This window comes from Cupressus sempervirens, chromosome 8, assembly GCF_028749045.1.
Source record: "Cupressus sempervirens isolate cs-2001-9-10 chromosome 8, ASM2874904v1, whole genome shotgun sequence".
NCBI classification, from domain to species: Eukaryota; Viridiplantae; Streptophyta; class Pinopsida; order Cupressales; family Cupressaceae; genus Cupressus; species Cupressus sempervirens.
In genome coordinates, this window is record NC_143125.1 from 149506539 (window position 1) to 149567486 (window position 60948).

General features: G+C 35.6%; 1 protein-coding gene across 1 annotated transcript; it reads left to right on the forward strand.

The window, feature by feature from the left end:
* The first annotated feature begins 16207 nt into the window (after positions 1-16207).
* On the forward strand, positions 16208-60239 carry LOC149541989 (pentatricopeptide repeat-containing protein At5g27460-like). The gene is made up of 3 exons (XM_089797040.1): positions 16208-16412; positions 16509-16878; positions 58700-60239. The coding sequence occupies exons 1-3, from the start codon at positions 16378-16380 to the stop codon at positions 59960-59962; spliced, it is 1668 nt and encodes a 555-aa protein (XP_089653166.1). The 5' UTR covers positions 16208-16377; the 3' UTR covers positions 59963-60239.
* Positions 60240-60948: the final 709 nt, after the last annotated feature.

Below are 60948 nucleotides of genomic sequence, written 5' to 3' on the forward strand. Positions count from 1 at the left end.
TAGGAGGAATATGTAAGGCCTTGTCATTGTCATGGGAAGAACAAAAATAGTTATCATGGTGGTATCATCAAGAGTCCAAGGGAATGAGGATTCAGGATCAAAGCAATCCATGATTCTATGACTTCTTCTAAAAGAATGTTATAGGTGGGACTCAAAGTGAAAAAGCTCATGCACAATGCAAAACAACACACTACATACACAATGAAAATGCAAAGTAATGCTAAAGATAATTATTAATTAAATGCATGGAAGATCTAATAAATCAAGACGGTAATGCAAGATCTATCTACCAAATTAATAAGGTTTTATGCTAAAGATGTGTAACAAAGTAGGTTCACTAAAATGCAAGTAAGCCAATGTATACAATGATGTAAATGTCATGCAAAAGAAAACTAACTAGATGTAATTCAACACCAAAAAATAGAATGTAGGGTAAGATATAAGGTTCACCAAAATGTAATTTAAAAATTTAGTGTGGTTGTGTTTTTTTGCCTCCAAGCACAATCCTTCAAAGGATTTCAACCTAGATCGAAACAACTTAAGGGAGGGTGCCAATACCAAATATAAGTACCTAATTGAAATGTATACTTTGAATAAAAGTTTCTTACAAGGTTATTCCCGAAGTAATTTTAATGATGTAAATTGATTTGAATTGAAGGATTGTGAAGTGCAAGTAAATTGATCAATTTAGATGCAAACAATGAAGAAACTTGTACGAAGGCAAAGAGACGTGTAATGATAAGATCTAAAGCATCAAGGTAGACTTTATGAAATGAAAGATGAATTAAAAATCTCATGAAGGTTGAATGGGAGGATCCGCTCATATTTGAAAAACTACCATCAGGCAATGGAATTCTTTGGGATTTGGGACCTTCAGACTAATATACCCAAATTTTGAAAATGTGGGGGCCTAAGGACAAGGACAACTTTGGGGTCCAAGTTTAGATGGGGTCAGGGATGACATGGGTAAGCAATGAGGTTTTCCCTTGCCTCTACATGAAGTTCAGAGCTCTAGATCTAAACATGTAACTTGAAACCCTAATATGAAAATATGAGCCTTGTCACTTTGAAACCTATAAATCTACACCTGTAAACAAATTTATTTTTTTTGTTTGTAGGGGGGAGGAGGAGAGGAGATTGACTTGATCAAGACACAGCTAGGGAATAAACCTTAAATAGATAAATTATGTCAAGATCAAGGCAAATTTATATATTCACCTCACATGTAAAACCTTAATGAATAGATCTGGATCTACTATCCACAAAGATGTGTCAATGCCTGCTAGGAGATAATGATGTAGTATATCTCCATAAGTGAAAATAGATCCACTAATACCAAATTATAGATCCATGAATGAATATATATTTAGAATTGATCCTTGAAATTTGACTTAAATGGATGATGCTTTGAATAAATCTTACTCTTAATGAGTGCTTTAATGGATAACAAAAAATGTTCAATGAACGTGTGCATTATCTTATATGAAGTGTTGATAGATGCTATTGAATATAATGGATATTGTGGATGGAAAAATTAGGTGACTAATCCTATCTTTATACAAATTTTGGAATCAAAATTGAAATGACCACCTAGTTTAGGAGGGAAAACAAATTGAAAAACCCAAAAATAGGCTTGGGATCCAAGGAAAGCCCCTTGGGTAAGGGATGACCTTGCCCCTTACCTAAGAATAAGGGATGACCTCACTCATTACCTTGGAGTAGGGGATGATATTATCCCTTAGCCTAAAGCTTTTGGGCTTATAATGGCTTCCGATGTCTCAAGAATGTAAAAAGGGGTACAGACTTGGAAATGGTAGCAAGCAAAGTCTAAGTGCATTCATGAATCTAGGAGATTGTTAAAGAGAGGGTTGAAATGTCTTATAAGTAAAATGATTTTATTTTAATACAATGCAAGACCATTTCACTTGTTGAATCCTAACAAGTTATCCAAGCTAAATTCTTTAATTGGGTCATTCTTAACAAGGTGAGCAAGATCCTAATAGGTCTAAAGTTAAATCTCTTAACTGAGTGGTTAATTAATTTGAGTTTGAAATCCTTTAACAAGGTTACTTCTAACAAGGTGGATATCCTAATAGGGCTAGATTCCAATACATTAACTAGGTGCCTCCTAATAGGGCATCATCATAAACTCCTAACAAGTTCAGGCCTTTAATCAAGTCTACTTTAGAAGAGTGTAAATACTTGTGGATGTTAATTCCCACCATGGTTTTCCCCTTTGAACAAGGGTTTCCATGGAAAAATCATTGGTTTTCTTGTGTTGCATTTATGGATGATATCATTTTTTTAGTTTTTTGTTTCTTCATAAGTTAAATTAATGCATGTGGATGAATAGATCTGATTTGGGTTTGTTATTTAATAAAAATTAGATTACTGATTCATCCCCACCCTCTCAGCAATCTTGGATCTTATAATATTGATTGTATCAATTGGTCAAAATCTAGTTGCATCTTATAATACATAAGTAAGCTAAACATTCCATAGAGAATTGGTCAAATCCAATAGTGGAATGCTATAGAAAAGTCATTTTTCTCTATGACCCTAGGGTTTACAAACTATGTTTACCAAAACTAACGGATCTTCTTTGTTCTTTAACCAAATTGAGTCAAATCATCTACATATAAAAGGTCATTTACATGACTATTCAACCATGACAATAGATCTAGCTTACCAAACAAGGATTGACCATACAACTGCAAGAATCATAAACTAGAACAATCTAAATGCAATTTTTATTTGATTTCAAAAAAATCTTCATTTGTCCTTGTATTTTGACTAATTTGACCTTATAATAACCTCTTGAAACCAAAACAACTAGCCCAAACTAAATTTTGAATCACTTAGTCATTAGGAGAAAAAATTCTCGAAAGTTGGAAAAGTTGTAAAGCAACTTTTTGACAACTTTGCAACTTTTTACTCTAATCAGTGCAAACCTATTATTTCAACTTACTGGAGGGTAGGAAAATGGAAGCAATCCAACCATACATTGATGAAGGGTGAAGACCAAGATCCACCCCTTTGATTAGGTTTGATTAATACACAAGGAAGTATCAATGCAAAGCCCTAATGAGAAAGGATGAATAACTCAAGTTTATTTTTCTCTCTCACCTCCACCTTAAGAGGGTTTAAGTAAGAAGATATACAATATAGCTGTAGCTAAGATATAAAGATATGACAGAATGATAAAGTATATAGAAATAAAAGAGATGAAGATGATATACAAATTGTGAAATACAAACCTGAAAATGGGATGTCAAATGACCTCCAAAAGGGTTCATTCCTTTAATCTAAGATGATACATTTAGCCCCCACTTCAGTGAAATTGTGGGTCAACCCATAACTGTGGTAAAGTAGAGAGAAGAAGAAGAGGAGGAGAAGAATATGATAAAATTGCAATGAGATAGGACATCACTTAGTCATAGAGAACAAGCCTCCAAGATTAAGGGTCCTAACTCCACATCCATACACTAGGGTGCAAAGAAAGATAAAAAGATATAACAAAGGGTTAGTACTAAAAACAAACCCAAATTAACTAGTGAAGGAGACCCCAGTTGGAGAAACATCTCACTCACTAATATCATATTTGGAAAGCTACCACAAGAGCATAAGTGATGACATAATAAATTCAAGAGCAATATCTTAATGAGCAAATGATCACTGCAAATGTAGTTGCATTACCTTTTATGTATATGCTTTCCAAATGGCAGCCATCTCTCTTATATTAGATAAAAATATGGATAGACATGTCCCTTCATGGAACATGTCTATTCATTAGTATTTAATATAATTGTTTGTTATTTAGTGCACATGCGTGTGCACGCGCACACACACACACACACACATATAACCATTACGTTGTGGAGAGCAAATTCCAAGTGGATAGATGAAGGAATGGGAGGACCTAGTAGGATAGATCATACCTCGAGCTTAACACTACAAAAATAAGAGCTTTAAAGAGGATCCATTAGGTTTTACCCAATTCCACCTAGGAGGAATCACAAAAAAGGGAAGAAGGAAAGAAATATGCAAGGAGATTGATGATCTCACACTAAATAGGCGCTAAACCTTCATTAAATTAGAGTGTGTCTAATTTAAGATGATACACTTACAAAAATGACCAATTGGCCAAAAATGATCATGAACACCTAAGATCTACGTCTGACCCGATTTATAAATTTTTTGAGTGTTTGTTGACCATATAGGTCCTTGGAGAATTACATGCATACAAATGAATTAATTGACCTTTTTACAAGGGAAAAAACTATAATTTGGTCTATCCAAGACCTCATTACAACAATTAACACTTCCAAATGCCCAATGTCTTCATTCTTATTTCTAGGTGCTTTGCACCATCTAGTGAGACAAAAAATATTGTGAAGTTTGTTTGTAGACTCCTAAATTATAAGTAGTGCAAATTCCTTAACTAGACCTCATTTTAGTGTCCAAGGAATTAATGTGTCATTTTCATTTTTTTTGTGTATAATTAATTGATGAATATTTTAATTTAGCATCTCTTTAGATTTAATTTATATGAACGAGCCCTTGATTTTAGGTGGACCTCTTTAATTAGTTTTCCCAGTTGTTTCCTCTTGCATACACATGGCTTACTTAATTATGGGTGGCCTTCTATATTTATTTTTATTTTAGTCCCAAATTTTGAGTAATTTTTTCACATCTTAATGTCTTGATTAACTCCCAATATAAAATTGAGCCCAAAATTGATCTGATTTAAGAAATGGGTTGGAACACAATATCTGGTGAGAATCAAGTGTGTGCAATATCAATGTTCAATTTCTAGAAAAACTTGCAAAAACTTGAAAGAGTTGTATGCAAACCAAAAGCCATCATATTATTTAAAAATGTAAGAATATATAAAATTATGAAATGTCAAAAGTCACCATAGCCATGAATTTGAAATGTATATGTGGCTATAATAAAAACAACAATATTTAACTAAAACTATTCAAAACTAGGTGTTTATTTACCCCAACTTGTCGAGGTCATAACTTTTGACCTAGAGCTCAAAATTCAAAACCGTTTACACCATTGGAAAGAAGAACTAAAAATCTAATTTTAGTCCCTAAAACATTGAGCTACCTAATTTCAAGGATTAATGAAAATTTCAACTTGAAATTTTGAGCAAAAGACCTCTAAAAAAGCCAATTTAAAAGGCCCAGAAAAGCTTTTTTTTAATATGAAAAAGTTTCAAACATTTGATCATTATGGATAATCTGGATCATTCCTTCCCCCCCCCCCTTGAGAGGAAATGGGCCCCATTGCATCAATCTTCTACAATAGATGAGGGAATTGTGCTCTAAATTTTTCCTTGGTTAACTGCTTGCCCTAATGAGAGAATTGACGAACTTGAACCACCCTATATAGAGGAATTTTTTGATTTCTCAAATATTTTAGCATGACTTTAGTGACATGATCACACTATAATGGAGTAGTAGTGGATGGATTCAATTATGTAGCATGAATATGTTTAGCAACTTGAGAGATGTCTAATAATGGAGGAAAATAAGGTCACAACAATTCCACATTAAAAATTGGATGTAACCCCAAAAACTATGGCAAATCAAGTTCAAAAGCATTCTGACCAACTTGTTTCTTAATGGTATATAGGCCATACCGAATAGGATGAAGCTTTGTATTAGGTCCTTGGAGGTGCTCCTTCTGAAGATGTAGCCATACCTTGCCACCAATCTGGAAATTGATGGGGAGTTCTATGTTGATCATGTCTTTCCTTATACTTCTTATTGCTCTACTCTAAAATATCATGAACTTGCAGTTGTAGCTATTTGATCTTTTCAATAATTTGTTTTGCTTTATCTGCCTACTTTTCAGTATTTGGTGGCTAACTAGGTTGCAAGATAGGTATCGCTACATCTATAGGTGCTAATGGTTGATACCCAAGACAAACCTCAAATGGACTGTGTCCTATACTAGTTTGGAGTGCATGGTTGTAGTTATGTTGCACATAAGGAAAGTTCTCATTGCATGTAGTGGGTGTTTGGAGTGATACATTCAAAGGATATGCATAATCATTCTATTGACTACCTCTTTTTCGCCATCTGTTCGAGGATGAAATGTTGTAGACTTTGTCAACTATGTATCCATTCTAGCCAATAATGAAGACAAAAAATTACTGAGGAACCTACTATCCCTTTTAGAAATAATGCTTTTTGGCAACATAAAATGAACCCAAACATTTTCAAAAAATAGCTTGGCAATCTCCTATGTTGAAATCATTTTTTACAAGTCACCATGCTAGCCATTTTAGAAAATTGATCTACCACCACATATATACAATCATTTCCCCTTTTGCTACTTGGAAGCCCATAAATAAAATACATTGAAATAGAATGCCATGGTTTATCAAGGACAAGTAATGGAAGATAGAGGCCCAATTTACGATTTGAAGGCTTTGTAATTACACATGCAACACAAGATTATATATATATAAAATGATATCCTGTTTCATTTTTTGCCAATAAAAATAATTTTGGAGAATTGCAGTAGTCTTACCAATACCAAAATGTCCTACCACCGGCTATAGTATGCTTCCCATATCAGTTTCTTTCTTTCTTCAATGGGGACACATATGTGACCAATATGAAAAAGTAACCCATCATGTATATAAAATTAAGGAACGTGCTTCCCTTCTAAGATTGCATTGTAAATGTCACAAAAATTAAGATCATCACCATATAGTTGAGCCCAAGTTCTTGTTTGATGGCCACAAGAATCCAACACCAATTTTAAGCCTATGATTGGAGGCCTACTCAAATAGTCTGATACTTTATTATTGCTTCCCTTTTTATGAGGAATGGTGAGGTGAAATTATTTCAAATAACCTGACCACCTCTGATGCCTATCATTCTGAAACTTCCCTTGTGTTTGCAAGAATTGAAGAGGTTTGTGATTTGTATGTATCATAGTTTCCTTTCCAAGAATATAATGCTTCCACTATTTATAGGCCCAAACAATGGCATACAACTCCTTGTCATAGGTGGGTTACCTTTGTACTATATCATAAAATGTCTCACTATAATATGCAACGAGGTGCCTGTGTTTCATGAGTACAACACCAAGAGCATAATCTGATGCATCTATTTCTATCTCAAATGATTGTTGCAAGTCTGGAAGGACCAATACTAGAGCTAAACATAATCTTAGTTTTAATTCCTCAAATGCTTTTTGTTTTTCCTCTATCCACTGAAACTTTTCTTGCTTGTGATCCACCCTTGAGTGATTGGTTAAGAGGCCATGATAAATATGAAAAACCAAATACAAATCTACAATAGAAGTTAGCTAGACCCAAGAAACTGGGAAGTTCTATGAAAGTTTTAAGAGGTGGCCAATCTTTGATTATTTGTATCTTTGTAGGATCCATACAAACACCCTAACTATTAATGATGTACCCTAAGTATTGGATGCTTTGCATACCAAAAGAGCACTTTTCTATGTTGGCATAGAGTTTATGTTTCTATAGACTCAAAAGCACTTGTTCAACATGTTGCTAATGTTTAGACCAGGTTTTGCTAAAAATGAGGATATCATCCAAATAAGCAACTACAAAATAATCAATGAATAGTCTAAGCACATCATTCATCAACCTCATAAATGTATCAGGAGCATTTGTAAGGCCAAAAGACATAACCAACCATTCAAACAAATCTTCCTTGGACTTGAATGCAATCTTTCATACATCTATTGGATCAATTGGTACTTGGTGATACCTAGATTTCAAGTCAATTTTTGTAAAGAACTTAGCCCTCCTAATTTGATTCAAAAGACCATCAATTTGAGGAATTGGATATCTATTTTTCATTGTAATTTTGTTAAGTTCCCTGTAATCAATAGAATCTCCATGTCCCACCTTTCTTTCTTGCCAAAACAATGGGACTTCCACAAGGTGAAGCACTTGGCCTGATGTGTCCCTTTTCAATAAGTTCTTGAATCTATCTCTTAATTTAATCATTTTCCAAAACTAACCTCCTATATATCTGTTCATGTGGTAATGGTGTTCCTGGAATTAAATCAATAGAGTTCTTGACTTGATAGTGTGTTGGGACCCCTACTGGTGATTTAAACACACTATCGTATTCTTTCAAAAAATTATTTATCTCCTTTTGATGCTCTATTATTGTGGGCACCGTAGCATGCATGTTAAAAACAACTGACTTTGTTTGCTCAAGAAAAATCATGAGGAGGACAAAAGATTTAGTTTGAGCAATTAAATGGTTACATTATTTAGCACTAATTAAAGAAGTAACTTGAGTTGGGCATACCTCTAGCATTCAATATCTATTTTCACCAAGCTTGATTGTGACACTGCGTGGTTTGGATTTATACACCCCATGCCTTTGATACATGTATGGCTTCCTTAGCAAAACATCACATACATCTAAAGAAGCTACATCACAAATTACTTCATCCTTGAATGGTTTGATTGAGTATGGTAGGTGACACTGTTGATTTATCTAAATGTCTTTCCATTCATTAGCCCATCCCATAGAGTATGGTTGTGGGTGTCTTTTCATTTTTAAACTTAATCTCTTGATTGTCTCCATAGAAATTAAGTTCTTTTGGGTACCACTATCAATAATAAAATGTAGAGGCTTCCCATCAACCCACATTTGTGAATGGAATAATCTCTCTTCATCTTCATGCGAAACTACTTTTGTAGTTGCAACTATGGCATACAGGTCTGCTTCTATCACTGAATCATTCTCTTGTTTGTTAGAAGTTTCTATTGGCATGGATTCAGGCTCAACTTCATCTCCTCATATTTCTGTCATCAAGTTCTTAATGCTTCAACACTCCTTTGTGTTATGGGTTGGGCTCTTATGTATCTCACTCCACATGCCCATATATGCTTGTGCCTTTTTAGTAGCTCACCAGGTATTCTTGGATGGATTTGAGGGAGGGTCCCTTCCCACTAGTTTTCCTCCAAATTTATTACTACCTTCAACCCTTGACTTATTATTTGAAAAGTAATCTCTTTTCCCTTTCTATTTGAATATTTCTTAAATTTTTGTAGCATATTTGAGGGCAGTTGCCAATGTTTCAATATTCAAGAATTCCATTTCATTTTGTTCAAATATATCTATGAAGCCCACTACGATATTTCAAAATTTGGTGCTTCTTTGAATGTTCTATACCAAGTTTTGCAGAGAGTGTATGGAATGTATTGGTTTAATCTTGTATAGATTGGTCCCTCTTTTGTTGAAGCCACTGCCATTCTATATATTTATGTTCATATATATCTTTAGGCAAGTATGCTTCTTTTATGCATTCCGCAAATTCTCCCCAATTGAGCTTGTTATCAAAGAGTATTCCCAACCCTTCTCCAACTTTGCTTTCTTTATTCAATATTTTTGTTTCCCATGCTAGTTTCACATGAGTTTCAGCTTTCAAGAGGGCAAATGTTTTTTTTTCTACATCAAAGAAATGATTCATAGAGAAGTATCAATCCAACTTCGATAACCAATTATCAACATCACCAGTATCAACTTTTCCTTCAAAATTTGGGATATCAAAATTCACCTATACTTTAAAAGGGGTGTTTTGATGGAACAATGCCACTGAACTAGGCAACTGTTGGTTCTTCAAAATTTGTGAAAATAGATTCATCATCTCTTCTCGTTGCCTAGCCAAAGCCTCTTCTACCATCTTCTTCACAGAGTCTAGTGAATTATCTGACATCTTTGTTTTTGTGCACCATAAAGGAGGGTATTTAGACAAATCTTGCATGGCCAATCCTAATATTTAATCAGAAGTTCTTGTGTTAGTTGGCACATAGGAGCATTCCCACTCTGATACCATTGATCTGATTTAAGAAATGGGTTGAAACACAATATCTGGTGAGAATCAAGTACCTGTGATATCACTGTTCAATTTCTATAAAAACTTGTAAAAATTTGAAAGAGTTATATGAAAACTAAAACTTATCATATTATTTGAAAGTGTACAAATATATACAATGATGGAACATCAAAAGCCACCATAGCCATGAATTTGAAATGTATATGTGGCTATAATAAAAACAATAATATTTAACTAAAACTATTCAAAACTAGGTGTTTATTTACCCCAACTTGTCGAGGTCATTACTTTGATGCAGAGCTCAGAATTCAAAAGCATTTACACCGTTGGAAAAAAGAACTAAAAATCTAATTCCAGTCCTTGAAATAGCAAGCCTTCGGCTACCTAGTTTCATGGATGTGTGAAAGTTTCAACTTGAATTTTTAAGCAGAAGTCCTCCAAAAAAGCCAATTAAAAAGGCCTAGAAAAGCTTTAGAAAAAATATATGATTCCAAAGTTTCAAATATTTGAATGTTCTGGATAATCTTGATATAAAATTGTTGAAATGGGGAAAACTAATGGGTATAAGATGAGTCTAACTTGTCCCATGTACCTTGAAATTAACCTCATACTCCAATTTTGATTGGTAATGATAATCGTTTGTATTAGTAAAAAAAGATACTATATGGAGTTCAAAGCAATCACAAGGATGCAAATCAAAACACCTTTATCCTACTAATACTACCCATCCAAATATTCTAGATTGACCATTATAATCAAAAGATGACCCCCTAGAAATGCATATCAATCTATCCACAAAAATAACAAATATAAACACATAAACATACCAAAATAGTTACTTGAACCATCTACAAGCTTCTTCCATGGTAAAATTGGGAATACCATCATGTCCCTACTGCTTGAAACACCACTAGCCCAGACATCCACTGTGCTAGATTCACCATCACCACTCACTAGTAAGGACACATCCACCCCCATTTCAATGCCAACTACATTAGCCACAAAACCATTACCGACCCATACAGAGCCCCATCGATGTGTAGCTGGGAGTTACCAATGGATTTGAGGGAATTAATCTTCTCCAATGAGAGTCAAAGACTTCACGGCAATGATCTTTCTTTTCCTCAAGCTATCACCAATCCCTAGATCCCTTGTATGCTTGTGAGAAGCTTCCACCACCTCAAACACCCCACATGTGCTTGCAAACTTCTAAAGGAGCAGTAGTAGACCACACAAGCAACAACTGAAGCTTGTCCAACCCACCACCAATCAATCTCCATGAGTGCATACCCATTTGCAGACTCATTGTGATTTCAACTCTATTTAGCGTGCATCCTCTGACCTGACGCCCCAATTTTCCTCTAGGAATTTCCGTGATACTTCAAGCACTTCATCCCTTGTATTATTTACCATTAACACCAAAGTCACAAACATGGATGAAATGTCCAAATTTGATTGCAACCTCCAATCCAGCAACAAGAAGTCTTCCCCAAATATCAATTGTATTGACTCCTTGAAAGCCTCCCCATTGATGGAGAACACATTGTGCATCCTTTTCACTGTGATTACCCCTTCCAAGGCTGGAATATGCCGTATTGTTTAGAAAGGAAAAATTGCCTCCATCGATTCACCCAGACACTCTGCCCACAATGTTACCAATACATGCACACCAAGTTGTACAATGAGAAGCAACCACTTGAAATAAATTTCCACCATTGAAATCTCTAGAAGGAGCAAATACCAAGAAATTTTATTATTACTCAATACTCTTGTAGTCCTTGCACATGTTGATATATCTCTTTCACATGATTCCTCCTTTCAAGTCCTCTCAAAATAATGATGAGTGGTGTACCCATATATCTTCAATGTCTTTGTAAATCCAATCCGATGGGTTGATTTCCCTATAGTCTTCAAAAAGCTCAAAATTATTGCTTAATGAACCTCTCTCCCCCATATTGGAAAGCATGTTAGCTAATTGGTTTGCATTCCTGGGAGCATGTGAGATTCTAAATTCCTCCACACAGCCCAAAATAATTCAAATCTACTTGATGTGCTTGTTCAAATATGAAGTGTCCATTTCCCCTTTGGAGATACTGTTCACAACCAACTGTGAGTCTCCTAATTAATGCAATCAGATTTCCACAATCCATAGTAGTTATTACTTAGTTTCTAGATTAGATTGTGTAACAATTTTTGCCATCAACATTTTGAATCACACTACGTGATCCATCATCAGGATGAAAGAGCAAGAGATGTAAAACAGTGTGATTTTCTAGCCCTAATTTGATCCCAAGAATAGTAGCCTCTATTGCGGCTAGACACTCAACTTGATTATTAGTTGCATCTGCAACTCTTTTTACCACTAGTGCCATGATACTATTGTATTCACTTATTTATATAGCTCTAATTCAAGATGGCCCGGGGTTCCCCTTAGAAGCCCTATTGAAATTGATCTTTATCCACCTAGGATTTGGTGGGGTCAGTTTGATCATCTTCCTATGCTCAAGCCGAGGTTGATGCCCTAAAGGCTCATTAATGAGCCTCAAAATCCATTTCTCATGAACAAATATGAATAACAATTTCCATCAGAGTTTTAGTAGGAATTTAAAACCTAGTTGGCTTCATTTGAATTTTATGTTCCAAATGAGATAGGTGAGGTATAATACAAAGATACCTCCCTCATTTTGAAATCTATGCATCAATTCACAAGCAAGATATCAACAAGCATCCAGTCACATCAAGAACTCAAGCATCTAAGCCCAAACATTCTAAAAATTAAGTATTTCACATACAAATTAATTGATTCAACTATGAAATACAAGGGAAAAAGTCTAAATCCAAGTTCCAGTAAAAAAAAACCCATTTCCACAATCATTTTCCTATTTTTCTTTGTGCAAGTGCAAGTTATAGGTGTACGAGAAAAAAAAGATAATAGGTTTGATGTTAGACATTGAGTTTCTATCAATAGAAATTATATTTGGCCTTCACTGACACAAGGCTATTTAGACTTGCATCTAACCTCTAACTCACCACTAATTCTTAAAGGTTGCCTATATTTTTATTTTGGGACCAAAATTTTGATCACATGTAAGGTATTGTTCAACTTCTTCAAATTTGGACTTGGTATTCAAATCTATTGGCATGTTCAATTACCTAATTTTTCTCTTAATACTTTCAACTAAATAAGGAATAAATTTTTGCATACTCTTGGTGCTTGAGCCTCCTCAAGCCTACTATATCAACCTTCCATCCAAGATGTGATTAAAGATAGGTGTGAGCTTCCTAGTTTCATCATAATGTGTATCTCTCTCGTGGACTAATGTTACTTATTACACATCTTTCAATTATGTCACAAGTTTGAATGGCACACACATGTCAAGGAAGATAAGGGTTCATTAACTTACATGAAAAATATATCTTTTTATTCTAATTATATTTTTTTCATGCATGATCATATACTTTTAAGTATATGTTCATTTTAAGATTCACATGCACATAAAAATATGGGCATAAATTTGGTTTTGAGCCTATTTTTTATATGAATACCTTAACATGAATCCATATTTACACACAACACACTCTTGTGCTAAGTTTTGTTCATTCATGTCCTTGTCCATCCTCATTTATCTCATCTTCATGCATTTCTATAAATTCAAAATTAACCAATCCCATTTGCACACATTCTCACAAATTAATCTTATCATTATTACACATTTCCATGCAAATAATCCTTACCATAAGATCCTGCATTGCGTTTCTAATATTGGACCCAAAATGAATTTGTTTAGTTCACACAATCTAAAATTAACCCTCAATTCAAACTTATAGAAATGTATCAACTCTTAAATTTTTTCACTTGACATTAGTATCTAACATGGTGTGTATTTGAGTGATTATTGTTTGTATTAATATTCAAACACATGTACACATGTATGAAAAAATGTAGGAGTGATAAGAAATATACTCATTGCAATTAACATTCATTCATAGGAGCATTTCAATTTGCAGCATCAAATAAGACAAACATTTATGTTAGCGATCAATGACAATTTCAATTGAAAAGAATGTAATTATTGATATCCATCCACACTCTTAAAACTTGTCTAATCACAAAGGTTAACAAAAGACCATTGGATTCACTAGGCTCCTTTAGATTGTTTTAAATATTATCAATCCTCATTCAAAATAAGAAAACAAGGCTAGGAGACTTTAAAAAGGTACACACATATCTAAATCAATCTTTCAAGCTGCAAAATAATTTTACATCTTAAGAGATTTTTTGTTCCCGTCTTTGGTAGGATACTCTTGCTTTTATTCAATTCAATTGACCAATCAACTCATAGAATTTAAAAGATTAAAAGAAACTTCAAATGTTTATATCTTTTTGTAATTTTTCATTATTTTACAAATCACATTTTTCATTCATTCCATTGGACCATACTATTATTGGTTGGGAGAAAATTTAATTTTCTTCTACAAAAATACAAATATTTTCTATCAACTCTATCATGCATTAATTACAACTTTATCTTTTTCACATTTGTGACAAGTTGATTAGATTTGCCCAAAAAAAACCATTTTTATCTTCCACCTCAAAAATGAATGTCTAATCAATATTAATTATCACAATCTATTTTTATTATCAAGTTAAAATATATAATTAATTGTTTTATATTTCTTATTTTAAATATATTTATTATTTCTACATTGATATTTTTTTTGCCAATTGTAAAATGTTATTTCTTTAAGTTTACACTGTGTTTTACTAGCTACTATTTTACAATCTTACCCATATTTTTTTAATACCATTTTACAAATTGTAAAACTTATACTACCCCTCAAACTTACTAGATATTTTGGTAGTTTGAATTAAGTAATCAACCATTTATTTTTTAAAATTAAACATTTCAACTTATAATTGTATTGGTAGAAATGAGTAGCTAATTCATATAATATAATTTCTATTGTTATTTATATATTTTTAAAAATAATATATAATTATTAATATTTTTAAATTCCCTTCAACTCTCCCTATCATTCCACATTTACTTGTCCTTATAATAACATACCATTCTCTCTTTTAGCTCTCTCTTCATATCCTTCCTTTCTATGTATAATTCTCTATTTTCTTTCTTTTCCAATTATTGATAGGAACTTTGATGCATTGCGTCTATTGTTGTAGAATGTAGTCAATAACACACAACTTGCACAAAATTATAAAATTTTCACATTTTAACAATAAATACCCACGAATGTCCATTCTCTTTATGTAGATGAAAAAATTGTACATGACATTAAAATATATTCCAATCATAATTCAAACTAAATACTCAACCTATATTTAATTAATTCTCCTTCAGTTATCTCATATTTTTCACCAAATTCTATTAATTAACATAGATTGATTTTTGCCTTACTTTTTAAGAGATTAATTTAACTTAGTTCAATTACAATACCCAAATAACCTAAATTTATAAAAAAGGTTTGAACTTTACATTAAATTTTAAAAATATATTCAACACTCATCCAAGCTCATTTCTCACTTATAACTTATGTTACCAAAGGAGGAGGATCTAACTTTGATAATTTTCCTAGGTAACAAGAAATATGGAATATGAATGAATGAAGGATTTTAATGATGTCCACAAGACTAACGACTTATGGGACCATGAACCAAAAATCCTTTAACAAACTCTATATTCCTTTTGAGATTCAATCACCTGCTATGAATTTGATAATCAAATTGGCAATTTGTCTCACCTTATCCTATTTAAATAAACTATGCATGTTTATGCCTGCCTCCAAGATGAACCCATAGTAGGTCTGAATGTTTGCATATGTTGTGCACTTGATGAGAAAGTGTTGTTCAATTTCAACATCAGTTTTTTTCACAAAACCTACAAATCCTCTCCTCCCATTCCTCTTTAAGCTTTTTCCACCTACCTGTTTCACATTTAAGATGATGTGAACCTTGTTGGCAATGGCCAACATCACTCACGGGATTTGTGACCTGGGACTAACTGCCTCTCGTGTCTTCTATAAGTCTAGTAGTTATATTTGACATTAATATGCCTATCTTTTGGTGCAATAACAACTCTAGTAGTTAACAAGTAGCATTAGAGTTTGGTCTCAGGGTCAAATCACATAGCTGCAATGAGTGACACTGGGTGGATGATTGACAATGGACCAACATCCCTAGCAGAATTTGTAACAAGGGACTAACGACCTCTTGTGTCTTCTATAAGTCTAGAGATTGTATTTGATATTAAAAAATTGATCTAATCTTTTTGTACAATGATAACCCTAGCAACGTTAACTGCTCCATTAATAATTTACCCCAAATAACCCTTTACAAAATAATGGACCTTTTTCGGCCCATGTTATGAAACCAGTGTGTAGTTTGAAAATTTCCCGTACAAACTGTAAATAACCATGGAAATGCCATGAACAGAATTAAATCCTGTAAAGCTTAAACCCTAAACCTTTGCAATTCCATTTCCGACAGAACGCTAGAGCTCTGCTGTGGAAATGAGGTCGCGTGTTCTCTCGATTGGTTTGAAATGGTATGTACATTTACAGCTAGCTAAATTTACCAAGACATTTTCAAAAACGCCTTCTCATTTCCTTTTCCTGGTGTTAAAAAAATCTTGTATTTACAGGCTTGCAAGTCAGAGGACACAGACAGTGCTAAAACCTTGTAAAGGGTTAGCTAGCAGGGCTGGTTCCAGCGACCTGCAAGCGGCATTATTAGCGGAGAGAGACAAATATTTGTATCCCGGGAGCAGATTGATATTGTTGCCTTTGAGTTCCAGAGCATTTTCGTCGGAAGCTTTGGTGGAGGAGAATAAAAAGTCATTGGCCGCTCTAAAGAAACTTGATCGGATGCATAACAAAGGAACTGTCAAGGTAAATAAGATAACAGATGCATTGCAGATGATGGGGGAAGGCGGGAAAGAGATCAACAAAAATGAATTGCTTCGCCTTATTCGAAACTTTCGCAAGTATCGCAATCACGAAGCTGCTTTACTGGTTAGTAAAATTCGCTTCTTTCCATCAGCTTCAGTTTTGAAGATACTAGGAGATCAACTTAGTTATATGCAACTGATTATTACTTATTTTTCATGGTTTAGGTTGCCCTATTTAATTTCTTAATATTTATAAGTTTTTATAATTTATTATCTTGTCGTAAAATAGTAGACTATCTAGAAGCCATAATTAGAACTTTTATGGAGAATGATAGAGAAGGTTGGGTTATGGCAAGTGGTTAGTTCAGTGTATCGTTCAGTCGATGGCAATGCGGGTTGGAATGGGATTCTTCAACAGATTTATCAGAAAACAGCTTTTATGTTCCTTTTTAAACCTCTCTGGTATAAATTTTACTTCCAAATTTAATATTTTTTCAATAATTAAATTTTACTTTCTAGTTCCATTTTGTGATACTCTCTCCTAAACATTCTATCAGTATTCTTTGCTTAAGTTACTTGGAGACTAACTGGCTTTTGTTCTCTTCGTGATATATTAATTGCTCCCGCTCTTCTGGCTTTTGCTAAGTTGTATGGTTCCAGTTTTTCTAGCATATGTGATAGCGATAGTTTTATTTTGTGGGCTTATCTGCACCTTCACCCGAAGGCAGACGCATGCTGCTCTGCTTCAACTCGGAGAAGATTTTTAAAGTTGGTCTTTACATTTTACTGGCCATTCAATCATTTTTCCTTAATTGTTTTCAACCTTAATTGTTTTAAAATTGTCTTCCAGAAGTTTTTTTGCTCTAATTTGCATAGCTTGGTACTGGTAGAGGTGTTGTAGTAAGAGCAAAATGTGTTGTGTGTATTATTGTTAGAAGATAATCAACACCATACATTACATATCAGCATAACATAGTAAAATGCGTTTCGAATTAGCTCTTACAATTATGATCAATTGAGATAATATTCTGGTCATATCTGCATTCATAAAAAATATATATTTTGATAGAGATCTTTATCTCTAGGCGTTAATACCATTATGGTCACCTTCAGCTGAAAAGGACATTTATGGTAAAATGTAATATTAAATATAAAGACGTGTAATACAACATGCATTGAGGCATGGAAATACGAAGAGTCATGTTTTGGGGAATTGAAGAGACATCCGGTTGTAATAAGAAGAGTCTCTTTATATTGCTTCAAGCAAAAGGTAGTGTACACTTGAATATTTTTATTATCAATAAAGTGATCTTTTGTTGTGTGGCTGGGTTTTTCCCTTCATTCTAGAAGGGTTTTCCCAGGGTATTTTTGTGTATCTCTTGTTTCTATGTTGGCTATTCATTATTGCTGTTTATCTTTGATTTTTGGGCAAAATGCCAACATGGTATTAGAGCCAAGTTGATAACAGCAATAAAAAGAATGTTTAAGCTTATTATATATTGTTTTGTAGCTGCATGAAAATTCTTTCATTTCATTCTATTGGGACATGATCAAGCAAAAGTGGTGTTGGTGTTGCATCAATGGGCGTCACGAGGCCAGGGCTTGTCATGAAATTAATTGTGCCAGTTGTTATGGCTTGTGTTCTAGGTATCTATGGCCTAATTATTGCTGTGACCATTAGCATAGGAATCAATTCTAAAGCCAAGTCTTATTATCTATTTGACAACTATGCACACCCCTCTTCTGGATTGGCGTGCAACTTTTTTGGTCTTTTTGCGAGCATGGCTATTGGTATCATTGGTGATGCTGGAGTAAGGGAGACATATATCTTCAAGGAGGCCATAAATGACAAAGCAGGTGTAAAGATTTTTATTTCAACGGTGACTGGAGATGTGAGGTCCGTTGCACAACATACTGGTAAAGGGGAATGGGCCAAGTATTGTTGTCACCATTAGCATAGGAATCAATTCTAAAGCCAAGTCTTATTATCTATTTGATGACTATGCACACCCATCTTCTGGATTGGCGTGCAACCGTTTTGGTCCTTTTGCAAGCATGGCTATTGGTATCATTGGTGATGCTGGAGTAAGGGAGACAAATATCTTCAAGGAGGCAATAAATGAGAAAGCAGGTGTAAAGATTTTTATTTCAACGGTGACTGGAGATGTGAGGTTCGTTGCACAACATGCTTGTAAAGTGAATGTAGAACAAACTGACTTGCAGTTTTGTTTCACTTTTGAGTTTTTAGGGCTTCCTTTTAGTCCAATGAGCAGTGGGCATCATCGCACTGCAAGTGAGAGTAGATCCTTGTGAAACTCTTTTGACTTTGGTCATACCACGCATAATGAAAATGGATTACAAAGGTGTTCCGCTACAGGCTTTTGTGATCATTCTAGTTGAGTTTTACATGGGTGCAAGACAAATGAAAAGCAGGAAAGTTCTCATGAATTGTTAAGGAAAGTTCTTGGAAATGATGTATGTGCGGACTGTGGAGCAGATTGGGCTGCACTGAATTTGGGTATTTGCTTTGCATCGAATGCTCTGGGGTTCATTGGAACCTTGGTGTATATATCTCTAAGAATTTGGACAATATGCAAGAGCTGGTGGTTTCAAGGAAGAAGCACATTGCATGCCCTTCAGGAAGCCTAATTACAATGATACACCTCCAGGCAAAGAGATTAGGGCCACATTTAGTCTAGCAAGTGTTGTGATCATCATATGAAAGGCAATCCATGTCAAAGAGATAAGTATTCTATATAACTGATAATAGTGCTTTTCAATATTTATCTCTATATATCTTTTATGATAGATTGATTTTATCAATCTCTTTTGGGTGCAGAGGATGCAATAAGAAGAAATGAGAATATTGCGTTGATGATCCATATTTGATTTAGAGGGAGATGTTCAGCCTCAGAGGGAGGTTACATCACTCTCTTTTGTGTTGATCAAAGCCATCCTTGTTGAGAGGGAGTCATTGTTGAGGCGGTATTTCAATCATAATATGCATGTTGTTAATGAGTTTCCTTATTTGCGATAAGTTATTAATATTGTAGGATATTGAGACTCTTGATGGAAACGAGTCTCAGCTATGATTTCCCTTCTTGTTAATTATGGATTCTTATTTATGTGAAATAAATTAAAGTTATTAGGACAACTTGATAATTCTTTTACTTATGATGAATTCATAGTGAACATCATGTAGAGAGAGTCCATGATGTCATCACGGCGAGAGATTCCGTGATGGGAGTTGGAAGTCATGTTGATAGAGTCCGTGACAACATCACATTGAGATAGTCTGTGATGAAAGGTGATTTTGATTTTTTTCAGGTTTGTCATGTTGAGAGATTCCATGACAACATCACATTGAGTGAGTCTGTGATGAAAGTTGAATGTGATTTTTGCAAGTTCGTTCATGTTGAGTGATTCCATGATTATGAGTAATTGTTATAGGTCTATCATGTTGAGTGATTCAATGACAACATCTCGTTGAAAGAGTCTGTGATGAAAACTGATTGTGTTTTTGTAGGGTTTTCATGTTGAGTGATTCTATGCATTTTATAGTGTAATTATATTTTATCATTGACATTTTCATTGCAGCCTTGTGTAACTGGTTAGCTAAAGATCTCTCTTGCTAAGAGGGAGCATTGGAGATTATAGCTGCGATAGAGATCTTTATCTCTAGGCGTTAATATTGTTATGGTCACCTTTAGCCGAAAATGACATTTATGATAAATTGTAATATTAAATATAAAGATGTGTAATAGAACATGCGTTGAGGCATGGAAATACGAAGTCATGTTTTGGGAAAATGAAGAGACCTTTGGTTGTAATATGAAGAGTCTCTTTAAATGTTATATATATCACTTCAAGCGAAAGGCATTGCACACTTGAATATTTTTACTATCAATAAAGTGATATTTGGTTGTGTGGCTGGGTTTTCCCTTCATTCTAGAAGGGTTTTCCTGGGTATTTTTGTGTGCCTCTTGTTTCTATGTTGACTATTCATTATTCTTGTTCATCTTTGATCTCTGGGCAAAATCCTAACGTAATTTTTCTGATTTTGGCATACTATCTGTTTGTTGTAAATTGCATCCCTTTTTGTGTTTTTTCTCTTCTTTGAAACATAGTAATTGGCATAGACTTATATCCTGCCTCACCATGTTATTTTGCTAAAGCAGGTGACATCCCATCCTATCGTAATAATGCTTAAGACACATATTATTAATAGGGTTTTGACTTATAGTAACGGATACATGCATTCTAATCTCATGTCACCATAGGGCATCTGGATGTATAAAGTTATTGCAGTTTGTGAATAGAACATATAAACCTACTAATTGAAGCTTGTGTAATGTTCTCTACAAGCTCTGCCCTAATGCATATCCCTATATTTTAAAAGCCACTGAGCTGCAGCCTTCTGAGTTTAGTGGTTGCATTTACTTCCATATGGCTGATGTTCAATTGTAGTCTTCCCCCACTCCCACCTGCTAAAATGTATCCTCACGCCTCCAAAGGAGCGGACAAATAAAACACCCTCTCCATTGTTTTTAAACATATTGTGATTCATTTCAATTTTTTCTTCAAATTTAACATGAACAGCTACACCTATTAATTTGTGCACTCTTTAAAGATTATGTACATCTATCACTTTGTTAATTTCTTATTATATCTTTGCACCATGATCCTGGTTTTTGTATGCACAACTCTAGATGTACTACTTTCAAGTCTTTGAACATTCATGGAACACCATCTTTGAAGTGTCATTGCAAAAAAATGGTAGGAAAATTTACAGCGGTTGAAGTGTCAAAATAAAATTCAGAAGAAAGATGACATCACCCTTTGCTAAGGATAATGTGGTTGCTGACTGTAATGTGTGCAAATGATGGGGTGAAATATGATTCATCCAACTTTTACTCCTCCACTGAAATTAAAGTTAAAGAGTAATGAGACATAATCCTTCACACATTCATCATTTCAATATGTCCATCAATATATAATGCAAGAAGTATTAATCACACAAAACAGTGTGGTACAATAATAAAAAAGAGCATGAATATTACCAAAGCACCTGCTGAAGTAAGGGCGAATCCGAGTATCAATGGCAGAGATCTTTACAAGTACTAATAAAAAAACTCCTTGTGGATTAAATTGCCCATTGATGTTGTCACTATGGACAGTGTATCTTGCAGCAGAAGGAGGTAATCTCCAAGAAAAACTTTCTGTTGCTGATATGAGGTGCACTATAGGCAAAGCCTTGTTTGTGCAGCCATGATTGTTAAGAAAAAAAAGTCTGGGTTTGAGGAAGTTGCAGTGACTGGCATTGCTCAATGTGGATAGAGTATCACAGGTGGATACAACCCGGCTAGTGTATACTGAGATCCTGATCAACGCTGCTGGGTGATATATAAGTGCCACTGTGAATGAAGATTACTTCAAATACTGATACACATTGCCTCACTATCACAATGAGCTGGAGGGCGCTTCAAATTGTTATGGATGATGGACGGGGTTCCTGTGGGCCTATGGTGACAGTAAGTTTTGTGTTAGAGGAAGGCCTGCAGATGTAGTTGCGGGTGATTGTGTTGCTGTGATCTGCAGGTGAGAAGAGCTGTTTGTGGTGCTGGATCTAACCTCCATTGCAGTTCAAATGCGGGGGTTGGAACTACCTCTTTGGCCTTAACGGATCAAATTCCTTGGCTTATTGCCCTTGCTTTGTTCTTTACCCAATCCAAGGAAGTTGCAGGTGAAAAGTGTTGCAGCTGGAACTGGTGTGTATTAGAAATGAGCTGAGAAGACGACGCACATGGGGATAATTAAAAATTCTGCAGGTCCAAGTTGGTTGAGGGGTGTGTGTGTGTGTGTGTAGAGATCGAACTCAACTTGGCTCATTGAAAGCCGTTTTATAGGCTTGACAAGTCCTATTTAATCCCACATTATAAACAATGTGACCACAGCAATGCTTAAATTTTAGATGCCCAAAAAGATTAGGAAATACGAATGGTTGGTGTGTGGTTGGGCTTTGTCAGCAGTTCATGTCAGATGCCGACAGGATTTTGTGATTTGATTGCAACTGTTTGGGGCTGGGGGATGTGTGACCGGTCTTGCCTTATTTAACACTTGCTCAAAACCAATTATTTTTTTTATATTAAAGAAGTTTATCAACAGAGTATAATCAGAGACACTAATACAACAGGGTAAGCCAGAATTTAAAATTGTTGATCACTACCAAAAAGAGTATAAGTTCTAGATCAGTGCCTATACTGGGAAATATCACCACAGCATAATCTTAACATCTTGATACAGCAAAAGAGCTATGGTTTCAGTGACTGTAATACTATTGTAGTGGCCTAGAGGCTAGGGTATTGCCTAAGCTGTCAACTATAGGCACCACAACATCAAAGTTGTCTTCAATTTGGCTGTTGGCATCTCTAACTTCAAGTCCCATGGATGATTCCTATTTCATTCTGTAATTGTCATCATAGTGAACATCAGTGGCCAAGTTTTCATGTGTTTGTGTCTTCCAATTCATTAAGAAACAGCTCCTGGTTCATCCTCGGGATCTTTGGAATGGAGTGACTTGTTTCCTTATGTCCTAAGGAGTCCTGTCCAACATCCTCCAAGCCATCATAAGTTTGAATGTCCTTGCTGAAAATGACCAAGGCTCCATCTTTCAGAAGAGAATTGATTCTGTCCTTTGAAATTTCCAAAGTAACAGTGACCTGTGACACAATATAGAAATGTGTGAGTTTAATGCTAAACTTAGTAAGGTCTGGCTTCTTCTTTTTGAAAATCTCCTGGTTCCTCTGTTTCCAAATGCACCATAAAATGTGAGCAGTGGACACAAACCAAAATCTGTTCAAAATTTCATCAAACTCAGCCACAAAGCCAACCAGAATTTCATGCCAAGAGATATTGTTCTTGGTATTCCAGGTGATGGACTGAACCAAAAACAGAGACCAGATCTTTCTAGCAACATGGCAATCAAAAAAAAGGTGTTCAAAAGACTCTTGGCAATTGTAGATAGAGCAAACAATAGGTTGTTGACTACCATTAGAAAAGAAAGACCCCAGAACAAGTTTCTTGAGCAGGAGGAACTATCTAAAGCAGACTATTTTTGGATCCACAGGTGAATGCCAAAATAAATCAAAGATAAAGAGCCATCTAGAGTTTGACCAGTTAAATCCCCATTTGTTATTAATGTGATCAATGATTCCCACATCCTTTTCGAGCATATTATAGATGTGTCTGCCTTTGCACTCACTCAACTTTCTACCATCTTCACATTTGATATGATCAAGCATTTGCTGAGAGTTCAATTTTTTCCTTGGAAATAACTTGCCAACAACTTGAGAAATCAGAGTATTAGTTTTCTTCTGATCCACAAGGATGTTGTATTTGTTACTTATAACCTCCCAAGATCCCATTTGCTTGTCAACCAGTGAATCCTGAATGAGTGAAATGCCTATATTATGCCACTTTTTTGTTGAGCATCATTGAGTAAGAGCAAGAGGTTTATTGTTAAGGTAAATGTCCCACCAGATAGATCTGTCTTCAACATAATAATAGGGGTTTTGCCCCACAGCATAGCTAGAACGGACCATAGGCTTAACTTGACACCATGCCTTCCATATAGTTGAAAACTGTGTCACAAGGTTCGCCGAATTTTTGGCTCCGGGTTTGAAATTCGACAAACCTAATTTTTTTTAAAAAATTCGTATAAGTTCGTTCGGAATTCGTCGTTTCTGAAACCGCGGGTCCAGATAAGTCTGTGTACATGTTGCAAGTCGTTGTTTTTAAACCATGAGTGCAAGGGAGTTTATTTACAGATAAGTCGATGAACAATCACAAGGGAGTCCGTTGGTTAGATCGTGGGTTGTCTTCTCTCCTGTCTGCTCTCACCATCTCTTGAACGAATGATGTCTGCTTTCTCTGTACAATCTTCATACCCTGCGAACGGCATCTGAGAAAACTTCACTTCCATTCCTCTCATCAACAGTTTGAACTTTGGGGCATAATTATGATTTGTAATGTTTTGATATTATTTAGGTTTAATTTTATTTAATAGTTTTGAATTTTTATCATAGTATGTTTAATGTTTAAGATTATTTAATTTTAGGTTTACTTGATATTTATAAAAAAATTGTTATTATTATTAATTTTTAATTTGTTATTGTTGTGAATTTTATATTATTTTATCAAATATTGATACATGTTAATATTAGTTTATATTATATAATAATAAATAGTCTATATTTATAATTAAACATGTTAATACTTATACTATTTATCAACTATTACAACATATAATAATAAAAATAGTATATATTTATATATTTTTAAAAATATATTGGACGAATTTAATGTCGATTTTTTTGACTTGTTGAATTTCATCCGAACTTCATAGCCCTCGATCTTGAACTCGAACTCAAACCTTGTGAATTAGGTTGAAAACACGTTAGAGCGGAACACTTTGATATCAAAATCCCCAAAAACCATAACAATCAAAGGTATATTCTTCCAATGTCTCCCTTTTTTGGAATGGAGTTTGAAATATTGTTCCTAATCAAAAATTTCCAAGGCTAATTACCATTCAGGGCCTTGATAATCCATTTTGAGGCAAGAGCAATAGCTTGTGCTTGGAGATCTTGCAGCCCTAAGCCCCCTAGGTTCTTAGGAGAGCAACACTATTCCCACTTAACATAATGTCTTTTCCTATTACCAATGCCATTTGACCACAAGAACTCCCTTAAAATCTTTTCCAGTTTATTAGTATGAGTTTTAGCAAAAAGGCAAGTTGAAGTATAGTAGATGGCATGAGAGGACAGCACTTTTTGCACTGCTTGAGCTCTACCAGCAATGAGGAGCAAATGTGTTTGCCACTTGAGGTGTTTGTTCTCAATTTTCTTAAAAATCCAAGACCCCATTTTCTTGGTAGATGGTTTCACAACAAACAGAACCCCCAAATATGTAACCACTGTAGTAGGTCCAACCCATTTCCATTCATTCCTTCCAAGCCATTGAGGGGGCTCTTCAGTCCATCCCAACACAGTAGATTTGCTAGGAGCAATTTTTGTCCCGAAAGCATAGCAATACAATTGGAGCCTGCTGAGAGTGTTATTAAAGTTATTTTCTTCCAACTCTACAAATAAAGATGCATAAACTGCAAATTGTTCAATAACTAACTCATCATTATTGGGGAGGGTAATCCTTTTAACAGGAGGACCCATATCTGCACTCTTGAGGATATAAGATAAAGTATCTATTGATAAGACAAAAAGAGCCGGTGCCAAGGGGCACCCTTGTCTTGTAGATCGACCCAACGTGATTGGCTCAGAGAATTCTCCATTTACCTCAATAATAGTAGAAGAATCCTTGAACAAAATGTTAATCCAATTGCAAAAGTAAGGTGTGAAACCTAATGCATAAAGCTTTTTAGTAACAAACTGCCATTCAATTCTATCATAAGCTTTTGCAAAGTCAAGCAAGATCATTGCCACATTTTTGCCACTCATCTTAGCCCGATGCATCTCTTTCCAACTTGTAATGAGATTGTCAAGGATATACCTTCCTTTAATAAAACTAGTTTGAGTAGGAGTGACTATGTGTTTGAGATAATTTGATAGCCTTCTAGCCAATATTTTGGCAATGATCTTGTAAGAAATATTCAATTATGTAATTGGCCTGCAACTTTGAACTAGAGACTTGTCACCGCTTTTGGGTAGCAATTTGATAACCCCCCTGTTGATATTATTCCCTAGAGTTCTAGTTTCATATGCATAATCATACAAATCCATAAGTTCTGCTATACAGTATTTATTATGCTTGTAAAATTTTGCTGGAAGACCATCCATTCCGGGGGATTTACCATTTGCTAGTGATCCAATAGCTCCAGCAATCTCACTAATATCAATGTTCTTTTGAAGTGTCTTGAATTGATCTTTAGATTTATTTTTTTAAATTTAATTGAAGCATTGATCCATGGCATAGATGTTATCATCCTTAATTTCAGAGGTAAAAAGAGTACCATAGAATTGAACAAAATTCTTCATGATCTTAGAATTATCTGTGGTATATCCATCGAGTCCCTGGATGCCACTCATTTCCTCCCTGGACTATTTGGCTTTGATCAAACTAAAGAAGTATTTTGTCCCCCTATCCCCCTCTTAAATCCATTTAGCTTTGGACCTTACTTTTTGACCTTGGATCTCGATGTTTTGGATTTTCCTCAATTGGTTTTTGACTTTGTAACATCCAGCTTTCTCGTGTCTTAATTAACAACTTACTCATAGAAATACAAATATTACTTCAATTCCATAGGAAGTCAGTTAAGTCAGTTTTGTTCATATGAAAGAGATTAACGATTAAAATCAGTTAAACAAAAATTTCTTAACTAAGAACTTTAAATGCCATCACTGAATTTATTATAGAAATTAAAATTCATATACCATGGAATTTGAACCGATAAAACATTGTAAGAATGCTTCTGCAATCACTTAGATTAGTCCAAAAATACGACTATAACAATATCATATAACGACTACCATCCAATACTGCTATATCAAAATCAAATGACGATTACTATTAAATACCACTTTATAAAATTAGGGCATCACAAACCTCTGTATCAATTAGGGCATCAATTACCATTGGATCATTTAGGGCTTCAGATAGCACTGTGTCATTTAGGGCTCCAGATACCACTGAATCAATTAGGGCTTCAGATACCACTGTGTCATTTAGGGCTGCAGATACCACTGAATAAATTAGGGCTTCAAATACCATTGAATCAATTAGGGCTTTAGATACCACTGAATCAATTAGGGCTTCAGATACCACTATATCATTCATTTCCTTTCGATTTCTTAACTGTGGCAATAACTCAAGATTAGAAGATATGCTCATATTTAGCATTCATATAAATAAAAGATTGATATAACAATCCATCAGACAAATCTATCTCTTGCAACTAAATGTAAAATAACTGTAACGATGATATAACTCAATTAATCTTACCTTAATCTTGCATATACATCATAAAAGTAAAAATACCTGTTTTCGGCAAACAATTGAATGTATAGCTTATTTTTGTTTGTTGTACGTTTGACAACTTGGGAGAGGTGAAACATTGTCAGGGGCTTAACCACCCAACCTCGGACCTTATCTTATTCCCCACACAATCTCTAACGAGAAAGGCCCTACCCACCTAGAATAGACAGGGATCATTTGTCATCTACTGAGCATCCTGATATTTAAACACACCACTAGACTTGACAGCAGGAGTTACAATAACAGGGTCATGTATGAGTTATTAAAAACTTCATATTAAAAATGATAAACATTGTTATGTCATAACTGATACTATTTTCATGTTATTGCAGGTTCCTTTCTTTCACCTCTTCACCCTTTTCCTTGGCTACACAGCCAGGTGAGTCCCAGGTGTTCGGAATTCTCAGAACAACCGGTTCTGTCAATTATACAAGAAGATTACATGCATCCAGCATTTCACTAACTGCGGTTACATTATTATGTTACTTTAAAGATTCCAGAATTGATTCTAATATCCAATGGCATAATAATCATACTTTGGTTCTTGGATATTGCCTGCCATAAACAAGGATAAATTATAGTAGTTCAATCTGTAAATTCAAACAAGATATCAAACTAAATCTTGCTGCATAGATTCGCTGCTTAATATGTTTATCACAATTATGACCAGAAAGATTATGTTCTTGAGACTACTTGAAAAATATCATTGGATAGTATAATTCATTCCAGATTTTATTGCATTTGGGAAAAACGCTTCCATAAGGGCTGTATCTAATTTATTATGATAGTCTAAAGATGAGGACTGATAACAAAGGACATGAAGTATGCAGCAAAAGCTCATATTGAAACTTTGAAATAAATCTGGAAGAAAAGAGTCTTGTGAGCCTAATTGGCTGTTATGGAAATCATTAAAATGATAATGAAAATAAGAAGAAAGTTCTTCATAAATCTCAGGTTTTGTTCAGCAAGTCAAATAACATGAATATAAGAAGGAAGTTACTGTTCCTAGCCGGCTGCTATAGAATTGCATTTTAAACCTTTGGAAGGATAATTTATGACCTGAAATGTATCACTGCATATGCTAAAATTCTTGCAACCCAAATTTGGAATCTGTCCTCCTTTAATTGCAGGTGTCCCAAATGCAGATCCCTCCAAGCTGGGTTCTTACGGTAGAATTTGCTATTGTATTGGACGCTCAGGCTGGTAGTATAAAATGAAACCTTGGCTCACGGCTCTTGTGGATTTGAATGCTAGAGAGGTTAATTACAGAAAGGTTCGAAGTGTAAAGGAAGGTTGATGGTAACGTAGATGCTAAGGAAAGGCAGACGGAAATATATGGAAAAGTGCTGGATTCTATTCACAACTAAAATAAAAGGAAGGCCGTGCCTTCTTGGCTTCCGTCAATTATGTAACATATGCCATTTCGATTTACCAAGTAATAAATCGATTATGAAAGAGAGGGAAGAAATAATTTAAATAAAGAGTTGAAAAGATTATAGTCGATTCAAATTTCCAAGTATTAAATCGATTATAAACAAGGAAAGAATAAAAGAATGGAAAGAGAGTTAGAAGGTTATAACTCGAATTTTATTATATCTTGAATATTATTATTTTAATATATACTTGCATACGTTCATGTAAGTATATCAATGGGGTGACATCATTATATTAAGTTATTATAGTGTAATGGTGCCATTTCATTTTTATATTTATATGCACGTATATAAATATTTATTATAATAATATGATGAAAGATAAATTAAAATCCTTGAGGTACGTATTATGTTTTAACTCAGTTATTTTATGTTTCTCAAATTATTTATTTAAAGAGCTCATGTTGGTCCCATAGATGTATCTTGTTTCAAGTCGCTAGATCCTCAACCCTTCTGCCCAGTGATGGTGATGCTTCTGCTTAATTCTTTTCTGACAATGCTTCCACCCCTTCGACATGCTTCCTGTAAGCAAATTCTCCGCAGTTAAATTATATTATCATAATAAATTAATTAATCATAAATAATCATAACGGTTAACCATCTTCTCAATTCCATGAATTCATAATAAATGATCAACTAGCTTGTTATTGTAACATCCCGTTTTTCTCATGTCTAAATTAACATCTAACATACACAAAGAATACAGTTATAACTTCAATTTCATAAGAGGTAGTTACATTATTCATGTTCGTGTGAAAAGTATTACTATTAAAAATTAGTTAGACAAAATTTCTTAACTAGAAACTTAAAACATCATCAAATGAAATTACTACAGAAATTGAAACCACTTACCTCGAAAAAACTGAGATTGAATTCAAACTAGGGGCGCTTCTACAACCACCCGAGTTAGTCCACAAATACACTATAACAATTTCACATGACGACTATCATCTAAAACCACTATCTTAAAATCAAATGATGATTACAATTAAATACCACTATATTTAAAATTAGGGCATCACATACCACTGTAACAATTAGGGCATTGTTTACCTTCGGTTCATTTAGGGCATTGCTATCTCATTTAGGGCTTCTGCTACCACGGATTTAACTAGGGCTTCTGATACCACAGATTTAACTAGGGCTTCTGATACCATGGATTCAATTAGGGCTTTTGATACCATGGATTCAATTAGGGCTTCCAATACCAAAGATTCAATTAGGATTTCCGATACCACTATCATTTAGGGTTCCAGCTGTCACACAATCAATTAGGGCTTCAGATTTCTTTTCCTTCTGATTACTGATCTGTGGCAGTTTCTCAAGATTAAAAATATACTTATATTCGATATTCATATAAATGAAAAGTGATTTATGAATCTATCCCTTAGATCTAGATGTAAAATAATAGTAACAATGAAATAACTCAATTTAATCTTACCTCCTCATAACTAAAAGTGATAATACCTGTTTTCGATAATTGAATATATGACTAACTCTATCTGACGCATGTCTGCCATCTTGAGGAAAGGTGAAACATTGTCATGGGCTTAACCACCCAACCTTGGACCACAACATATCCCCACACGATCTCTAACGAGAAAGGCCCTCCCTACCTGGAATTTGCAGGGGTCATCTTGCCATCTACCGGACTTCCAGATAATTAACTCACCATACGACTTGGCAGCAAAAGATCACAATAACAAGAATGTGCATGAGCTATTAAATAATTCATATTAAATGATAAATATTGATATGTCATAACTGATAAGGATTCAATTATTACAGATTCCTCTTTTTCAACTCGTCACCCTAGTTCAAGCCATCAAGCCGGTGATTCCTTGGTGCCTTCAAATTAACTTTACTTATATGCTTCACACCTTCTTCACCATATTTTGGCTTTTAGCCTGGTGAACTCCTTGGTGCTCGAGGGCCAATCGTTCTCTTCTACGCTTCACAAGAACATCCACCACATGTAAATCCAAGTTGGTTACTGAAATCCTCAGGCACACAATATGGAAGCCCGTCGCCTCAGAATTTGACTGGAAGGAGTTCGAAGGTGGTAATGTTATTTAAGGGGTCAAAACAGAGATACACAGATACAAACCAGAATTCGATATATTCATAATACATCGACACCGAAGGAGATGCATTGAATTGGTCAGCACATAGGAAATGCTCAAAGAATACATATGGCAATAGTGATTGTATGCTAGCTGGAAGGGTTCGAATGTAAAATAGCTTGAAAGTCGAGAGCATAAATGGATGCCAAAAGCTAGGAAAAGAATGCCGATATACGTTAAAGGTTTCATATTATAAACTTAAGCCCGACCTTACAGCTACAATTAGTTACAAAGAAGACCATTCAGATTCATAAGTCGACCAATCGAATTCAATTTTTAAATCAACTATGAAGAAAGAAAAGAATAAAAGAAAAATAAGAAGTTGGAAAGAATTGGAAGATTATAATTTAAAAAATTATAATAATACAATTATTATAATTTCGAACATTATTATAATCTTATTTGCAACATTATTTATTAATTATTAAATTTTAATGGTGCCAAATCATTTTATTTATTAAATGCACGTAATTAAATATTTATTAAAATAATATGACGAAAGATAAATTAAAATCCTTTAAGATACGTTTTATATTTAAATTCAATTATTTTAATTAAATTATTAAATAACTCATGCGAGTCCCGCAAATGTATTCTATTACAATTCGCTAGGTCCTTTACCCATCTGCCCAGTGATGGTGATGCCCTGCCTAATTCTTTTTTGACAATGCTTCCACCCCTTCGACGTGCTTCCTGCAAGGAATTTCTACGTAATTAAATTATAAATTATTTAATCATAAACAATCATAACAGTTAACCTTTCATCTTCATTTCATAAATTCGCGATTAATAATCAACTAACATGTCATCTTCTCTTCAAATCATAACGACCAACTCTCTTACCATTTCGTCAGATTATAACAAATTAGATTGCCAATTGACTTCAGGCAAACCTCAACGACTATATTTCAAGCTTGGTCAAAAATTGAAATGTAACAGTTATCTTCACTTGAAATTATAACGACTAACCATCTTACCATTTTGCAAGATTATAACGAATTAAACTGCCAACTGACTTCATGTGATCCTCAGCGGCTACATTTTAGATTAGGTCAAAAATTGGATGTAACAAACTTGAATCAACTCTACTTGAAGCTTACTATCATGTCTTCTATCTTGCAGAGCCTTCTCAATCTCATAAATTTTTTCTGATAAAAACATTTCCTCCATCCTGTTACAGGCTTCATTTGTACCAATAATCTGGAACATGTTTTTCCACACTTCCACTAATTGATCCCATTTTGTTCTCATGGATTCCCTAAGCAGAGAAAATTTGGAAAGATTGGTGGCTATTTTAATTGCCTCTTCAGAATCTTCAACATGTAGCAGGGAGGTATTTAATTTGAAGAGCCTCTCCTTTTTGCTGATTGAAATGAGGAGTTTTTCATGTTAATGCAAAAGCATGGTTGGGGGAGTTTTTCAAGTTAATTTGACGCATAGTTCGCCAAAAAATGCAAGAAGAAAAATATTATAGATCCAAACGGAATTTAAAATAATTTCCAAAAATAAATTACCCAATCACAAGTCAGGTTGCTTAAGTCAGATTTGCAAATGTTTTTCACCTCAGATTTGAAAGTCAAAATTCATTTAAATCCCCCTTGGATGCAATGGTGAGGTCATATCTTACTCTAGACACCCCCGCAAGATGTTGCACCTCCAAATCTGAATCGTGGGCCCCATAAGTTGAAGCAAAATCTCTTCAATGGCTGCAATGAACACTCCTATGGCTTTGATACCTTGAAAGAATTTGCGTAAGGCAACGAATGAAATGCCAAGATCTAGAATCTCAATTGATAACACAAGAGAGATAGGCAAAATAATATGATCAATTGGTTGATTTAATAAATGATCAAATAATAATAAAATACAATGCCTCTTGATAAATACAAAGTAGATATGCCTGAATATATAAGCAATGCATGATAACTAGGAGTGATGCAAGAGATTACCTATAAATCACACAAGTTGGAAACACATATCCACTAGTGGTGGATCATCCTCCGTTGTTCAATAAATTATGGACAACATGTGCAATAATGAAAGGACGATAATGTGATAAGAGTACTAAAGATGGATCTCACACATAAAGAGGTATGAGATAACAACTAACTCCACCTCAAGTGGATTTCTCCTGCATCATGTGCTTCAATGAAATGCAAACTCCTATGTGTCTACATAACAACTAATATGTAAATGCATTATCCTAAGTAAACTTAAGTATTAATTACAATCAATTAATTACACTCACTTCATAATGAGCAAACAAATGGGAAATGAATTTAGGACCTTCATGGAGTGAACAACTTAGGGTTTCATGGAACAAAATGAGAGAAGAACTCAACTACTTCTCCAAGCCATCCAAATATGAACAACAATAATCCTCTACCAACCAAACCAATGCAAGGGATGCCGACCCTGACCATTCAAAAATTAACATCTCACTAAGATTGTCGACTTTTGAGCTAACAAGATCCTTCATACCTAGTGGGGAACTCAAAGCAGAGGAAGAAGCAAATAATCCACCCATTAACAATGTTGATGGAATTGCTGAAGCATTCTCAAGATTGTCTTAAAGGTAGGAGAAAGTCTCCTTTAAGGATTGTTGCAATGGTAAGATGCAAAATGCCCCTTGAAGGGAAAGAGGACAACCCAACAAAGGTTTTTGTCACAAGGTAAGTAAAATGATCCTTCCCAACTTTGATGTATTTGGAAAGGGCATTCCATGTTAATGGGTCTAAAGGATAGACACCTATATTTTACTTAGTCCCATGATGAAGGAAGACCGCAAAACATTTGCCATGTTCTATTTGGAGGGAACAACCCGTGATTGGTGGCATCACAACCTTATTACCCAAGGTCACTAACATATAACCACTTATGATGAATTTACTCAACGACTTGTCACAAAATTTGATTGAGGACATTCAAAATGATACTTTAAAGATCTAATACAACTAATACACATGTAATCGTAGACGATTATGCCTTTGAATTCCAAAAACTATTAGTCATGGTAATAGAGGTTTCTCAAAAGAGACTCAAATAGCTATCTAGGAAGGCCCTATTAAGTGCCTTTGATGATAGTACCAGAATCTAAAGTACAATGCTAAAAGCACTACAACTTTATAACTCTAAAATAGGGGGTAAATGCTACTCTAAAGATAAATGCTAAAAGATAAACCCTTGTATAAAGAAGATGAGCATAAGAGTACATTTCTTAGTAGAGATGATCTCAAAAAGCTTTGAAGAGAATAGTCATGTTTTAAGTGCTAGGAAATTGTGAGTATGGGCATGTTTATAAGTGATAAGAGCCTCAAAAGAAAAATTTGTGCTTCGAGTGTATGAGAAGTGGAACCTTAGACATATATGTGGAAAAATAATCCAAGTATGTAATATAGAGGTCTTGTTTGATGGGGAAGCATGGGAAACAGATAAAGGAAACCCAAACAAAAGAAAAATGTTTGATGAAGAAGAGCTCAAAAGCATCCAATCAAAGAAGCAAGGACAATAAACAAATAGTGACAATTAGAATCAAGATGGGCTCATGAGGAACTTTGACGTGGAGGAGCAAATCTAGTAGATTTTACACCCTTATACTATCAAGATCTAGGAACACATTGTCCAAGCAATCTCCATGGTAAAGATTGTACATCTTTGTAAAGAATTTGTAAGGAGGGAAATGCCTTTGTAGAACATTGTATAGATGTGTGTCATGTTTCTAATCCTCGTCCTAATATATATGTTCTTGCTTTAAAGGAATATCCATGACATTAAGCAAATGAAGAATTTGAAGATTACAAAACTCCTTGGGCTAGTTTAGGGATCCAATTTGATTAAATTGTCATTTCTTGAGGACAATCAATCTTGGAAAGGGTAGACTATCATGCCCTTCACTCTTGGCATTGAATAACAAATAAGAAAACACAAAGATCAACAATCTTTTTGGATTCAAATACTCTTGATACCACATATAGACAAAGATTTATAATAAAGGACCAGTGAATTACCTTTTGGTAATATGAAGCTACTAATGTTTGAAGATAATAAAAAAATAGTAATAGAGGCAACATTTCATAATAATGGACAACATGTGGTGATTAATATATTGAGGAGCAACAATTTAATAAAAGGGTTATTAACAAAATAAACATTCGTTCAAATTTTATTTCCATTCAAAGAGACATTTCTCTTCAAAGTGACTTAAAGATATAAAAAACCTTGGAGGATGGTATTGATCCACGATGAAATCAATTCGATTAGCATTGATGCCCAAAAAGAGTAGTGCAGTTCAAAGATATCAGCAATCAGGAACATAGATCGATCATATAAAAAAATTCTAAATTTGAGCAACAACATTCTTGTTAACTGTGTTATGAATGAGATATATGCTTAGTGTATGCATTTTGGAGATATTGGTAACATAATTTCTTATATGTTTGATATAGTAAATGATGTGAAATGCAAATACTAAATCATTGATCTATTTATAACTCGAGAGGCAATCTTGTAGAGAAGAGAAGGAAATGCAAGAAAGGGCAATAGATACAAGATCACTATCTTAGTAGACCACCCACCACCCTGTGATGGATGTCCAATGTGCCTAACACTTGGGGCCAAGGGGGTGTAATGCCTACTCTTGGGATTAAATAGGAGTATTTTTGGACACCCTATTGCAATTTCCTTTCCAACCTTTATGGTAGTTGATTGTTGGAAAAACCACTCTCATAAGAGGATGAAGGAAGGTAGAGGTGAGCATCCCACTAGGTAGACTACACATGGTGAACGTCCAATGTGCTTGCTACTTTGGACCAAGGTTCCTAAAATCTTCTCTTGGGTTTAGTGTGAGGATTGCTTTGGGCCAACCTATTGTGCTCACTCATTCAACCACCATTATGTTTGATTTGTAAAAATGAATATAGATGTGACATGACTTATCTAATGAATTATGACAATAATACATTTTTCTACCCATATATGTGATTGCCAACCTAATAGGAATAATTGGATTTATGAACTATACACACAATATTTGTACTTACATATATAGAAAAGTATTTAATATGATTGTAGGACCTAAATCAAGATTTATCTTGTTAAAATACATTTTAATTGGTGAAGTTGTTATAGAGGTTTGCACCCTTGTATAGGTGATGGTTAGTGACCTAAACAAACAACCTCCAAGTGTAGGGCTTGACATGCGAGGTTGAATTTTCAGAGAAGGCCAACTTCCTTTACAATCAAAATGCACCTAAACTAATGACTTTGAGGGGAAAGGGAGAAGGATATGCATAAAAGTGAAAAGGGTGATACATTGAGGTTGAGTAATCGATCTCCTTTTGCATCTGGCTGCACTTGAATTCAACAAAAGCATAAAATTGCTCTATCCAAATATTTATCAAATTTAGCTCAACATGAAGATGGGGAGTTGATTCAACCCTATAAGCAATACAATTACCACTAAACCCAATAAGAAATACAATTATCACTAAATAGGAGTGATCAGCCATATGTATATGTGTTCACACAGAGCTTTAAATGATAAAGTAAATGCAAATAACAAGGCAAGAGTTTTTACAAGATACATGAAATAAAAGATGGGTAAACAATGGTTCTATTGAAGCCAAACAAGCCTTATCCAAGAGAAACACGAGGAAATTCTAAAAGAATATACAAGATTGCCTTTTGAAGAGTTCAAGCTCGTATTTCTCTTTGATAACTTTGATTGAACAGTGGAGTTTAAAACTTTGACTTGGGGTTGAGTTAGATATTGAGATTAGATCAGAAGAAAATCTGATCCTTGCAAGTAGAGAAACCCAAAAGTGACTGGAAGATGGTTGAAGGTTAATATCTTTGCAATTGGGAATGATGGCCAACGCACCGCTGTCTTCATGATTTGTACCTTGTTTCCGTGTGGAATCGATTTCAAGAGCCATATGCAACCACACCATAGTAAGAACGCCACTTGAGTGATTTGATAGTTGACACTAATGAAGAAGTGAAAAGTCGCTAGATGCAGTTGAGAGCGTTAATACTTCAATCCCAATGTTCTATTTTGCTGAGATTCACTTCGATGAATCATGCCATTGCAAAACCCTATCTATACATTCACATTGTGCGTACACGCGTTGGCGTAATTGATTTAGGAGATTCTTGGCCAAGTGCAAACACTATTGAGAAGGGATAACTACACAATGATGAAGAAAGGTCCTAAGTTTAGAAGGGATAACAACACAATATGGAGCAACTGGATGAGATTGCTTACGAGGCTTGGAAGAAGCTGAAATTAATCTATGGAAGAGACAAACATGTGCAAAAAGCTAGGGTACACGGTTTGATTGCAAAAAGCAATTTTGATGATGTTTATATGTTAGAAGGGCTGAAACTTAACTTGTAAATTTACCTGTGCAGGTCCCCCCTTCATATTATTGTAGGGGCACTCTTATTTTTTTTTTTTTTAAAGGGGTAGGGTTCATTGGGGCCTATCTAATCTAGCATGGCATATAGATAGTCTCGTCAGCCGGGGTCCCTCGACCAGATCTAGGACTCTAGGGAGTCATCCCAGATAAATGGTCTATATTGGGAGAGGAGAGGTCCCCTTTCTATTTCTATATGGTGCCCCATTGAGATGAGACATTAAGGGCTAGGCTACATCATCCATTATAAGTGTCGGTTAGTTAAATGGCAAAGGTTATCACCCAAAGTTCAAAGAAGGTATATGCAAGATACTTGAAAGCTCATGAGATCTGTTTGCTACCAGAAGACAAACTAAAGGTAATTTGTTCCATTTGAACACTATTGGTAATCGTTGTTTGGTTGCTAGAGTTGAAGAAGTTGGCTCTGTCATAGAAGGTTCTATCATCTGAATTTTGCTAGTTTGATTAAAGTTAATGAGTCAAGTGTAGTTAGGGGATTGCCACAACTAGTAAAGCCAAGCAATATAATGTGAAAGAATGTCAGTTGGCTAAATTAACAAGTTCTACTTTCAGTAGTAAGACATTTTCATTTGAAAACATTTTGGATTTGGTGCATACTGATCTTTGTGCTCCTATGAAAACAAGATGTTATCATGGTGATAAATACTTTATGTTATTTATTGATGATTACTCAACAATGATGTGGGTGAATGTCTTTCTTGAAGAATAAGCATGAAGCTTTCTACAAGTTCAAAGTGTTCAAAGCACTCGTCAAGATTGAAATTGGTAAAAGCTTGAAGTGTTTGAGGTCCGATAGAGGAGGATAGGTTACTTAATGGGAGTTCATCAAATATTGTGAAGAAAATGGAATCAAGAGACATATGTGAGACCTTAGAACTCCACAACAAAATGATATTGTAGAAAGGAGGAAGAGGACTACAGTGGATGCAGCTAGGACTATGATGATCAAAGGTGATGTAGCCAAGATGTATTGGAAAAAAGCCAATGTCACTACAATGTACACATTGAACCGGGTACAAGTATTTTCTTGGGTGGCTCTACTAAAAGCAAAGAATATAAATATTTCAACAAAAGGACAAACAAGATGATTGACAGTGCGGATGTAAAGGTAGATGAGTATCCTGAAAAATTTGATGAATCCAACAAGCAAGAGTCAGAAGATGTCCAAGAGATTGTGTATGTGTTACCAAAAGTGCAAGATACAATTGAACGAAACAATGTGGAAGAAGTGGCTCAACCAGAAGAAGAAGAAGCTGCTAGACCTGAACCATTTATTCTAAGGTATGTAAAGTTGAATCATTCTATTGATCAAATCATAGGTGATAAGAATGCAAGCGTGCAAACAAGAAGGAAAATCAAGGAATTTACATGTCTGATATATCAGTTTTAGCCTAAATTTGTGATTGAAGATTGGAAGAATGATGATTAGATAAAAGCCATGGAAGAGGAACTTGATCAAATTGATAAGAATGACACATGGACACTTGTTCCTAGACCAACAAATAAGAATGTGATTGGTACAAAGTGGGTTTTCAGGAACAAACTCAAGGAACACGGGGAAGTGATCCAGAACAAGGCAAGACTTGTGTGTAAGGGGTATGCACAAAAAGAAGGATTAGATTATGGAGAGACTTTTGTACTGATGGCAAGACTTGAAGGGGTAAGACTCTTACTTGTATATGCAACTTACAAAAGATTTATCGTTTTCCAAATTGATGTTAAGTTTGCTTTTCTAAATGGAATTCTTGAAGAAGTATACATAGAACAACTTAATGGATTTGCATTGAAAGAAGACAAGGATATGGTGTGAAAGTTTACTAAAACCATAATATGGATTAAAACAAGCAACTAGAGCATGGTATGAAAGGCTACACTTTTATCTTGTTAAGGTTGGTTTTAGGATAACAAGTGAAGATAACAATGTATATTTGAAGGTTGAAGGGGACAGTTATTGTTAGCAGAAGTATTTGTGGATGACAAAATCTTTGGTGGAGATGATGAAATGTGTTGGCATTTGTAAATGAGATAAAGAAAGAATTTTAAATGTCAATGATTAGAGAAATTAAGTTCTTCATTGGATTGCAGGTTTCACAACTAAAGGATGACATTTATATCAGCCAATCTAAGTATGTAAAGGAAGTGCTCAGAACCTTTGGCACGAAAGACTCCAAACCAACTGGAACCACCATGGTGACTAGATGTAAATTGTGAAAGAATGACGAGTTAAGTTCAATGGATGCAACTCTTATATAGTTCTACCATAGGCAAATTGCAATATGTTATACATAGTGGACCAAATATTGCTTAGTAGTTGGAATGTGGCTTGATCTCAAGCAAATCCTAAGGAATCCCACATGGTGGCGGTAAAGAGAATATTTAGGTACTTGAAAGGGACTGGAGAGTATGGTGTATGGTATGCACTTAAAAGTGATTTCTCTGAGTGGATTCATTGATGCATATTGTGCAAGAAACATTGATGATAAAAAAAGTAGAAGCAGAGTATTGTTCTTTCCAGGTGGAAGACTTATTTCATTGACTAGTAAGAAGCAAAACTCATTTCCTAATCTACTGCAGAAGTTATGTGGCAGCTGCTATCAACTATACTGAGATTGCATAGATGAAGCATTTCCGAGGACTCAAAGAAAAGGTAACTGAACTGGTGACTATTTTCTGTGACAATACAAGTGCAAATAATATATAAAACAATCTAGTGATGCATTCTAAGACAAAACACATTTCAATCAAGTATCATTTTTTTCAGAGCAAGTGCAGAAGGAGGCTAAGTTATAATATGCACAAACTAAGGAGCTAGGGATACTTTTGAGTACCTAAGAGGTTAGCTAGGGGTGTTTGCCCCTATCAGAACATAATTGAGATGTTGTATCATCAATCTAGTTGTTCCATTGAATATTTTTCACTATGGATTGATGTTAAGGAGACTACTACTTAGGGGGAGCAATCAGAGGTAAAGAAGATTGTTGCAACAAAAGGTGACCTATGTTGTGCGATGCCTTTGGCATTGTTGTCAAAGGGGAAGAAGGCTGCCGGAATAAGATTTGTAGACTATCAGAAAAGTCGTATTAGCCAAGGGGGAGTAATTGCTATCAAGAAGTTTGTGATGTCATGACTATATTGTAGTGTTCCCATCAATGCAAAGGGGAAGATTGTTGGCCTAACTGAAGTAGGAAATTGTTGGCCAGATGAGAAACTATTGAGAATGTTGTTGTAGAGGTTTGATGGAAGAATATCAGTTATTGGCTTCTCATTGATGTCAATTTAGTAGTGTGATGGATGCCAGTGTACTAGATGAGCTACTAAGTGTTTGAGTAGTTAAATCCAGTTCTGCAGAATTGTTATGGAAGGAATTGGAGTGTGTGACTTTTATGGGAGACTTGTAGATATCTCAAGATGCTATATGATGGATCGTAGTGTACGGTGACAGTTATAATTAATTGAAGGTTGGCAAAGGAACCAGTAGAACAAACAATGAGAAATGATATGATTTGATTGGTCTATCAAGTTGTGTGGATTTAGGAGTTGTAGTTCAGTCTGAATTATCTTGTCTGAGCTATGAGATTGCTGTTGCAATCACACGGTGATTGGAGTACTGGAAGGTGTAGTTTCAGCAAAAAAAAAATCATTTTGTGCAGTTTGGCAAAGTATTTGGAACAATTGGTGTTAGATCCTCAATTGGTGATGATGTAGTTGGTTGAATGGTTTTGTGATCTAGGTGTCACAGTGATGTGGCAGATCAGATTTGTAATGATGAGTTGGTCTTGCATTGTTCAAGGTTAGTGGATTTATCAAGGTTATGGACGTGTGTTGGAAAAGACTAGAAGTTTGACTATTCTTGATCTAATTGATGTGTGATTTCTTTTGGTGCCTGACATGGATTTGTTAATGATTTATTAGGGTTTTTTAATACATTTTTTGCAAATCAGGATTAAGTGCGAAGATTCAAATGGTGAAATTCAAATGTAACAGGTTTTAAGGCGGCGGTTGTCCTAGCGAGTAAGAAAAGTATTATATCCAAATTGATGAATTATGTAGTTGTAGATTGTGGATGCTAGGTATGGTTGAGAGAAAGGTGTGGATAGTCTGCAAGAGAAGCAAAGCTTGAGCTTATATGGATTTGTACTGGCAAATGAGTAGTGCTATTCTTATGTCATTGCACTTTTTGAATCCTAATTGGTTCTCCAAGAAAATCCCTTATCTGGGTAGATCCTAACAAGTCTAAAGTTTTATTCTCTTAACCGAGTGGCTCTCTAATTAGGATTCTAAATCCCTTAATTGGGTGACTCTTAATAGGTTCTTGATCCTAACAAGCATTTTACAAGGTGTACTTCAGAAGACTGCAAATAATTGTTGATACTAATTCCCACCATGGTTTTTCCTTTGACCAAGGGTTTCCATAGCAACAAAATTGGTGTTCTTGTATCGAATGTTTGGATGGTTTCATTTGTTTCATTGCTTATTGCTCCTCAAGTTGTAAGTTAATGAATGTTATTGAATAGTTAATGAAAAGATTTGATTTGGTAGATTACTGATTCACCCCCCTCTTAATAATCTTGGATCTTATAATACTAATATGTCTAGCATGATAGTTGATAAGAACACGTTATGCTTTGTTGGATTCCATTGTCAATGAATGAAAGAATGTCAATAGGACTTCTCTGGGTTTGATAGATCTTCAAGTTATATCGACATGTGAACTTTCAATGGAATAAGGGAAAGTTTCATTGACATAACACTAGCCCATTGGAAGCAAAATAAAACCCATATCCATGAAAGAAGGTAAATCTCCATTAAAACTAGCCTTATCGATGGAAGAAAGCACGTCGATGAAATTTAGAACTGCTATGTAGAACTTTAACTTCTGCTCAAAGATTATATTGATGAAAGAAGATAGAAGTTATATTGATAACAACTTGATGAAAGTTGTATTATGGCTACACTACCATACCGATAATGCATGTCAATGGAACAAGAGGAAAGTTACATTGACATTGGCCTTATCAATGAAAGTAGTCGTATTGATAAGACCCCTAAACCTTTGCTAGATTGCCCCAGTTATATCAACAACCTCCCAATATGAAGATGCTAAGGTCACTTACGTTGTCAGATCATGCTTTGGATCTGCTGCCAATGACTCAACTTATGCCAATGAAGAATCCATTGAGGAAACTTTACCCATTGGAACATATTTAAAATCTCGCCACTATCATTATAGCTTCCCTGATGGACTTCATTGACATAGCCCATTTGCAATTTGGCTGGTTCTTGCTTTTTGGGGAACTATATATGCTTCAAAAAGTCCTTGCTGACAAGAATTCGAACAACCTGCTATTTCAACAAGATCCAAAGGTATCTTACTGAAAACTTCAACCATCGCAACTACGTAGGTTGCATGTCATCAAAACTCCCACTGATGCCACCCATCAGGATAACCTAACACTTTAAAATCTAACTTTAGAACCTTGAAGAAGCTTTGCATGCCTATTTTGGTGTAAATGAGGATTGTTTCCACCAAAATCTGTGTCCTCATGTATTCCTCACCAAATTTTCTCTTCAAGCTTTCTTAATTGAATCTAGGTGATGGAAACTAACTGAGAGGGTTTATGGTGAAAAAGTCAACATTTTTGGCAACTCAAATGGACTTGCCTGTTAAGTGTATACATCAGTAACATGAAGTAATGTATAGGGCTTGGAGTCATTCTCTAATACAACCCCTCAAAACTCTCTCTACATCTTAATATAAAATCAAAATTTTGCCATTTCACCAAGAACTAGTTGTTCTAGTGCCCTTTTCGAACGGCAGAAGCCTACTTTACCACATACACAAATTTGCAAATAAAAACATCAAACAAAGCCATTAACTGGCTTGTTGAATTAGCTGCCCTTCTTCCTCATCTTATAATGCTTGACATATCTAAAAATCATCCTCCCACCATCATCATTTTGGGTGAAATCAAATATTCCACATGAACTTGATGGAAATAAGGATCCTCTTACTTAATCTTGTTGCTCATTCTGATGAAACAATTCATCTTCATCACCCTTTAAATCTCTGAAGGCCAGAAAATCCTCATACAACCCATCCAAGTAATCCATCTGTTCTTGCTGCTCAATATCCTCCTCAAATGTTGGCCCAAGTAGGATTTTCTCATTATCAACAATAAAACTAATGAGCTCATTGAAAAAGCCAGTCACTGTTACATCATCTTGCCAACTAGAATTAAGAGTTTGATTAATGTGATGCCCATGCTGTTCTTCTACTTCTTGTCTTGGATTTGGAATAGCAACACCTTGCCCATGGATAATATAGATTCCCAACCCAATCTCATCCATATGGCTGAATGGTTTTAGTTTGTGATTCTCAGTAGCCCACTCATCCAAAATCAGATCTTGAATGCCTTCAACAAGGGTATTGGATTCATGGATCATACCCTCTTCCCCCACATCATATAAAATGCCCTTCATGTTGTGGGGATTAAGCATGCAAGCCTCTACATGATTGACGGTAACGGGTTCTGCTTCTATAGAAACTTTTGTGCCATATCTAGTTCTAGAAAACATGTGTGACCAATGAGAGGCTATAAGACCACCTATTTTAACAGTGACATCTCTACGTTGGCAGATGACAAATTATGCAGGGAGGTCCATGACTGATGTCTTGCAAGAGGAGTGCAACAAGGACATGCATGCAAGGCCAAACTTAATTCTTTCAACACCCCTACATCTTTATAGAAGTGCCATCTAGTTGGACAACCCCCTTAGCCAGAGGTTCATATTTAATGCCTAGAAGATCAGCAACTCTCCTGGGCATGATTAAATGTTTAATTTTCTTACTTGGATTTTCCTCCTTGGGTTGTGCTGAAGTTGATGACCCACTTTCTGTCGATATAGGAGCAACTTAGACTCCTCTAGTTTCTTGTCACTCTGTTCGTTATCCTGATTTTGAATTGGGGCAGCTTCCTTGTCTGGTGTCCTTGGGGGCCTGGCATGTGTGACTGCGGCATTATTGCCCTCTCAGTTTGTACCACAAAAGTCTTACTTATAAAAATTAGCATAAGAAGCACCTCTGTGCATTTGAGCTTGATATCCAACATTGGACTGATTTGTAACATGTTGCTGTCTTAAAGTTGCCAGTTCCTCTTGCATAGTTAGAGCTTGAGAAAATGTACCTTGATCATTAGCTTGATTATGAGGCTAGCACGATTCTTGCTCTTGAGTAGAATTGTTTTGTGGAACAAGTGCCTTGGTCTGATTTGGAGCTGCTGAAAGATCCTTCATGGATGCCCTTGCTGATCTGCTGTAGTTTTTAAATTAATAAACTATATTTTCCTATGATTTTTGTGATGGTTTTTGAGAATAAATAGAAGTTGCAGAAGGTTTTGTTTTTGTTTTGTGTTTTTTTGATAGTTTTCACAATAGTAATGAATAATGAACAATAAAAATGAAAGGAGACTGAAAATAAATTAGAGCATAGAGCCAAATCAGAATTGCTATAAATCGTACCAGGCAGATTTCTGATTTATAAAACCAAATAATAAATTCAATGCAGTTCCAAGGAGCTTACATCCAACAATGATGCCAAACTGGATGGTGAATAATGAACATGAATCAAGGATACATCTGAGGCTGGATACAAGCATTCCCTATATTCCACGTGGGGTGTACCTGCTGCAAATGGCGGCCCTAAGACTGCAAGGATCACGTCCCAGCTGAAAGAATCAATCTGCAACGCTGAAACCATAAATCTGCAACCTGAATCCATAATAAAGAATGGCGTACTCTATCCCTGATAGCAACGCACACTGTCTGAAGAATCCAATGCCAATAACTGCTGAGGGCTACGTCCCAGCCAATCCAGAACCTGGGGTTTGCGTCCCAGATGAAGAATTGCTCTCTTAGAGCCAATTCACAAAAACAAGTTTTTCAATATGCAAAAGATAATAAGAAATTAGGTCTCCATCTCCTTATATCCCCTTCCAACTGTAAATCGAACCCTAAAGGGAAATTACACTTTGCCCTTTAAATAAAATATAATAAAATAACATTTTTCCAATTAAAGTCGTCCATGCTATAGGAAAAACATTACTTTATTAAAATTCTATAGCTGAAGGCACCAAAAAGTCTACAGATAGTAAAAATCATGTATAATAAATTGAGACCTTTCCAACAAGCTATAACACATAGGTTTACCTAATCAACTGAAGCCAGAATCCCCTCATTACTCCAAAATGGTTATATTATTAACCTTATTTTAATTTATTTAATCACCAACTTAGGAAATATTTAAATATATTAAAATATTTCCCAAATGGTCCCAAAACGCCCAAAATGACCAATCAAACATGAATATGACCTTGTCACCTATCTGTGACTGATGCCGAACAAGATGGGTCAACTGGTAGTCCATCCCTAAAATCTAGGGATGCTTCTAAAAAGTAGGAGACAGCCCCAATCGACCAAAATTGAGTCCCAATGACTCTGCCCTACTGTGTGCACCTCTGAGAGAACTATCACTGAACTGGGAGTTCCTCCTAAGAAATAGGAGATGCACTCTAAGTCTCTAAAACATTCGCCGAGGTCTCCAAATGCCTCCTAGACCACTCCTAGTCAATCCCTACAAATTAGGAATCCCTCCTAAATTGTAGGAAACAGTTGTCTACTGCTCCAAACTACTTGGGAAGCTCATGCGTGACTCTCAAAGCCCCTGGGTTGGTTCCCTCTACGCTCTGCTGGCCTATGGGAACCAGATAGACCAACCCTGCTAGAAATGTTGTCACTAAGGAAGGGCAGAAATTCGGGACATGACACTGTAGGGGATGCACTATTGAAAGGCTTATTTTGGATCCATGAAATCTGCCCTTGTTGTAGTGGTCTATTTAATGGGTAATTCTGATTATAAGGCTGAGGAGGCTTATTGCCTTTTGAGTTGTAACCACCTCATTCCCAATGCTCTGTATCTGATAGCTGAAGTCTTGCTTAATATTTTTCATCGTCAAGCTCTGATCTTGAAACTTGTCCATGTTTTGCATCACAGTTTTGATCATGGCTTCAAGTTTATCTAACCCTTTAGAAGATATAGAAGGTGATGCAGCTGCTGTAAGGGTTTGGCTTGTAGACATGAGTAGAATGGGAACTACAGTGGGTTGTTGTGTAGGCATATCTGGAAACAGAGACAATGTCGGCCTTGGGCTAGTTTCCCAGCTTGTATCTGACAATTTTCAGCCTTTATTGCTATATTATATACAGCTGGTAGAGTATCGCCACCCATTGTAATGTAATGGATATCTCAGTGTTGGAAGCACTATATAAATTAAATAAAATGCCACAAGAATAGTTAACTATATGTTATCATACTTATGTTGTAATTTGTATTTCATCATAATCTTCCAATAAAATACATCAGACCAAACTTTCATGAGGTTAATTTCTCCTAATCTTATTCTCACTATCCATGCTAATCCATCAATACATTAAAATAAAATAAAATTGAGTTATGACATCTTAGTCCAATAATAGAACTTTCTTCAACCTTATTTTCTTGATCCAAACAAATTATATCCAAGGTTGCCCTTTCTAGAGATTTAGCTATTTGTTCTTGTCTTTAATCAAGGAGATATTGGTGGATGCTTATCACTTATTTCCTTTCTGCCACAGTGGGTTATTTCTCCATGATTGGGCAGGTAGGCTGACTTTGTCTTGGCCATTCCCCTATGTAGGTAATTAGATTTTGTAGTGGCTTGCTCAGCGATCGAGCGATCAGCGGGATTATCATTAGAATGCACTATTCATATTGTGGGCAACCTTCTGTTTTGAGCCCTCTTCTATCTACTTTGCTCATACTTTTATGTTTATTGTAGATATTTCTAATGCTTGTAAATCATAGATTTATCTTCTTAACATTTTAGGGTTATACCCTTGTTAGGTACATGCGTCTATCAATGTGATATAGTATATTTTAGCTTGTAAACTTTTCTGGAACTTAACTTCCCTCCATGTTCTCTATGCTGCATTTTTGAGTTCTGTTGACATGTTCAGAGAACTTAATATCAGTGTAACACAGGGAAACTAGTCAATTTGTAAGGATCCCCGCTTGGTTTGATCAAAGAATTCAAACTTGGACTAGTGGAATTTTGTCAAACAGTTTGTGTGCAGCCTGGTATGAAAGTTCTGATACCACTGTAAGGAACTTAACATGTACAGCAAGGGAACAGCTGTTCTATTTCAGAATATATTTAAATTGATAACCGACTACCCGAATTTCATACATACGAAGGATGATAGCGTAATATACTGAACATCTACACAAATCAGAGAATGGACATTTACTTAATGCATACAGAACTAACAAAATGGAACCTAGATGATAATCGAGGAGGTGTGGCTGCCAGTACGCCTCCAATTGGGTCTGCCCTTGTGTGAGTATGACTTCAGGTACACTCTACACCAATTCCACTGCTTACCCTGCGTTAACTGTTGGAGCCGACACTGGTAATGATGGTGTTTGGTCTGTGATCTCCTCCCTGTCACTTACGGCAGTCAATTCTGGTATTTCTGTGACCGGACTGAATGCCTGATGCCATGGCCAGTAAGGCACGTACAAGGGAGTCTTGTCTGCTGTGTGTTATCGAGCTGCTGAAGGTAGTTGCTGGCACCCCTTATGATGACTGTGAACCCCCGTAAGCTACTGTAGCCTTCTTCAACAATGCCTCACCCTCCTGTTAATACACCCAGCTTATAATGCACTACCTGCTGAATGGGGTATCCATTCTCATAAATCAATTGCCATTCCTCCCAAACGCTTAACGCTACAGTTTCCTTCAAGTTGCGACAATGATGGATAATATTCTATCGAGTTCCATGCTGCTGAGAGTCAATCACGTTGATACTAGCACCCCTGTGATTTCCTTGCTGCTATACTATTCACATCTGCCCAATACCGAGAATCAATTTATGCTAATATCCATTAGTTTCAGAATGCACAACTGCTCCTATTTGCTAATGACTTATTTCTGGGAGCGAATTCCATGCAATGTGATTTCTCGTACTGCACTCCACTTCTGAAATAAAGACTCCAGCGAGAGGCTGGGGTTACGTCCAACTTCTCCAATTATCCCAAGGGGTTTTGTCCTGTAGAGTAATCCAGTCACATTTAAGCAACTTTTTATATTTTGGATAATAACATATCTCATGGTGTCAATTCCAATGTAGCTCCATGTTTTTATAACCTCGATATGAGGGAAGACACAAATAACTAGGCAATGGGGGATAAAAAGCCAATTTCGTCTTTTAGTCACTTAAGTTACTTTATAACCTTATAATAACATTAAAATATTTAAATAAACCACTTAAGTCACTTGAACTTTAATATCTCTTGAAATACTTGTCTGATTGCCATGCCATCTGAAATAGGAGTCTCTCCTCATAATTCCCCACGTGACCAAATACACTTTCTAAAAATAGAAAGGGTACATCTCTATTACTCCTGACTTACTATACATTGTAAGTATGGCAAATGGAGTCCAAATGATATCAAACGAAGGCCAAATCCATAAATTCCTGAATGTTGGAGATGAATCAATCCTCAAAAGACCCTCTAACCATCCTCATTAGCCTACGAGGATTCAATATTAGGCTAATCACTGAAATTTTGATGCTGGCAACAAATGGGGACATTACACAATTGTAGTTCAGAAACCACATAGATCTTGTTGGTCGGCAGGACTTTCGGACAGTGCACTAGAAGACACAAGCTGGAAAAAGTGAAGCATGGCAGATTTGTCATTTGGTGGTTCTTGTCATAAATGACAAATGCAAATCACTTGTCAGCTTGGATAATGGGGAGGATTTGAATTGGACAGATTCACCTTTATGTCCTTTAACCTGTAATTACTGTACAGATTCCAGCTCAGCTCCAGCATGGTTGGCTTATGTCAATCAGTTATTTCAGATACATGGCCAATTCAAGATCAGCCTGACTGAACAATGTCAAGGAGTTTCATACAGCACTTTCTTTGCATTGGTGGGCCTTTCTTGTTCAACAAAGAGTTAAACTATGTAAGCGGTTGTATCAGCAGAGACATCAGAGCCAAAGGTTATAAAGATTACAGAAGTAGCTCCGAGTTTGGAGCACAGTTGTCTGTGGCTCCACTTTGGAATTAAATTTTTGCTTTTACATTGTAAATGTGTCATCTAGAAGGACAAGCAAAGCACAAGACTTTTCCTTCTTGGAGTTTTTTGACATTGGGGCTCTCCAGGTTATGTATGGTGCTTATTATGTGTCTGAGATGTTTAGTTGTTTTTTTTTTTAATGTATTTCAATTTCCAGTTCTGTACAATGAATTCCAGTTGGTTAAATGTTCTGGTTTGCTTTCTTGTACACTAACCTTAGTTTATTTGTGTTAATGAAAACATTTATTATTAACATGGTTAAATCCAAGTCATGGCTATATCCAAATAACAGTATCAACACTATTGATTATGACAATCGTTATTAGTTTGTTTTTAATTATCAACATAGTCATTACAAGACCATTATGAGATAGACATGATACTATTATTTTGAAAAATGTGCTTCAACTTATCAGTTTGTTTTTGTAATAACTATGTTCATCATTCCAATTCTCTTGCAATAAGCACATGGATTTCTCTTTAAGTGTGTCCTTTTTAGAAGAGATTGGAGGCTCATTAGATTTTGTCTAAGATTTTGTTTTCTTCTTGCCTTTGTGCGGTTGGGTTACCGAGACCTAACTGTTGGGAAATGGATTTAATTAGATGAGTTTGACGTACTCTCTAGTCAAATATTTACAAACTGTGAGAAAATGGCATAGTAAATGAATCACCTAGGGCAATCTATGGTGGAAAATAGAAGGTAGAAGAAAAGACTACACGTGGTCCTTTTTTTTATATTGATTATTCAGATTTTTGGTCTTTAAACTTAGACAAAATGAAGAATATGGATTCTTTATTATATTTATCTTTCTCAAAACTAGCCAATTGAGATCTCAAAGATTTGAACTTAACCAAGTAATCTATAATGGAAGGAAATGTATCAAGAAGGAGAGAAGTCAATTCCACCTTAATTTGCAAAGCACATAACTTACTAATTATACCAAATAGGCCTTTGAATCTATCCCATATCTCCTTAAGTGATGTATAATCATCAAAGTGGGGCATGGTGTTAAATTGTTAATAACATGTAAAGCAATCAAACCCTTTGCCTCACCAAGCTTGTCCCTATGAGAAAACCCCTTGTACTTTGTCTTGAGTATCATCCAATGTAGATCATATTCTCTTTAGATAGGAATAATAAATGCATCTTTATTTTCCATGTATCATAGTTATGATGAGGGCTAAACTCAAATGAATCAGAATCCCTAACAAATACTAGTAGAGAAAATAGACAATATATAGTAATAATCTTAATTACCGGGTTCGGACCCTGCTGCCCGGATCCGGGTCTGGGTTCGTGCTTAGGTTCGATGTGGGTCCAGGTAGGGTCCAACCGCACGACCCTGGGTGGACCCACAGTCCAAATTAGGGACCCTGCCTGGACCCGCAGCGAACCTGGGTGAACTCGGACGGACCCATGGTGAATCCAAGAGGACTCACAGCGAATCCGAGAGGACCCATGATGAACCCAGGAGGACCTGCAGGTTTCTCTTATTTTTTTGTGCGTATACACACACACACACACACACAAACCCAAATGGGAAAAAATAAAATTGTTTGAACCCACAAACCCAAATGGGAAAAAATAAATTTGGCCGAACCCACGAACCCAAATCTGTCCCCAAACCCGAACCTGAATCGGCAACTTAGGTAATAATCTTAGAACCTCCCAAATATGAATCAAATTGAAAATGAGCCCCTAAAGCAAAATACGAGACCAAGTTCAACAGATTGTCTCATAAATGAGCCAAGTGACCATAAGCATTTCAAATTGAAGTTCTTGTTTGTAAGGTTGTTTGAAAAATGACACGGACAATAGCACTGATCTCAAAAATACCTTCCCAATGCCCATAAGAACTTTGCAATTGGATACAGTGGATATAAGACATGGCTTGTTGAAAAATACAGCAAATTAGTGCTTCAAACCTAAATATCAGGCATGTGTAGCAAATGTAAAAAGATAATTTATCATTGTGAAGTGGTTAGAGCCAACTATCCAATGTTTGTAAGACTACTCAAATTGGATACATGGAAAAAATTAATGCATTTAGAAAAAACTCCATTAACACACGAAATTGGGGCCAACACTATTTTGGCAGTTGGGCTAGCTGGGTGGTGTTTGTGTGACTAGTATGGTTATGTTGTCTGTTTTGTGTAATTCCTTACTGGTTGGTGAGGACTACAGTCTCTGGTCCTTATATGACTGAACCATAAAATAATGTTCTATGCCCAAATAGAATATTATTGTCAAGAAAAAATGAAATCACGCCCCTTTGTCGATGTGCAGAGACGATAAAAGGATTATAGATTGTTTTGTTGGTGATAGGATTTGATGTGATGGCAGAGTTGTACGATATGGCATGGACATGGATTTGATGTGAGAATGATCAGATCGTTCCATTCCAAATCCCATTGAACTTATATCAATCTATAGGCTGTTGGAACTTTTGGATTCAATTTTGAGGTCCATTTTGTACTAAAATGCATCCAGCAACAGTTCTTACATAAAACACTTCCAATTTGACAAGGGGTTTACAGATCTGAAGTTATGATACTACATCAGAGTTATGCGATTGACTCAAGTGGCTAGGGTCATCTGTAAAATCAAAATCAACCTTCCGTGAGAGTTGTGAGAAATGGATCTTGAGTCACCTATAAAATCAATATCATCTTTCCATGAGAGCTGCAAGAAATGAATGCTAGATTATACAGTGATTTCAATGAAGTAGGATACATAATGTACAAGAGGAACCTTGCTTATATAGGCAAGGTGAAAGATAGGACATTGGATTATGACACTTGTCATAATCATGTAAGATGAGTCACAAACAGTACATAATCAAAACATGCCTCAAGTGTGAAGAGATGCTAGATGGGAATCGGTCAGGGAATAAACCCCCTTCAAAGCAACACAAGCTGACAATTGTGTATTGTGATTGTGACCATCAAAGTTGCATCAAGCCTTCTAACGGAACATCACAAACATATAGGCATCCAGTACCATTTTCTCATATACAAAATTTACTAGGGAGTAGCTGTTTTTAAAGTATGTTCCATTGTATTTGCTGGTCGCAAATATTTTGTAAAAGCTCTTAGCAAAAGTGAAGCTTGAGTTATTGAGAGATTGAGTTTGATGGAGGATGCCTTGCAAAATAGAAGTGTGTATTTGTCAAATATAACACACAATCAATTCTGTTTTTAGCAAAGTTGTATGGATATGAATACAAATAACGGTATTGGGTATGAAAATGGCCATTTTTTAAGACCACCAATATGGATACTGCTGGACACAACATTAATAAATAAAATATACACATATATTTAACATAGTTTTCAAGTTATTATAGGAGATTTTTATTATTTCAAAAGATATTGACAGATAAATATTTATAAGTTAATTTAACACTTCACAATATGTAAACATAGTAGAGTTGTATTAGAAGATAACCCAAAAAATGGGTTGCTGAAATAGAAAAACATTTTAATTGTCTTTCTCATTTGGTGCAGGTTGTTACAAATGTAAATGGCGGAATACTTGAATGAATTAATCAGAGATCAAAATGATCTATATATACAAAGAGGAGAGTCGAATAGAATAGAAACATTCTATACTAGACTACACCTAAATATTAGAAACATTCTAATATTTACAAAGATATAATAAGATACAATAGTGAGCATTAAAAAGAAACATGAAGGTTATTTTAATACCCCCCCTTAATGCTCAATCTATTTACTACACCAATAGATCCCCTGAATTTAACAAACTTGTCAGGACCAAGGGGTTTTGTGAAAATATCTGCTGATTGCTCTGAGGTAGGGACATAGCGTAACTGAATAGATCCATCTTCTACTAATTGTCGGATGTAATGGCAATGAAGCTCTACGTGCTTGGTTCGTTCATGAAACACTGGGTTCTTGGCAAGTTTGAGTATGCCCTGATTGTTTGAAAACAAAGAAGTCGGACTTACTTGAGGAATATGCATATTTGCAAGCATCTTCCGGAGCCAAACTGCTTCACAAGTTGCCTTGACAGCTCCTCTATATTCTGCTTCTGTAGGGGAGAGTGCATGTGCCTGTTGCTTCTTACTGGTCCAAGTAACTGCTGCAAATCCGATACCAAACACATAGCCAGAAGTAGATTTCCTGTCATCAATTGAGCCGGCCCAATCAAAATCGGTGAATCCACTGAGTTGAGGAGTAGTACTCCTTGTGTAAAGAAGACCATAATCTGAAGTACCATGTACATAGCATAACACACGTTTCGCTACAATCCAATGATCAGTCTTGGGGTTTGTCATGAACCGTGAGATGTAGCTGACTGCAAAATTGAGATCAAGTCTAGTAGTAGTAAGGTAGATGAGACTACCTACTAATTGCCTGAAGTGTTTCATCTACAGGAGGAGAAATAGATTGTGTAGACAATTTCAGACCAATCTCCATAGGAGTGGAGGCAGATTTGCAATCCTACATTCGAAACCTATCAAGCAAACTTCTGGCATACTTGGACTAAGACAAAAAAATACTATTGTCAGTCTGCCAAACCTCAATACCTAAACAATAATGAAGCAATCCAAGATTTGTCATATCAAAAGTTCTGCATAGATCCTGTTTGATTTTTGAAATCAAATGTTCTGAATTTCCAGTAATGATCAAATCATCCACATAGAGAACAAGAAAAAGAATATCATTACCAGAGTGTTTAATATACAAATTACTGTCTGATGGACTACACTGAAATCCTTGAGCAACCAAGTAATGATCAATCTTTATGTACCAAGCCCTAGGGGCTTGTTTAAGACCATAGAGGGCCTTCTGGAGTCTACATACTTTGTGTTCTGAACCGGCAACCTTAAAACCTGGGGGCTGCGTTATGTAGACTTCTTCCTGTAATTCACCATTGAGAAAGGTGATAAAGTTTCCAACCATACTGAGCTGCAATTGCAAGAAGAATGCGAATAGTGCTCATCTTGGCTGTCGGAGCAAATGTCTCATAATCAATGCCTTCGCGTTGGGTGAATCCTCGAGCAACAAGTCTGGCTTTGTATTTGTCCAAGGTACCATTTGCATGGTACTTGACCTTATAGACCCATTTACAGCTAATGGGTTTCTTCCCAGAAGGGAGATCTAAAAGAACTCAGGTGTGGTTCTTTTGAAGACTCTGAAGCTCAGCATCCATTGCTTATTCCCATTCTGGAATTCCTTTGGCCTCTGCATATATCTGGGGCTCAGGGATACTATGGATGTTGGCCATAAGAGCTATATTAACTGTGTTGTGCTGAAGGCTCTTAGTTCTGGAGGTTCTACCCTTAGTGAGTTCATCAGGGCGAAGATCACTAATCATTTGAGCCCACCATTTTGGCCGAAGAGTCGAGGAGCCGATATCAGATGCTGTCGGAATAGCTGGATGAGAAGCAGGAGCAGGAGTTGTATTATCTGGAAGTGACTGAGGTGGTGTATCAGTAGCATCAGATGACTCATATAAAATAGAAGAACCCAAGTCAGAGATTGTTGAAGACTGAATCTCGGAATGTGGTGGGGAGTCAGAGAGCGGAAATGGTCTGAGTTCCTCATCAAACACAACATCACGACTGAAGATTAAACGATCAGTATTTACATCAATCAGTCTATAGGCCTTATGTGTGTGACTGTATCCTGTAAACATAAGTTTTTGGCTTTTGGTTCCAACTTAGTGCGTTTGGCATCAGGAATCCATACATATGCCAGAGAGCCAAAAACTTTCAAATGGTTGATCTTAGGTTTGCGACCAAACTAGGCTTCCTCAGGAGTCTTATGATTAACTGCAAGGGTGGGTGACCGGTTAAGAAGGTAGACAGCTGTGGATATTGCTTCTGCCCAATATTTTTTGGGAACATTTCTATGTTCTAGCATAGCCCTAGCCATTTCTGTGATGGTACCGTTTTGACGCTCTACAACACCATTTTGCTGAGGGGTGTGAGGTGTGGTGAACTGACGTCTAATGCCATGAGTAGTACAGAAGGCAGAGAAAGCAGAAGAACATAATTCCCCCCCATTATTGGTCCTAAGAGTACGGATGGAGGAACCAGACTCTTTTTCTACTAGAGCTTTAAACTGCTGAAATACAAGAAAGGCGTCTGATTTTTGCTTAAGAAAATATACCCACATTTTGCGACTGAAATCATCCAAAAAGAGTAAAAAATACCTGTTCCCAGTAATAGGAGTATTCATAGGACCACATACATCAGCATGGACCAGCTGGAGTACTCTGGATGCCTGCCATGATTCACCATTCTTAAATGGTGTCCCATGTTGCTTCCCTGCTTGGCAAGCTCCACAAACGCAATGGTTCTGGGTCTGAATATTAGGTAGGCCATGGACTAAATTATCCCGAGCAAGTTGTGCTAGATATTGAATGTTCAGATGACTGTATCGCTGATGCTAGAGACTACTGAGAGCGGATGATTCGATGATGAAGGCATGCTCAAGGGAATCGCCTGAATCTACAAGCCTATAAATACCATGATCCTCAAGACCGTAAGCAAGGGTAGTGCGAGAAGCACGATCAATAATCGAACACTTATTTCCATTGAAAACGACATCCAATTGATTAGAGTGCTTCATAATCTGACTAACAGACAGAAGATTATGTTTCATTCCAGGAACATAAGATACATTGAAAAACATGAGTTTTCTTCCTCCAGACTGAATCTGAACATTGCCTTTGCCGATAATATTGTATTCTTCGCCGCCTCCAAAGATTACTAAGTCAGAATAGGGAGTGAATTCAACAAACCAATCACGCCTATGAGTGAAATGTCGGGAGGCACCAGAATCGATGTACCAGGCAGAGGATTTCACATGATTTGTAGGTATGCTGGCCATAAAGGCATGGTAGATAGATTCTTTCTGCTCTGAGTGTTGGGCAGCATTGGCTTGCTGTTTAATTGAGTCTGACTTTTGATGCTGCTGATACATATGCTTATAATATGTGAATATTTCAAATGGCACAAACTTCAAGGTGAGAAAATGAAATATCCAAAAAAATTGGAGTACCCAGAAAAGAGCTCGAAAAACTCAAAAATAAAATGTTGTTGGAATCTGGATCCGCTAGCTCGAAAATCGAGGCACAAAAAAGAGGCACCCACAAAAATTTGATGAAGACCCATTTGAGATTTCAAAAAACCCACTAAGAATATGTGATCAGAAAATTTTTTTGAAGTCAAAAAACTAGGGTTTCGAGCAGAATAATAGTCGGCGGCCAAAGAGGTCAAAAAGGCAGAAAAATGATGTTTGCAGGAAAACAACAAAACCTAGTAGTAGAAACGCGAGCAAAATATCCAACAGGGATAGACAGACCTGTTTTTGAAAAAAAATTCAAAAATTCCCACTTGTTGAGATTTGGATGTGAACAGATTTGAAAAAACGACCTCCAGATTTGAAAAAAACGACCTTCAGATTTGTGATTTACAGACTAAGCCACGGGTTTCCAAGAAAAAAAATTGGCAGAAAACAAATCCACGATTTTCCAAGAACGCCAGTAGCTGAAGACACAATTTTTCAGTCGATTTGCACAGAGGGTTTAAACCCTAGATTTGATACCATGTTACAAATGTAAATGGCGGAATACTTGAATGAATTAATCAGAGATCAAACTGATCTATATATACAAAGAGGAGAGTCGAATAAAATAGAAACATTCTATTCTAGACTACACCTAAATATTAGAAATATTCTAATATTTACAGAGATATAATAAGATACAATAGTGAGCATTAAAAAGAAACATGAAGGTTATTTTAATATAGGTTTTGTTTAAACCATTTTTAAAAATAAATTGCTTTAATAAAGTTTATTTGAAATCAAATTTGGGAAGATTTATGTCAAATTTTTTAAAAAATCAAATCTCATAATATTTGACATGGATGGAAAATCAAACTTTTTTAGGCGGACATGAGTACAATATTTGATGTGTATTTGGCAGTATCGGATACGTTTCCAAATTGGATACAGGGATGCAAGTGCCCAAGGAAGGAAAGAGGAGTTTCTGGAACTCTGGTTTTTAGCTTTTCCTATCTTTAGCTTGGTGCAAATCTCTTGCTTATTCAAGTGCTAAAAACATGAGTGAGAGCAGTTTTAAGTGTGGTTTACTTCATTTCAATAGATGGATTTTAGAATTTGTGCTTGAGATTTTTAGAAGTGTGTTCATAGTTTATTGTAATTAGGTCTACTGCATTAAATTTGATCTGAGGGGTAATGTTTTTAGTACAGAATATGCTTTACCATGGTCTGAAAACAAACAAATGAATAAAAAATGAGCCTAGTATGTGGTTGATCCACCAGTCACTTGTAGGAATGCAGCAGGGAATATCAACCCACAAATGCAATTTGAGCTTTATGGCCACTATGAGCGCATCATCTTCATTTTAGTTATATCATTATTGAATACATTATCTTGTTCTTTTTGGTCTTATATTAATTGTATGCCCATGCTGTGTTCATGATCTGGGATGGAATGATCTGATTATTCTCACATCAGAGTTCAGGGTTGATTTGTGCTGTGGAAGTTTTGAGTCTCGTAGTTTGATTATGTTTTTCTTTCAGAGTACACTGTGCTTTTCAATCCAGGAGAGGTTCAAGTGAATGTGACATTCAGTAGCAGATTTTCAGATTTCATGGAACTAATGTCAATTTCTCTAGATTACTGTGTTTTCTTTTTGATATAATGTTTCCAAATTTGATTACAGATTTCTAGGTGGATGCTAGAGTGCAAGGAGTTTGAACATGTAGCTGGTGACTATGCTCGCCACATGGACTTGATTGCCGATGTACATGGTGAGTCTGATGCTGAAAAGTACTTTAGAAGTCTCCCGAAGAATATGATGAGGAGTGTAGAGGTCAATTCTGCTCTTCTTCAATGCTATGTTCGAAAGCAATCAGTTGGCAAAGCTGAGGAACAATTCAAAAAAATGGAGGAGTTGGGCCTTGCTAGAAATGAACATTGTTTTAATCAGATTATGGAACTCTATATGGCTACTGACCAGTCAGATAAGGTTCTTTTGCAAATCAAGCAAATGAAGGAAAATAATGTGCTGCCAGATCAACGAACTTATAATCTATGGTTGGAAGCATGTGCTTCAGTTTATGATGGTATCAATGAGGTGGAGAAGGTTGTGGATGAAATTAAAACTGCTTGTGGAAATAACATACACTGGTCAATATATTTTACCTTAGCAAAAATCTACATCAATGATGGTCATTTAGACAGAGCAGAATCTGTGGTGAAACAAGCTGAGAAAGTGATTCCTCAAGGATTCACCCAGGCATCTGATTTTGTTATTACTTTATATGGTGCTCTTGGTAAAAAGGATGATGTTTATAGAACATGGAATTTTCTAAAAGAGTTCTCTAAAAGACCTTCTCTTTCAAGTTATGAATCTATGCTTTCTTCATTGGTGAAGGTTGGAGATATTGAAGGGGCTGATATGTTTTTCAAAGAATGGGAATCTCACAGTCCAATAAATTGCAAACTAGCCAACATACTTCTCGATGCTTACATAAGGAATGGTATGTTGGAAAAGGCTGAAAAGCTTCATCATGACATCTCTCAGAAAAAATGTAAATTAAATGGTAGGTATTTTGAAATTCTTACAGAGGGTTATTTAGAAAGTAAACGCATGGGAAAGGCAGCTGTAAGCATGGAACAAGCCCTTTTAAAACGTACAGCCAATGGATGGCATCCGAAGTCTCGGAACATCACAAGTATTCTAAAACATTTTGCAAGGGAGGGCAATGTAAAAGGGGCAGAGAAGTTTATTAATCATGTTAGACGTTGTAAATGTTTGACCACAGAGGTCTACAATTTAGTTCTTTCAACATATGTCAAGGCTGGAAAACCTGCTCCCAAAATATTGGAGCAAATGAAAGAGGATAGTGTTACACCTGATGAAGAAACTGATAAGTTGCTTAAGTTAGTCAATACAGAGGGTTTGCAGACATCAACACTTTGAAAATGGCTGCAGTAAATGGTTAAAAATTACTGATATAGTTTAAATTTGTTGGCCCAAACATTTTTTTATGCACCAATCAGCAGTTACTGTAGATATATTGTAGTTGATCTCAGGATCTGAACTTAAATGTAATTGCAAACTGATTAGAATGTAACCCTTTTTTATAGACCATTTTGATTCAGGGATTCTTCTCTCAAGGAAAGCTTTTGACAAATTTAAAATAACACAATTTTAATGATTTTATAAGCAACAAATGAATCGTTTGATGTGCATGTAACGAATGGAATCTAGTGATTGATTTTGTCACATGGCTATTGTGCTGCTTGGTTAACTTTTGTTGAGTAGTTATTTATAAGATATAGGAGATGCATAGCTATAGAGTTGAATAGTTTTTGCCAAGAGTGGCTTATTTATTGCTTTCTTTCATGATACCTTCTGGCACACGTGGCTATTGAATTGCTTGGCCAGCTTTGTAGAGGTGTTTTTTAATAATGAATTAAGAGATCCATGGCCATAGGATGAACCTTTTTTGGTAAGAGTGGTTTAGTTTTTCTTTCACAAGCTAGTAGTTATAACCTTTACAGGTTAATTTATTTTCAATTGGTATATATATACACTTCAAATTTTATTTAAAACATTTTTAATTGAGAGCTATCAGTTTTCCACAATCTATGTGAATAGTCATGGTAATTTATGAATTTGATTGTGTAAAAAGTTTTTATCATCATGTTTTGGATTAATCTATCATCACAATGCAAGAGAACAAAAAGAAAATCCTCTTCTCAGACAATTGGTTGGCTAATGGCCTTATTTGTAGCACAATCCCATTCTTGAGAAGTGCTGCAACTATGTACCCTATCTGATAAAACGAAACATTAACAATTAATAAGAAAGGGACACTGGGTTGTATTGCACCATTTGAACACTCCTATCTCTGTACCGTTCAAAAGTCATAGAAGCACATGGGACTACAATCTCATGGTGTC

Coding starts and splice junctions, on each gene's coding strand:
- LOC149541989 (XM_089797040.1), top strand. CDS start 16,378: ATGAGGTCGCGTGTTCTCTCGATTGGTTTGAAATG. Junction 16,413..16,508: donor CTCTCGATTGGTTTGAAATG/GTATGTACATTT, acceptor TTGTATTTACAG/GCTTGCAAGTCAGAGGACAC. Junction 16,879..58,699: donor ATCACGAAGCTGCTTTACTG/GTTAGTAAAATT, acceptor ATTTGATTACAG/ATTTCTAGGTGGATGCTAGA.